Source organism: Amblyomma maculatum, chromosome 10 (genome assembly GCF_055883805.1).
Source record: "Amblyomma maculatum isolate TAMU_Amacu chromosome 10, ASM5588380v1, whole genome shotgun sequence".
In the NCBI taxonomy this organism is placed as follows: domain Eukaryota; kingdom Metazoa; phylum Arthropoda; class Arachnida; order Ixodida; family Ixodidae; genus Amblyomma; species Amblyomma maculatum.
In genome coordinates this window covers 60,113,476-60,185,564 of record NC_139353.1, presented here as the reverse complement: position 1 = coordinate 60,185,564, position 72,089 = coordinate 60,113,476, and the positions used below count along the sequence as shown (strand labels likewise).

General features: G+C 47.1%; 3 protein-coding genes across 3 annotated transcripts in view; 1 reads left to right on the top strand and 2 right to left on the bottom strand.

Moving 5' to 3' along the window:
• Positions 1-12,346: 12,346 nt before the first annotated feature.
• On the bottom strand, positions 12,347-22,655 carry LOC146176633 (BTB/POZ domain-containing protein 6-B-like). The gene is made up of 4 exons (XM_084581020.1): positions 22,596-22,655; positions 20,463-20,680; positions 14,166-14,457; positions 12,347-13,033 (listed from the first exon to the last, which is right to left on the bottom strand). Exons 1-4 carry the CDS (start codon positions 22,602-22,604, stop codon positions 12,737-12,739), a joined length of 816 nt encoding a protein of 271 aa, XP_084437146.1. The 5' UTR covers positions 22,605-22,655; the 3' UTR covers positions 12,347-12,736.
• Positions 22,656-38,299: 15,644 nt separating this feature from the next.
• Positions 38,300-51,014, bottom strand: LOC146176632 (BTB/POZ domain-containing protein 6-like). Its single transcript, XM_084581019.1, has 4 exons — positions 51,006-51,014; positions 49,077-49,294; positions 40,853-41,144; positions 38,300-39,720 (listed from the first exon to the last, which is right to left on the bottom strand). The coding sequence occupies exons 1-4, from the start codon at positions 51,012-51,014 to the stop codon at positions 39,424-39,426; spliced, it is 816 nt and encodes a 271-aa protein (XP_084437145.1). The 3' UTR covers positions 38,300-39,423.
• A 15,546-nt stretch (positions 51,015-66,560) lies between these two features.
• The window catches only part of LOC146176631 (uncharacterized), an 11,504-nt gene continuing 5,975 nt past the window's right edge, over positions 66,561-72,089 (top strand). Inside the window, exons 1-3 of the mRNA XM_084581018.1 lie at positions 66,561-66,601; positions 68,669-68,781; positions 69,050-69,217. Coding sequence (XP_084437144.1) covers positions 66,562-66,601; positions 68,669-68,781; positions 69,050-69,217 — 321 coding nt within the window. The 5' untranslated portion in view covers position 66,561. The remainder of the gene's footprint in view (positions 66,602-68,668; positions 68,782-69,049; positions 69,218-72,089) is intronic.

Here is a 72,089-nt window from a genome sequence, read left to right as displayed (position 1 = left end):
ATGAAAGTAGAGGCGGTGGTACTGCGCAGCTAGCAAGCCACGTGGCCAAGGCTGAGTAATGGAATGCCTGTAGCATTGGCACAGACGTACTTATCGGTATTCAAGTGCGCGACGAGCCAATCAGACGCGTTAAAACAATCACAACAAGGAAACAAAAGCAGCCATCGCAAGCACATGCGATCACGTGCAAGAGCACGTGCGAGGGAGGCTGCGAACAGTATGCAAGGGAGGCGCGTTCCGTAACAATACAAAGCGACGTTTCCAAGGATTTCCTCCTTGGTGACCTCTTAATGATATGTTGCTTATATACCTACAAAAGCGTAGAATTTATTAACGTACATTGTCTTTATATAATTGTTTGCTTAAGAGTCGAGCGCAGTTGCTTTACTGGATTTCCCCGTTCGCAACGCGCATTTACTAGACCTGTCTTTATCATATTAACCAATGAGACGCTGTGGCCAACGAGGATCCTGTCAGTCTCGCATTATGTCTCGATTTCTACTCCCTCCCCATTATGATCGACCCCCTGTCGATTTATGTTCCTTTTTTTTCCAATTAGTTACAGGAACATCCATGAGCAATTTGGCGTCACTCCAGATATTTTTTATAGACATTTTTAAATGGCCAATGTATTATGGTCATTTCCTCGTGCTGCAGATAGAGTGGCTGAGTGAATAAGAAGCTGAAAATATAGCCTTTAAGTGTGTGGCATGCCATTGTGGTCTCGGCGCAAAAGAAGACGACAGCCTCAGCACGCCTGCCAGACACGCGCAGCTATAGCAGCAGGACGGAATTCCGGCGGTTCGCTGTTCCGTTCCCTCCTGACTCAGCGGGTTCTGCCAAACAAATTTGTGGAGATGAACCAGAGACACTCGTTGTCGGGTCTCCACAGATATATTTGGCAGGATCCGCTGAGCCAGGTGGAAACGGGACAGCGAACCGCCGGCATTCAATCCTGCTGCCACGAAGAACAAACTGCGCGTGCTTGGCAGGCGTGTTGAGGCTGTCGTCTTCTTTTGCGCCGAGACCACCGTATGTGCTCAAAAAACGGCAATGGGAACGCAAGATGGAAGCCAAGCAGCAACAACTGGATCCGAAAAGCTTTCCGCCGCTGCGAGAGCCGTCTGCCGAGAGACCCCGCGGAGATTCGAGGCAGCGCGACAGCAGCCGCAAGAGGGACAACAGCAAGGGAGGCAGGAGCGCCAGCCGCCACAGACCGTCGCAATCGGGGGAAAGAGTCGCCTGGGCCGAAACAGTCAAGGCAAACATGGCAGAGAAGAGACAACCACCGGCCCAAAACGCCACGAAGAACTTCCAAGAAGAGAACGGGGTGGTAATAAAAGCCCTAAGAGACGAGAACGAGAAGCTAAAGCAGAGAATCGCCGAACAGGACGCAACCATCAAGGAAATCAACGCGAAGCTAACGACATTAATTGCGATGCAGCAAAAGCAGCAGCTGCTGCCGAAGCCCGCACAAGAGAGGAAACAAGAAGAGATAACCGAGGACGAACCAGAGGTCGAGGTGGACCCGAGAGCCACGAAAGCGGCGGGACCGGCTCCCAAGAGGAGAGCCATAGAGGGCGCCAGGGAACGAAAGACAATGGAGAGAATCGAAAAACAGGACGACAGACTCGACCGTCTCGAGGCGATCAGCAAGGTAACCAACGAAAGCCTTACTGCGCTCACGCAAACGGTTCAGCAGATGACAACGAACATACAGAGCACGATCCAGAACATGATGGCGCAAACGCAAGCACAGCTGCAGACGCAGATACAGGCACAAATACAAGGTATGGAAGCACAGATCACCGCCAAACTGCAGCAATCATGGACGGGACAGCACGTGCAGCAACATCCACACCACCAGTGAGAGACCTCTTGGTCTGGCACTGGAACTGCAACGGCTTTAACGGCAAGAGAGCGGTGCTGCAGCAACACTTGCAGCAACTAACGAGGAAACCAGACGTCATAATGATTCAAGAAACACACAGCGAAGAGACGCCGAGACTGCCGGGCTACCGGTCGCACGACAGCCCGCCGAGCAAAAGGGACACGTCCAAGGGCAAGGGCAGAGGGGTCTGCACCTTCGTTAGGAAAGGGATCACCTTCGTGGAACACGAAATGATCGGAAGAAGCGCCATCGAACACTGCACGGTGGAAGTAATCACGGGCAAGAAGAGGAAGGAGAGCACTTTCCTGGTGAACGTCTACAGCAATCCGTCTCACGGACAACAGAAATTCAAGGCACTGCTCCACAAGGCAACTTCAGTCGCGGGGAGCAATACGCTCGTAGTGTGCGGAGACTTTAACGCTCCGAGCCAAGACTGGGGCTACCACAGAACGACGGTCAAGGGGAGAGAGCTGATGCAAGACGCCACCGACGTCGGACTGAACCTAATCACGGATCCGGCCTTTCCCACCAGGATCGGCACTTCTGTTACGAGAGACACAACTCCGGACCTTACCTTCGTCAAAACTGACGGAGGATCAAGAGAAGCGAAATGGAGAAACACGGGCCAAGAGCTGGGCAGCGATCACTACATCGTGGAGGTCGTCGTACCGCTCGAAGGCCAAGGCAACACCGGCATAAGGAAGCATCGCATTACGGACTGGGACGCCTTTCGAAAGGCGCTATCTGCGGTGCAAGAGGACATTACGGACATCGAGCAATGGGCGGCCAACGTCGTTGAGAAGACGGAAGGAGCCACCAAAGAGCTAGAGACGGACGAACGGATAGACAAGATGGACAGTCGGCTGGCCCACCTGATAGAAGCCAAGCAGTCCATAAAGGCGAGGTGGCAGAGGCGACGAACCAACCGAAGTCTAAGGAAGAAGATCGCCGAGCTCTTCTTCCTTAGACAGGCAGATCGAGGTCCACTGCAGGGTGCTATGCACCCAACAGTGGAACGAGGCCTGCAACGAAGCCGACGGACAGATGCACAAGGGCAAGACGTGGAACATGCTGCGGAACCTCCTCGACGAAACCAAGACCAAGGGCCACCAACACAACAACCTGGCCAGGATCCTACACAAGGCAATCTGCGAACACGGGGAAGACGAGGTCAAGCGGCGCTTGGACGCCAAGTACCTGCCGACCACCCCCACGGAAAGACACCCGGATTACCAAGGCAAAGAGAACGAGACGCTAGATCGCGACATCCAGACCTGGGAAGTCAGAGTTGCCCTGCAGAATCTCAATGGAAGGTCTGCCGCGGGTCCCGATCGAGTGACCAACAGAGCGCTCAAGAACCTCAACGAAGCGGCCATCGAAACGCTCACGAACTTCTACAACAAGTGCTGGCAAGAAGGAAGGCTACCCAAGCAATGGAAAGCAGCCAAGACGATCCTCATCCCCAAGCCTGGCAGGCCACCCAACATAGAGAACCTCAGGCCGATCTCGCTCACTTCGTGCGTGGGAAAGGTCCTCGAGCACGTTCTCATGAACAGGTGGCAGCGTTACCTGGAAGAATCGGAGTTTTACCCAAATTCCATCATCGGGTTTCGGAACAAACTCGGGACGCAAGACGCCATGATCTTACTGAAGAACGAGATCATCGACGATACGACGGGCACCAAGGACAACAGAGCCGTACTCGGGCTGGACTTGCAGAGCGCCTTTGATAAAGTGAGGCACTCGGCTATCCTGGCCCAAGTATCCAGGCTAAACATGGGCAGGAGGACATACCAGTACATAAAAGACTTCCTGACGGAACGGACCACCGAAATCTGTGCGGGAGACCTGCAGCTCGAAGAGAAGAAGCTGGGCAGCGTCGGAACTCCGCAGGGGTCGGTAATCTCCCCGCTACTCTTCAACCTCGTGATGATCGGGGTGGCCACCCGGCTAGAAAGAGTAGCGGGAGTCCGGCACACCATCTACGCCGACGACGTTACGCTATGGGTACCGGGAGGAAGCGACGGACACATCGAGACAACGCTGCAAGAAGCGGTCAACGCCATCGAGGAGCAGCTGGACGGGTCTGGACTCGTTTGCTCTCCGGCCAAGTCAGAACTGCTGGTGATTCCCCCGAAAGGATCGGGCAGGAAAAGAAAGAATATGGAAGTCAAGTACGAGCGTCCCAAGATCACGGTCAAGACGGCAGGAGGACAAGTAATACCGGAGGTCGAGAAGATTCGAGTACTCGGGCTGCTCATCCAGCGAAACCGAGCCAACGGTGAAACGGTCAACAAGCTCGCGGGCAAAGCGGCTGCGGCAATGAGACTCATCAAGAGGGTGTCCAACAGAAAAGCGGGGATGAAGGAGGAGAGCCTGACTAGGCTCGTTCAATCCTTCGCAGTTAGCCACATAACGTACGTGGCCGCCTTCCACAACTGGAGGCCGAGTGAACGTAACAAGATAGACGCCACCATACGCAAGGCATATAAGGCGGCACTCGGTCTCCTCGGGAGCACGAGCACCGAAAAATTCATGGCGCTGGGAGTCCACAACACGCTGGACGAAATAGCCGAAGCACAGAGCACGGCGCAACTCGAGCGTCTCTCTGAAACGAGAACCGGAAGACAGATACTGCGGGACCTTGGCCTCGAACCGAGGGAAGGCAAGCAGCAGAAAGACGTACCTATACCAGATAGCATCAACAGAAAGCTCAGGGTCTTCCCGATCCCGAAGAACGTGAACCCCGAGCACAACAGGGAGCGGAGGTTGGCGAGGGCCAGGGCTCTCGTAGACCTCCACGCCAGAGAAGAAGGCGCCGCCTACGTGGACGCGGCGGAGTATCGAGGGAACACCGACGCATACGCGGCGGTGGTTGTCGGGGCATCGACGGGTGCAACGAAGACCGCGGTGAGCGTCCGGACTCGAGAAGCGCACCGGGCGGAGGAGGTGGCCATCGCCTTGGCCGTTTCCGACCCCGGATGCACTACAGTGTTGTGTGACTCTAGAACGGCAGTGAAGAACTACGCCAAGGGTAGGGTATGTAGTGAGGCCGCGCGCATACTGCGCAAGGCCGAAGACATCGAACGCAAAAGTCCTGTGGTGATCAAGTGGTTTCCGGCCCACATGGGCAGTGACGTGTCGGAACGCGGAAACGTGAACCACAACGAGACGGCCAACTCGGCCGCGCGAGGACTAACCAACCGCGCGGCTGCAAGCACGGCCGACTCGGAGTCTTGGTCGCGGCGCAGTGCCAAGGACAAGATGACCACCTTCAACGAAATAGTGAAATGGTACAGACTGAACAGACAGACTATGCCGCCACCTCACCCGGGGCTTACCCGGAAGGAGGCAGTGTTATACAGACAGTTACAGACAGGGTCCCTGCTTACCCCGGTGCTAGCTAAGCACATGTGTCCGAGTGTGCACGCGAGCGACATGTGTAGACTATGCGCGAAGGAGAGAGCCACCGCGGCTCACATCCTTTGGGACTGTAGAGTAAATCCGCGCGAAGCCAGCGAGAAGACGACGATCCCGCCGCAGCTAGAGGCTGCAACGAGGAGCTGTCATCAAGAGACACAACTCAAGGCCGTCCAGCAGGTCTCGGCAGCTCTAGAGAGGCAGCGACCGAGCGAAACCGAGGAGAGGGGGGGCAGCACCCCCAAGAAGGGGGCGGCGGCCCTCTCGAACCCGCGGAAGTAGCGAGGGACGTAACAAGACCTCAAGGAGCACAACGCACGAGACTGACGTAGTGGCCGCGTCGCGGTAAAAGCTCGTCCTCCCTGCGTGGAGGGAGCCTAACCGATTCTGCAGGCATTTTAAATAAAAGTTGTTCTCTCTCTCTCGAGACCACGATGGCATGCCAGGGTGTATTCCTGCAATAATTTAAAAATAGTTTTGGGAAAAGCAAATAGAGCAGAAGATTTTCTTGGTGTGAACCCTAACCACGCCGTGGTTAGGGTTCACACCAACAGAACGGAGATAGGTGCTATAGCTAATATCTCGGGAATAATGAAGACCGCTTGTGGACTTTATTTTCATACACACTGATATCACTAACCCTAAAGCCATCTTGTAATGTTGCCTCCAACAAGACCGTGAGTCGCCCTCAAAAGCATGAAATCATCCCTTTCGTGCCCTGCAACCGAACGTTTTAACCGCTCATCCTCCGATATGAATATTTAGCTGAAGTAGGCGAAACAAGCGGTAGCAAGAATTCGGCTGGCTTCATGGATGAACGCTGCGTGTGCCCTGACTTTTTTTTTGCTTAGAGCATTCTATACTCTGAATATGAGCTAGTTGGTTCATAACGCAAAAACCTACAGCTAACTTAGAAGAACACTTAGGGCCCGGACACACAGTAACGAAGGCTGGGTGCGATCTGATGGGTTCGGCTTCAGTCTCTTCTCTGAAACTTGTTTCTGGTTGTACAGTTTCAGCTCTATAATACCACTTAAGTCCATGGTCGCACCGCCGCCTGCAGAAGGGAGGAAAGGGGAACGTTTGTCGAACTGCGCCCAGCAGTCGCAAGTGTTCTCGAAGTGGCTTCCTCAAAAATCGGAGGTTCTGCGGGTTGCTTTGTGGCTCCTGTCAGTCCCACTTTAATAGCCAGTCTTCATTTCCTGTACACTCTTTGCGAGCAGTTGCGGATCAGACAGAGTACCAGGTTTACAGTCGATCCTAACTGTCATACGTTCTTTTTTTACACGCCCTTAAAATCGTGGATTCAGAGTTTCGTTAAACCGCCGTCAGAGCTCCGTGGCTTTGGAGTTCACTAGGCTCTTTGCTCCGTTTTAACCCTTTGAGGGTTTTTGCCGCACATGTACGGCGGCGGTTTTCCGTCCCGCAAGGTATTTGCCGTATCGGTACGGTTTCAATCCTTCGTTTGAAATTTCACGCCCTAATGACGACGAATGCTTACTGGGAAGTGCTGCCACCTCCTAGGACTTACAAGAAGCGCTTGAAATTTATTGCGCTGCCGTCTTGCGAAGATAAACAGAAGTGATTCCTAGCTACAGTGGCTAGCCACTGTATACTAGCTGCAGCATGCCGCCCGGTCTGCGGCAACGCCGCCGCCCTATCGCGGTTCGGGTAGGACTACAAAGGAACAGAGGCACTAAACACCAGACGTTCCACATTGAGTCCAAAATTAGGAAAGCCCTCATGATCTCACCGATACCCAAGAACATGCACCCACAACACGATCAGGAAAGACGCCAGCACAGAGCCAAACACTTGGTAACAAAACTAAGCAGAAGCGAGACGGTTGCCTGCACAGACGCCGCTTTTGACGATGACGGGAACTCTGTCTCTGTGGTAGTCGACGGGTCCGGAATAGAGCAAGGCAAGATATATACAAGCGGAGTAGACGCCACGGCAGCGGAGGAAGCGGCGATCGCCCTAGCGTGCGTTAGTACGAACGGGAAGGTGACCATCAGTGACAGCAAATCAGCAATAAGGAATTTCTGCAAAGGCAAAATATCACACTACGCGTTGATCATATTATCGAAAAGCAACATAGACAGAGGGATAACCTTAACCTGGGCCCCCGCTCACACCAACATACCAGGAAACGAAGCGGCTAACGCCCTTGGCCGAGCGCTCATTATCCGGGGAGGGGGGGGGGGGGGGGGGGGGACGCCGGCCTCAACCTAACTTTAAGGTCGAGACGCTCGCGACCTACAATAAAGTCATTGAGCACTACAAGTTAGGACGGCGGAAATATCCACCCCCGGATAGGTCCCTCACATCCACAGAGGCAGTCACCTGGCGCTGCCTGCAAGCCAAGAAGAACTACATGTCTCCCAGATGTAGATACTTCACGCAAACTGGAAATCCGGAGGACCAATTCTGCAGATTCTGTAGCGATATAGGAACTTCAAAACATATCCTCTGGGAGTGCAGCCACTCCCCGGGCTACTATTTATTCAAGGACGCAGAAGCATGGGATACCGCGCTTCATAGTGAAGACCCGGCGACACAGGCCAACATTGTCCGTCTGGCAACCGAAGCGGCGAACCGCTTTGTCTACTAGCCCCTGCCTCTTGGGGTGACATCGGGCTCCCTGGACGCCGGAGCTCCGGTGTCGCCTCTTCCGGACAATAAAAGTTTTCACCACCACAACCATCGGTTTTGCCACGTGACCGCAATGGAGGCGCGAAATTTGATTTCTATCTTTATGGGCGCTGCCCTGCAGGGAATAAACAGAACTGATGCTTAGCTGCAGCTTGTGGCCCGGTCTGCGGCAACGCCCTTGCATGGTTTCGCCCCCCCCCCCCCCCCCGTGATCGCAATGGAGGCGCGCAAAACTTGATTTTTATCTTTATGACTACTCCCGGTGTGGGGGCCACAGAAACCGATTTCCGTCGTTATTGGAGCTGCTGTTAGCTTGCTTATCATCGACGCTTACGAGGTATTCCTGATTTCCTTGTGGTTTTCTGAAGTTCCCGAGTTTGCAGTGTGGAGCAACGTTGACATCAAAATATGGTTCCTAATATTTTTCTTCAACTTTTCCTTGACTTTACTGATATTGAAATTTCAAAATCCGTAATAAAGTAATTTGACCATCTGGGAAAGTTTTTCAAAACAATTCGACCCTGAAAGGGTTAACCGGAGTTCGTTCCCATAACACGGAGTTAAAAAGCGGATGGCTGCCGTTAGTGCTCCCATTTTGAGTAAATCATGTCTTTTGTGCATGGTGAAGCGTCATGATCGGGAACATTACACCTAACATTGTTTCACGATAAGCTCATTTTCTTTATTGTCAGCCTGTATGATTTTGCATTTCTGTTCCTTAATGACAGACAGTGCCACCCAAACACACTATCACATGGACGCCCTGTACCATGCACTATGGTCGCTCAGTGAGATTCCCAAGTCGTCTATTAAACTGAAAGTTGTATAGCTTCTCACGCAAGAGAATCGCCGTCAGCGGGCTCCCCATCTACTATTCCTCCATTATCGGCGCCTCCCTTCTGCGGTGTGCGACAACGAAGTCTCAAAATCATCTGCGGAAGACATCAATGTCAATGAAAAAGAAATGTTTGCACTGTCTGCTCTTCCGGCGGCGTTCAGCTATTTTGTTTGTATGCAAAACCTTCCACTGTGACTGTGATAACTCAACACTTCGGTGTCTCATACAATCGGATAAAATTCACTATCTTGTTTTGACCGCTGTCGTAAAAGAAGGGATGCGTGGCGGAAGACGATTTATATCCTGCGATCAATTGATCTTCACCATTCGCAAATAAAGTACACTGCTTCGGCCTGCTGTTGCTTGCAGCCGTAATCGCCTGACAGCAGCAACAGCACCTTCCTTGTCTTTTCTGCCCCGTTTCTTAATGATCAGTATTGGTAGCTGAGGTACGACCAAACTCCTAAATGTAATCAGGGCCCGGATATGTTACCCCAGTTTATGCCTTTCATTTTGTGACTTAATTTTTTGTTTTTGCATCCCTGTGTGCTGGGTTTGTCTGTCGCATTCCACAACATGTAAAGCGCCGCCGCTGTTTTGCCAACTGAGAACACGTTGAGTGTAAACTGTATCGCGGCCGTTTTACTTTCCCTAATTCATACCTGGCACTTGGTTCTCTTAAGTCCGTTCAACGAAGGCATTGCGAGATTGTATTTATTTACACTGGGCACTGGCGTCGGTCCAGTCAAGCCAGCGTGTTCTGCGCAGATGACAATGAAAACTTGAAAACGAGAAGGGAACATCCACATTTAAAGCGGATTCGAGATACCATGAATACGAGATGTGGACGCGGCCACTGAAGAGTCTGCATTGCAGCCTCTAAAAAGAATGGGGCGCCCTTGTCAGCTTTCCTGACCAGTACTTGATAACGCGGAGCTGGATGGCTGCGAGATTCCGCGTACTCGAGGGAGCGCCATGATGAAGTTCGCAGGAGGGCGGTAGGTTGCTAGCGTCGGTCATCTCTTTTAGGCAGAACTGCCCCACCCCTGTCAATAGAGAGATTTCGCTTACCGTGATCCGCGATCCGCCACCGTGACTCTCTACCGCGCGTGGGCGGGGCGCTCAAGCTGATTGGTTCCGATGCGGCAGGTCTATTTGCCGACATCCAGTATGTGGCGCCATCTATTAACATCAAAGTGATCTGGGCATGCGCAGTGGAACGCGCGCTGGCGGATCACGGTAGCGGATCGCGGATCACGGTGTGCTAAATCTCTCTAATTCCGGCAACGGAGTGCCACCGCTGGAGGCCAGCGTGGCAGGCTTCCAGAATGTATAAATGCTCTTGCCTTGGTTGCCTGCACATGGCTTAGCTTTACTCTTCTCTATCAGCCGGCACCAAGGCACCGTCTGAATGGCGTCAATCATGATGTCTGCGCGCTTCAACCTAGGGGAGCACTGTAAATTAAATGCTGGGGTATCTCTTTTATTTTTGTTAAGTTGATTGCCTCTGCAGTGGCTGTGTGACTTCGGAGTAATGTATGACTTCGCTACGACGTTCGATCATGGCCGAAACGGAAGAATCCAAAACCGCACCTGAAATTATGGTTTCTTTTGTTTAATTGCTGAACGCTTTTAAGTTTTGAAGAAGCATTGTTGGCTTACGGAAGGTGTGGACTTCGATACGCAGTGCGGTCAAATACTCACCGTTGTCTTTGAAGAAGTTCCCCTCGTGTTCTGCTTGTCGCGTTGCTTTTTAAATGGTGGCCGTGACGGCCCGTTCATTAGTGGTAAAGGAGCTGCTTATTTTTGTCCTTCCTTCTTTCCTGGAGTTCCACCCTCTCGCTACTGAGACGCAATCAGTTGGCAGCAATCGAAAGAGCTGGGAGTTTTGGTACACACATTAGCAGCAGCTGCTTTAAATGTTTTGCCATGCGTGGTCGCTGTCTCGTACTGAACAGAACCGACCATTATTTAATCTCGTTCACTACAGCGGGGTTATAACGAAAAAGAAAACCCCGGCACTCTGCATAACTTTGCACAAGTTACGTTCGTTATTTTACAAGGACACCTTTTAGTGGTTTTTTTAATGTTGGCTCTGCCGAATACCCCACTCCAAATGATCACCGTTTATGTCTGGTATGATTTACTACAACGAATCGTTTTCATCAAACTTCTCGTTTGGCGAAACAAAACCAGGAAAAGGAAATGTTATTTAAAAATTATATTCCTTCCCGAGGCTTCCCGTTACTACCCAGGTAGTGGAAATTAGTTCATAGAGTCACAGTATGGCGTTATTCGTATCCCTCATGCAGCCTCATGGTATAAAACCCCACATAATACGAACAAATATTAGGTGTCGCATTAATTGCGCACGCAAACGTTGGTCCGCCAAAATTTTGCGCGATGGCTCTAGAATAGCCCGCGTATTAAATGCTTCCAATCTTACCAGTCTCCTTAAAGCAAAAGCTGTTTTGCCATTCACCCTCATCCTACGCTCCACACACTCCACGGACTTGACGGTTCGATTGAATCCAATGACTGCCTAGACAATGCGCTAGAGGGCAATAATTACACCCTGCACACTTTCCTTATGCCAAATCCGCTGTTATTTTTTGCCTTTTGAATAGCTTAGCATTTGACGTGTACGACAGAGGGGAAAGGCGATCCAACTGCGGAACAGCATTTCACCCGAAAGAACCACGAAGGAGCAAATATATGGCAGTTTATTGAGCATTTGTAATTGCAGGAAATTAAATTAAGTGCCAGACTTTGAAACCGATACACATTGAGCATTTTGAAGTACAACAACAAAAGGAAACTTGAACTAAGCTAGGTGGAATGAAAATACAGTGATAAAAATAATCAGTGAAATCTGCTCGGTTCCTGAAACCGGCAGTCGCACAAAATGCTCTCTTGATTAATGAAACATACAGACTAGAGTTTATCGATGTGCACTTCTAGCGCCGTAGAACGCAGCATAGTAATTTTCTGGTGATAATGACATTGATAATGTCCACTGACATAAAATCTCGGAAGAAAGGGACCACTGTCAAGGCTTTGTTGCAGTTTTTTTATTATTGTTTTTTGGCACTCGGGCTTCGACCGCAGCTCCTTTCTCAGAATTTCACTCGAAAACACCCAATCAGGGCTACGCTCTTTTCTTAAGCCCATGTTTAGATACTGTTATCAGGATGGCAAATATAAAGAGATAAAGAAGACTACAAATACAAAAGGATAAAGAAGAATCAGAACAATAGGTGCATGCTCGGCCGCACACCATCAACGTCTGTCATCTTGCATGGCTTGCGCAACTGAGTGACATTTTCATGATGATTCGGCCTTTTCGTGCGTCTTACCAGAAACTGATGGTGGGTTATTTGTTTGGTTGAATCCTGAAGTTGTAATTCTAGTGAACATCCTGGCGTACTCTGAGGATTACGTTATTCACCAGCACTCCGGTGATGAGGGTGAATACAATAAACATCTGAACTGCATAAATAAGCAGGGTAAAACAAAAACAAAAAACCACATTCTGTGCACTCCAGACAAGAAAATTTGTGATTATTTTTCAGACCGTGCGAGTTGCTATGCACAGATGTCCTCAAACAAAACACACGCGATTAAAAATTATGTTTGTCACCAAAACATAGAAAGGCTGAAACTTCGCCCTTCCTAAACGATAGTATGCTTGATAACCTTTAATACCGCGACTAGCTTTAAAACCGCAACATTTGAGATCAAGGTTACACACTGGTAACCAAAGTACACAATTACACAAGGTACACAATTTCAACCAAAGGAAGCATCAAAGTGAAGGCATCAGACTTGAGGCCTTCTGAAAGGAGTAAAGCTAAAGGTCAACGTGCCAAAAATGTCTTAGCATAACCTACGGTCTGAACCAAGAAAGAAAACAGTTTTTCCTCCTGACACTTCTAACGCGGTGCTTTCTCCCGACAAGCCCATGCTGGCAGTTCGACCGACTTGTTACCTATCATAACGCTCATGATGTCAAAGGCATCGTCCTTTGTTAGGACGCAGTCCACTCCCACGGATCTGATGAACGACACAAACTCTTCCAGACTCAATGCCAGAAACCTCATCTTGGGCAAAAATGGAGCAATGACAGTCTTGACGTCAGTGGGCTTGTCCGCAGTGGCACTTCTATGGCAGTAATCCTGGGCCCAACGGTGCACAGCAAGGATGACACACATTTCTGGCACGTTCGTCACCTGCGATTGAAGCGTAGTATTCGCAAAAGACACTCCGGCATCGTGCAGGATGTGAACATGCTAGATATAACGATCAGGGGAAGGTAAATTCTATAGTTTGCCTAACCTTCATCAACGAGCGGAGAAGTTTAGTGAAGGGAAGGCTTATAAACGAATTTACAATATGCAGGAGATTACCTGCAATCAGGCTGTCGTTGGAAAAGACAAATTCCATTTTATTTTATCGAAAGACGAATCCAGCGTTGAAATGATTAACTATCAGAAGTGCAAGATGCCGGGCTAGTTGGTACTGCATAATGAAATAAAACAGCGCAACCAGTTTCCCTCCGTGTTACGTCCCATACCTTGCGCTGTTTTATTTCATTATGATTAACTATAATCTTACAAATATAGTTACAGGATGCGGAATATAAGTAAAGGGTAGAATAGGCAAACAGGATTACTAGCAAGTTCTTTCCGGAGACGAAAGCGTGAAAACATACAACGAAATGGACAGGATAGGGCTTCCAGTCTGTATAGGCCAATGAATAACAGTAAGGTGTTCTATCTCACGAAGTACAATAGGAATAGAATCAAGCATCCTCTAAGGAGCGGAGGTAGCTTTAGAGAAGCCATCGGTAATGTAGGTATGAGCAAAAATTACATGGTTGCAATTAAAGAAAGACGACACAAGTAGCGACATGAATAAAATATTTAAAATAGGTCAGAAAAAGTAGACGCAACTGTGATGGGGCCGGAATTGAAGCCAGTGAAAGAGGCCGTACTGCTGAGCCAATGGAAATACCGCCGGCGGCTAAAAAGGAGAGTAGAGAAAAGCTTGCAGGCCTTGCTGACGGAAACAGCATCTTATGAGCAGCAAGCAACTGTAGCTGTGTTGAAGTACAGTTGGGGCACTCTGCTACTCGCTGCTTCGCTTATGCAGCGCCTCACGGGCTCGACCATACCGGACGCTTGGAGGAACGCTATAATGATCATAATCTACAAGAAAAGGGAGCGTCAAGGATTTCACTAACTAACAAATGCTTCATTCTTATGGTTAACATCCCGGTGTTTCTCTTTCTCTCCCTCACTATATGACATTTTTTGCAGCCTTGGTGCCGCACTAACTGATGCTAAGAGACACCGTCCATACCTTGTCCAGGATGTAGTGCACTGTCTGCTCCAAACAGTCGGTGAAGGCGTCCGACGCAAGCACTTCCTCAGGGCTTTCTTTTATCAAAAGGTCGACCGCTTCGTCGATTTGTCCAGCGCCGGTCAACATTAGGCCGTCGATGAAGCGGCACACATGGTCAACTTTCATGTTGGCCTTGATGTAAAGCGTGCAGGCCAGTTCTAATTCTGGAACCAGGTATTTTCTGGCTGCGGCTCGCGCATAGCCTGCTTCCTCAACGCTGTTGATGACGGGCTTTCCTTTGTACAGATACCTGCAAAAAATTTGGATGAGCTTTCACAAAACATGGAATGACACCTGAATTTCAACTTTTAAAGGGGCGATGACAGGGTCGTCCGATGTATTGCCGTTTTGTACTTCTGTGAATAATATAAAGGACTGTGATCCTACTCGCAAAGTTTTAGTGCCTAGCGCACGGCACATATTACAAAAAAAAATACGCGATAGAAATCGGAATTGGGAAGAACCTCCAACCGAGCGCTACCGCCAGTTTGAAATACTCGTGTGACGTCACAGAGGATATGCGGCAGACCTTTGTCTGCTATGCAGGATGCAATATCAAAGGACACGTCTCTTTTTTTCTTGGGACGATTGATACAGTGGCCGTCCCTCATGCAGACGTTCTTGATGAAGATGTTATCGCACGAAAACGACACAGAGTAAGACATGTTTTCTTCATCATAAGGCACGGTCACAGTCAGTGGGCTGCACGGTTATAGGTTCCTTAGCTTATTGACGCACTGACTCTAACCGGCAATGACGTCAGCATGGCCAACGTCGCCTGTCACCGTAGTGTCAAGTTTTAGGCGCCGCGACGCCGACGGAACTAATCACTGGACGGTCGTCCGATCTGCTTTGGTCAGATATCGGAGGCCGAGCGAGAACTTGACACCCGGGGAGTGAACGGCCTGAACAGCTGCGCTAGTCTGTAGCTTAACCGAGTTAGATAAAGGAAAACAAGAAGCTACACTTTATATGTTCCACCTTGTCATCAGCAATGACATTGGCCAGAAATGTTAGTCGGTGCCGAACGGCCGGTTCGTTCAGCAACGAGTAGAACTAGCTCGAGCACACGGGGTTCGGGTCTAAGTTTCGGCGATTACGGAGCGCGCATTCACAAGCTTTAGCGGTTGCACGTGGTCATTGAGTGTAGTTCCGGCAGTAGCGACCCCAAATCGACGACTACCACAAAGCGAGTGCACATTGAGCGGGAAGCGTCGATATATGTGACCCTGTCTAGCGAGTGCAGCCGGCAGCTGTTGGCGCCGCTTGTGTGTATACCAGGCGCAGGCAGGGGACGTATCATCCACGGCGTTTCTCACAGCGCAGTTGTAGTTTGTGAACAAATAAAGGTGCAACCGATGCGAAAAGAAGATGATAGTTTTGGTATTGCTACTCAGCTTGCATTTTATGCCGTGATAACGAGCGGCTGGCATACATGCAGTCATTGCAAAAGATATGTAAACAAGCACGCTGGGGGCGCAGTCGTAATCCGCGAATCGGCGCATTCCTGCGGAAGTTCAGGGTTCGTACACTAAATACTAAATGATGTATGCTTACGTTGAAGCACTCACGGGTCATTTGCTGGAGAAGCACTACAAAAAAATTAAAGAGCACTGCAGAATCTGCATTGGAGTAATGCGAAAGCACGGATGCTGCGGATGGTGGCTTCTGGTTGCTTAATTCACTTCTTGTTTATCCATTTTAGTCTTTCAAATTGCGCACCAACCCCTTTCTATGCCCTTTTTTTCGGATCTGCTTCCGGTTGCGTGACGTCACATCCTCTACGTCACATTAATTCACTTCTTGTTTATTCATTTCAGTCTTTGGTACTTTCAAATTGCGCGCCAATTCCTTCCTACGCCCTTTTTCGGCTCTACTTCCGGTTGCGTGACGTCACAATAATTAACTTCTTGTTTACCCATTTTAGTTTTCGGTACCTTCAAGCTCAAGGACTTCGGTACTTTCAAGGAGCTTTGAGCTCGTTTGTTTAGAATGCTATATACCCTGGTCAGTGACCATTTAAAGGTTGTGAACCAAAGCAGCATTAGCTCTACTTGGTAAGATACTAATTAGTGTTACTATAAATCAGTAATTAATATGAGTAAAGTCAAACCCCCATAGCCTCAGTTAGAACAATATATTAGATATAAAAATAGTGTGCCGCGGCACCGTCATCTTTCCTATGTACGCGATAATGCAAACCACGTATAACAATGTTGTCATAGCACATTATTGGTTATAACAATTAAATATTGTCACTGAGAACCAACCTTGAAAGAGACAAAAATTACAAATCTTTTTCTTCCTCCATTTTGATGTCATAGCTCATTAGGACATCCCGACTGGCGTAGTTATGTCGACGTCACATCACTAACGTTTACAGTCATCGCTATGCCTATCAATCACTCTCTATTGCTCAATCACTATCAGTAACTTTATTACTAGTCACTATCGCTATCTACCACAATCACTCTCTCATATCTCGCACTATCACTATCGGTGACTATGCCATCTATCTATATCCCAATATACCATTATCATTATTTATTTATATAACTATTTCCCTATCTATTATATCACCGTTGTACTTAACAACATTCTATCTATTATCTATCACTATTTTAACTTCCTGTGTGTCACTGTCTGTCACGATTATTTATTATCATCCTCCTCCAGCCGAACACACCCAGCGAACTCACCCGGCGATAGATAGTGTACACCCAGCGAACGGACACGATCGTCACCATGGGCCTGTCTTGGAAAGGCTGTCGCCTTAAAGGGCAACTCCGGAGGTTTTTTGACATTCGAATATTCTAATAAAAAATTTACTGTAGATTCTCCTCTCCGTCCTGACGCATATTTCAAAATTTGGGCGCCGTACGATAAACCGTTCGCGCGCAACATGACTTTAAAATATGCTGTTTTCATGGCTTAAATTGAGACTATTTCTGCCGGCAACACTGAGTTTCTGACGTCACAAACAGTATACCGGCGTTACTGTCCCCTTCCCGCATGATTATGAAATTTTGAGGCTTATATTGAACTACCTCAGACATTTTATGCAATGCTTCACGATTTCCATGCTTTATTTTCACCATCCAACGCACGTACGAGTGTTTCTCTAATACTGAGTGCGACGTCACCATTTCGTCACCTGGGACGTAATTTCTGGCCGTGAAAGCAGTTTCGGTTTCGATATGCTGTTCTTTCTTTTTAAAAATACTTGTAATTGGAATTTCGAATAACGGTTTTTTGTATTCGAGTCAGGACGTGCCGAAGATTTTAATTCAACCAAAAACACAGAATGATGGAAAAACCACCGGAGTTGACCTTTAAAAGCTACAGCCACACCTCCGAAATTACGCTCACAATGCGAGTGCGTGAGCACGAGGAGCTGGCGAGAGCCGACTGACGGGTGGACTCGGTGCTGTGATAGTGAAAACTTCTCGCGGCATATCCGGGCACTGACAGGCAGGCGATTTGTGCGACAACCTGTAAACTTAAGCAGCACATTCCAGGTGGGAATAGAACCCACCGGGATTGTCCTACCTCGAATAAGACACGCCACATTCCAACCTGTCCACGAACACGCGTCACAAGAATGCGCTGCTGTGCACGCATGTTCGTACGAATGGTTAAAAAGGGACTTTATATCGACCAAACATGCCAATTCGGACAGCATACATAATGGTCCTCCTGACAAGCGTTGGTCTTACAGGTGGTAGCTGACATGGCCGGGCACTGGTCAGCTGTAGCATGACTGACGACTCAGCAAAGTTACGTAGTATGAGGTGCTGAGTTCATACCGACATTACGCGCAGTCATGGCTGGCTTCTAACTCAGAATGATGCCACGTAGCACGAATGAGCCCTTTAAAAACTAAAGTAAAAATAACGCAGTGATTCTGTATTCTGAAACTAAGCAGTTTTAAAGGGCTAGCATGGTGATTTTTGAACATTCTGAATTAATAAATAGCATATTTTTCGGAGTCTCTTCATCCAGTGCAACAAAACGTTTTTTAAAACTGCGAAGTGGCAGTATTTCGAAAATGCGAAAACAGGGAAATCCAAAGCATGTGACGACCAACCTATGATGTCACGACTTTCCAACGATCATATGAAGTATACGGAGACGGCCTGTAGAGTGCGCGTATAATAAATAGGAGGCTATGACAGCTGAGGCCCCTCTTTCTCTTCTGTCCCTGTGTCTTGCAGCAAACGGAGAGCAAATATAGACGGCTGTGCATTCAGCGACGTCACCTCTACTACGTATGTTGCTTATAGAAATTGGTCCGACTGACGCCATGAAATCGGAAGTCTGAAAATTTATTGAACATTGAACCATTGGGGCTGAAACGTGGAGGCTAACCAAGAGAGTTCTACTTAAGTTGAGGAAAACCCAGAGGGCTATGGAACGAAAAATTGTAGGGGTAACATTAAGAGAGAGAAAGCGTGCAGAGTGGGTCAGAGAAAAAACTCAAGTTACCGACATTCTAGAGGAAATTAAGAAGAAGGAATGGACATGGGCAGGACATGTAGTGCGAAGAGAGGATAACCGATGGTCGCTTAGGGTAACAAACTGGATTCCAAGGGAAGGAAAGCGTAGCAGGGGGCGGCAGAAGGTTAGGGGGGCGGATGAGATTAAGAAGTTCGCAGGGGTCAAGTGGATGCAGCTAGCACAGAACCGGGTTAAGTGGAGAAATATGGGAGAGGCCTTCGCCCTGCAGGGGGTATAATCAGCCTGATGATGATGATGATGAACCATTGACCAGCCAGGCATTACGGTACAAATGACCATAGCAAGGGAGAACGTACCGCCAGAGTTTCAGTTAAATACGAGAATGTTGAAAATATGCCGCAATTGCCCCTGAGTGTCTGTGCCGAAGTTCGTTTCTTTATTCTAAAGTGTTCAAGGGCCGGCGCTGACACTGAGCGCCGTGGCGGTGCGGTCCTGATTATTAAAGGCCATCTGGGATTTTTGTGCTCTGACAAAGCACATTACACTAACGCCCTATTTATCGCCGTTGTTGAAACGCCGCGCCCTTGGGCTCAGCAGTCGGGAGATACATATTCATTCCAGCGCCCTAGGCATTGAGCCGCCGTGGCGTGGCATTAGGTGCTGGGAGTAGGGATCTGAAGAGAATAGAAAAAAAAATTCAAAATTCGTTCTACAACCGATTTCTTGAACCCCGTATGGCCGTCTGAAGTGACTTGGTGTCGCCAATACTGACATAAATTGTGATTGCTTGGTACCCAAGGCTACCACTGCAAGAAGGACAACTTGTTTACATTTAGGCCATCGTTTACATTTGGTTTGTGGGGTTTAACGTCCCAAAGCGACTCAGGCTATGAGAGACGCCGTAGTGGAGGACTCCGAAAATTTGGACCACCTGGGGTTTTTTAACGTGCACAGACATCGCACAGCACACGGGCGCCTTGCTTTTCGCCTCCATCGAAAAGCCGCCGCCGAGGCCGGGATACGATCCCGCATCCTTGGGAACGGTAGCCGAGCGCCGTAACCACTGCGCCGCCCCGCCGGGGCATCTTACAATATCCCCACATAATTTTTACCTGGCTTCGCTTTTATATGCAACAACTTTTCCTCACAATTTTGGGCTTTATACAGGGCTTTAGGCCACTCACGCTTTTTTTTTTGCATTATCATCAGTCATGACACATTATGGATCTTGAACATGCTCACTGTTCTCAGGCCTTACCCACATGTGTTGTTTTGAACTTTTTACAATTGTACAAACTTCTCCTAAGCAAATCATTTTAGCCTGCACAGACCGCAAAAACCGTCTTCGGCCCTTAACGATCATATTAGATGGCCTTGGCCATGAAAACCATCATAATCAAACATTGTCCCACAAGTTTTCTCATGTGACTGAATCAAAATAGCTTTGTGCTCGTTACCTTAATGGGCCCCACGAGGACACTAAAAACGCGAGTTACAGACTAGGTGGTAAGAATTTTGTACGAAAAAGCGCTTCAAAATGCATGTACCATAGTAATCCCCCCCCCCCCCCCCCCCTCTCTATTTAAACCTCTCTTTAAACAAATGTTCTTCGGGCATTCTTGCGACTGCTCCTGACCCCTTCCTCAGCTTCCGAGACCCCTCCCTCGTTCAAATTGCTCGGCATTAAGATCCCCACTTGCCGATAGGAACCCGACAGTGACGGAAGCTTGCTGAGTATACTATCATCGCATTTCAGAAAGGAAAGGAAGCGAGTTGAACCAACTGTGCCTGACTTACTTCAGTAAACAGTAGAATCCATCAGGGTGTAGGTCTGTGATCACCACAGCGCCATTTTCGGCAAGCGGGCCGTAAAACATAGCGCCGAACACTTCGTTCTTCATGGCCAGCAGTTGCCTGTGGCCCTTGAACGTCTTTGAGACGGGATAATTTTCCGGCTTCACGTTGAATTCGACGTCCGCGTACTGGCCTGTTTCCAGGAATTTCTTGAAGTTGAACTGTCTCGCACCACAGGCGTTGGGCATATGAAAGAGGAAAGAAAATACGTGTTATTGTCAGATGTTAACATGAGCAAGCTCTAGAGAAACGTTTGCCTAAATTATCCGCGACACGGAGTGATTCTAAAGCAGAGTGCTTGATTTTGAAAATATGTACGAAACGCAGCTTACTTTTTCCAGACGTTTCATGCTCACTCAACATGTACCCGCTTTCTGAATTGTTTCTGTAAGAAGTACACATGACGCCAAATGCCGTGGGCATACTTTTTACGCTAGATCGATAAGGCGGTAATCCATTACCTGATCGACGTGCTGTTATTTGTGAGCGGAGCAGGGATTCTGACCGGTTGATCCCCACGGCAGCAAGATTATGCGGCCAACTCGTGCCGATTGGCTTCGAGATCGAGCAGAGTCGCCACCTAGCGCCACCTATGAAATAGTTTGGACAGGCCCAAATGGGCTGGGAGCTTCACGCTTCTTCCTACGCGCGCGTTTCCGTGACAGCCCACTTAACTGCTCTGTTCTCCGCGAAAGGTAAGGTGGACTTCCAGCCAGGCAATTTAATATACGCTAGGCTTCCATTCGCAAATACTTTCGCTTTATGGCGGCGCTGCCGGAGGTCCGTTCCAGTCGCCTCCAAAACTTCTCACGATTCCGCGGTTTCACGCGCCAGTTCTCCGCACACGCTACCAGCGCATCTTCCGTCTTGTCTATGGCCTCGCTTAACATGACAGGTCGACAACGTGTTGGACAACACAGCCGCTCCTGCGCTATCCTATGCCCCGCTGTCTTAACGCAGGTGGGGGCTGTACAGCCTTTGTCAAAAGTAAACGACCCAAGAGGTTCGCTTCTAAGCACTGTAACGCGGCTGCTGGCAGCACTACTGGAGTATGAATGTAAGCTAGAGGAGAACGAGGGCGAGATTTGTCATCTACAAGATTTCGAACGCTAGAGTTGCTTTACGAGCCTCGTTACTGGGCTTAGAACAAAAATCATTGGGCCGTATACTTTTGACAAAGGCTGTATACGCAAGTCGAGGGCGGCGCGCAATACTTCCTCTGGCACAGTTATTCAGCATCTCCACCTTAGTGCAGATGACCCCGAGAACAACTCTTGAGTTCTCTGAAACGACAGTTGTTCAGAAAGTCAGCTGCACTAAGTACGTCTCTATGACCGACAAACGCCAACCGAATTTGAGGTGAAAACTAGGCATTATAGGCAGGCAAAAATTACAATTTTTCGGACAGTTGGATATGCACTCTTTCAATAGTTACCACCACCTTTTCTCGGTTGATGGGAGGCGCTCAGATTGTCAAAAAAAAAAAGCCATGTCATCTACGCTCTCACAGCGCGCCGCTCAGTGCCTCGAATTCAGTACTCAGGCTCGAACTCGGCCTTGGTTGCCAATGAGAAGAAATTAGAGGCGTCTTCTACTGTGCAGTGTCCGTTCCCGTTGAAGAACTCCAGCTGGACAAGCAGAACAGTACAATCTATACAACGACAAGAAAGGGAAGAGGAGACACGGCTTCCCTTCGACGTTCCTGTTAAGCTTGTTACTCAGCCCCAAAGGGTCGACATTATTCGGAACCCTAAACTACAGCGTCCGTGATAGACGGCGTCACCTTTGGGCGTTAAACGCCATAAACGACTAAAACCAAATTACCGTACATTATCAAACTAATTTACAAATAAATTAACGAGCCATAATAAGGCATCCATGCATCCTTAGTGCCTAATCAGTGGTTATACATTAGTACCAAAGTGTGTTGCTGGGCGGGTTGGTGTCTGATCATGGTAGAAGAAAATAGAGAATAGTCTACTTCCTTGTCCCGTCTCTTGCGCTATCTTCTACCATAATTTAGTACATTTTAGGGCCTACACCAGACGCAAAAAAATTTTGAAAAATGAGACTCACAGCGAACATTTTTGGGCGGGTGGAGAAATGTCGCTTGTTGCAGAGGTGATGATAGTCAGCAAACCTGTAACAACCAAAGGCCCTTCTTAGAGCACACAAGCTACGTACGCTCCAGTAAGGGAGGGCAACTGAAGCTCCAGTAAAAAAAAAAAGTGAAATATTAGCACGACTTATTTGATGCTCCGCGCCTGTCATGCCGAGCAACATGTGCACAGCCGCCATTGTTCCCAGGATAAAGCAAATAATGAAAAGCGGAAACGAACCTATGTTTACAACGCAGTCATTGACGTTAAAGTCAGCCATAATCATGTATTCGTCCTGTTAGGTGCTGCATTCATGAAAGTGCCAGCTCCGAAAATTCGTTCGGGCAAAGTGTGCAGAAAAGAATGGTGAATGTGTTTCCGTAACGAACAGGGTCTTCTGTCATTCAGTTGTGTAGTACATACAAGCTGAGGCAACGTAATAAAGCGGGGGAAATATTTTTCTTCTATATTGGACACTTTTTTCGGGCCAACGGATAAGATTTGACAGCGCATGAACGTCAGGCGCTATTCGGCGTGATTCCCATACATTTGAGCGCATTGCCGCCCTGACCTTTTGGGAGACGTCGTAGTGATATTTTGCGCCCTAACCTCAGCTATTCACACTTTTTTGTGTGGCTTGCATTTAAAGATTATGTAGGCAAAGAAGTAAAAAAAAAAAGATAAAACATGGGTTTGAATAGCCAAAAAAGGTATAAGCAACAATGTTAGTAATACCAACTCAAAATATCTCAGAGAAGTACTGAAAAATATCCAAAGGCCGTCTTTCGCACTGCTTGAATAAAAGCGCTACGCAGGATTCGCTTTAACCATCGCGCACATGGGCAACGGATACACTTCGGCACACGCCCAACCAGGCTCGAAATGTTGGCGCATGAAGTTCGCTCCTCAATTGTGGCCCAGTGGCATTGACGTTCGACTCATGAGTACATGGAATCATTGTCGAATCGCAGCCTGGACGGTCGCATTTAGATGCACACGGAACTCATAACCGCCCCCATTTGATGTCGGTTCGCGTCAAATAACGTCCATCCAGCGTTGCCTACGCGAGGCGCAGCAAAGAATCCGGGAATTTTCGGGCGCAAACAGGGATACGCAAGCGACCCGCTGGGGCTGAGAAATGCACCCTCGAGCGAGGCACCTCTGTTCGACAAGCCAAGCAGACCGCCGCGCACAACTCTGGTTACTGGGCGCTGCGAGTGGACTTCGCGCCTTAGTGCGCGCACGCTCACAGGCCGCTGAGAGGGCAAGCAGTCTTCGCGTAAGGGAGAAGCGAATGTTATCCACACATGGAGGAAAGAAAGAACTTAGGAGAGGCCCTGACGTCATTTTTTTGAAGCCGACGCGGCCGCGCCGAGACCGGACGCTGCAACGTCTCTCCTCCGCATTTTTTTCTCCGCTACGCTCACGTACCTAGGGCCCTTAGCAACGCTGTTGCTAGTGGCCCGAGTTTTCATAACAACAGCGTCGCCGTTGCTAATGGCCCGACTTGGCTAACACTAAATTTTGACGTCACCTCCGCCACACTTTCACCAATGCATTGGGAATGGCAAGGGCCTCTCCTAAGCTGTTTCCTTCCTCCATGTATCCACATATAAAAACACTCGTTTTACGGTTAGGTGGTGGACGACGGCTGTTGTTTCGGCGCGTGTCTTTCTCTCCCTCTTCTATTTCTTTTTCTCTATTTTCTCTTCTGTCCACCCTACAGCCACAACTGCCGTGTTGGCCGGCGCGACAACAAGTAACGGTAGAGAAAAGGATGAGTAGGCGCCACTTTCCAAATAATGACACAAGTGCATTTTGAAGCGGTGCTCTCCGATTCACCCTTCCGAAAACTGAGAAACACCATACGCACACGACGGCGCAGTGAAAGCGATGACGCAATCACGTAACACAAGTGACTTCATTCAGCGCTACAGATACGAGCGAGCACGTGAAAAGAAGGCGAACTCTCCTCGCAGAAGTTACGAGACTTCCAGCTCAGCCGTCCTGGATGTCTGTGCGCAAACAAAATAGGTCCTGATAAAGCGCACACGTAACGCGCCGGCTTCGGCACAAAAATGGGACCGACGAAAAGGGACCCAAATGTCTAACGCGCGCGGAAAGTGGACGCAACGGTTGTTGCTGACGAAACGTCATCCAAAGTTACCGCGCCTTCTAACATGAGCATTGGACATGAGCAATGTCGCGAGCAAGTCGTGAGGCCAGCGTGACCGTAAAGCTCGCACACTTACCTATTCAGCAGGGAGAAGATTAATACCTTTTAGGGTGAGTCGATCTCACGCCGACTGCAACGGTGCCGTCGACAGAGGAAGCAACAGGTGTAATACCGAAACTACTGAACGCCTCGAGAGAGCAACACGTGCTTCGAGTTCACCTCAGCTACTGGATTCTTTCAGCTTGAAGACTGCAGACAACAAGCAGCGCTGCAACTATAGAGCAAGACTCATGAAAGCAGAAAAGCCTAGGAAGCGCCACCGTTGAGCTCGACTGTGCCTTCGGTCAACTTCTATGTCGGTTTCGGTTTCGTAAGCGTCAGAACTACTTAGCTCATGGGATGCGTGGACAGAGCCTGTTATCAGACGCTGTGGACGGCACGTGTCCGCACAAACTAAGTCATGATTACGTGGGAAATTGTTATAACAGTTGATTAAGGATGCGTCTGAATAGTAGGAATAAATAATTAATTTAGTGATACGTTTAAATCACCGGCTGAATAATTTACCTAATTAGAGTTGCAGACGAGAGATGTGATGACAGTACGTCCGCGCGCATAAACCAAGTAATTTACCAAATGCGGTAGCCAATATAAATATAGTAGGAACAACCTCCAAATATGCATGGGCCACATCCAAAATTTCCCACCCCTCTTGATCTCCCGAATACCCAAAATTTGCTCGCGCTAGAACGGACCAAAATACGTGAATTGCGGCATCTTGCTTTTTCATGTATATGTATATAGTATATATACTTGATACTTGGCTCCCTCTCAATTGTTGTAATAGATGTTGGTTGCGCTTCTGTATATATGTATGAATGCCGCTATGAGAAAATGTCTGCTGGCCTTTGTAACCCACCGCTGTAAAATTACTTGTGGAGATCGAGAGTATCTCCAAATAAATAAATAAACGAATAAATAAATATATGCTTAGCCTATTCCGAGATGACCAATTCAGGGGTGACCATCACATTTGGATGGGGACCTCTGAATTGTGGCCCCCTGGAAACCCAAATTTCGACCTGGTCAAATTGCATCAGAAGCGGTGTCTACTGTAATTCGATTATGCCTGATTCAGTGGCGACCTCCAACTTGGGATGGCGAACTTCGAGAATTTGTCCCTGGACCCCCAAAATTTGACCTCTCCAGAATTTATTCAAATTTGAAGTCTGACCTAATTCATGTATGGTCAATTCCAGCGGTTACATCAAAATTTGGATCGGCCGGCCTAAAACTCTGGCCTCCGGGATCCCGAAAATTGACCTCGTCATAGTTTCACCAAAATCGATGTCGTTCGTGGTCAAGTATGGCCAATTCAGAGCTGACGTGTAAACTTGCTTGGGCCACTTCCGAAATTTGGCCTCGCTTTACCCCTGAATTTTGAATTAGTCCAAATTTGACCAAGCGTGATGCTTAACCTGATGAGAGTATCACCAACTCAGTTGTTACTTGCAAATTTTGGTTGGCCACCGCCATAATTAGGCCTCCTGGTATGCCGAAATATCACTTCTTCCGAATTCGACCAACACGTTTGGCTAACCTAATCTGAATATGGCCAACTAAATGGGTGCTTGCCAATTTGGGTGGACCACTTCAAACATTCGGACTATTCCTCCCGAAAATTTGACTTCGTCCGGATTTTACCGATAGAACTGCAATCAGCAACGAAACGCAAAACTTATAACGTAACTAGGCGCAGAATGCGCAGTGGTTTTGCATTTGTGCACTTAAGGAGACGTAAGTGCACACTGTTATTTTTATCGGCTGTAGCTGGTTAAGGCAGAGGCGCTTACTTTGAGAAGCAGAGCTTTGGAAGATTTCCAGTTCTCACTTGGCAATGAAGGCGGGCAAACAGCTGAGCCGTGAAACTTCGCGGTGGATATCTAATCGAATAAGTTATTAGTATTCATTCCTTTTATTTAACAAGTGCTCCCATATGCAGTTCAGTGGATATTGAGCTTGTCTCCAGCGCACTACTAGTTCGACCCTGGCCGCAAGGAGCAAATTTCGACGGAGGAGACTTATGAAAATGCTTTTTTATGAGGTTTTAAAAAGTTTGGCTTTGTCCTGCAATTGAAGGGGCAATTAATGGCCCATTTTGCAAAGAAACAGCAGTGCCTGCAAATGGTCTTAGTGACTGTTATCTGTGGCGTCGTACAGTACGGTATGGTACGTCATGACATATATATGGTATTGTATGATATTTCACGGTAACATTAACGGACTACAAAGTGCGCCGTAGTTGCTCGCTTGGGTGAATTTCGTCAAAATTGGGTTCTTTAAAGTTAACTTACCTCGTACAGCACTGTACGTGCCTATTGCGTTTCGATCCCTTCGAAACGCGGCCGCCACAACCGAGTATTGAGCCACCGCTTGTCCACTGCGGTGGGCTGACGACCATTTTCTAAATACCTGTTGCCTCGCTAAACTCCTTTCTTTTTGCATTTTACATAATTGCTGTTCGTGAAAACTATGTTTTCTTTTTGGTGGCGCATTTTTGAGAATTTAACTAAAGAACGCTTTCATTGTGCGACAAATAGACCAGAGACTTGGATTTCATAGCAAATACTAGGTCCCGTTTAGAGTTCTTATATTTGAAAGCTCGTCAGATTAGGGCAAAATATATTCCTAGTTCCTCTGTTGGGATATGTAAAAACAATTTGCACTAAAATTTTTGACACCTAAATGAACTCACTGCAGTTATGCATAAGTCTTGTTCAAAGGCATATAATAATAATTGGTTGGGAAAAAGGCGAGCTCCCACAACAGTGGAAGACGGCAAGCATTATTTTAATACCGAAACCAGGGAAGCCTCCTCAACTAGCAAATTTGCGACCAATTTCCTTAACCTCATGCGTGGGGAAATTGATGGAGCACGTCGTCCAGACCAGACTGATGAGTTTGATTGAGCAGGGTGATCTGTGGCCACATGAGATGGTCGGGTTCCGTCCTCACTTGTGTACGCAGGACGTCATGCTCCAAATCAAACATGACATAATAGACTCAAAGTCTAAAGATGCGAAAGCAATTTTGGGGCTCGACCTCACGAAGGCTTTCGACAACGTAAAACATGAGGCGGTCCTGGAAGGGCTGAACAAGATTAATGTAGGTACCAGGACATATCGGTACATCAGGGACTTTCTGACGGGTAGAACGGCCTGCATGAAGTTCCAGACGCTGGAATCCCCCGCAATAGAGCTAGGGAGTAAGGGTACGCCCCAGGGATCAGTGCTGTCCCCCCTACTCTTCAACGTGGCTCTGAGGGAACTCCCCGAGCAATTGGCAAAGCTCGAAGGATTAAAATTTAGTATATATGCGGACGATATCACCCTTTGGGTCAACCAGGGAAGTGATTCGTGCGTCGAAAACCTGCTCCAAGCCGCCACCGACATTATAGTCGATTACGCGGCAGAGAGAGGCCTAGCGTGCTCGCCGCAGAAATCAGAATTGTTTATATACAATCCGAAGCACTTAAGGTGCAAGGCACCGTCGGAGATCAAAATTAAAGTGGCGGGTAGCGAGGTACCTATAGTCGAGCAAATCAGAATCTTGGGCTTGATTCTCCAGTCACACGGACATAATGGCGAGACCATCAAGAGGCTGGAGAATCACGCGATGCAGACCCTGAGCCTAATTAGGCGGGTGGCCAACAGAGGCCGAGGGTTAAAGGAAATAAATTTGATGAAACTGATACAGGCCTACATCTTCAGCTGAGTGAGCTACGTAACGCCGTATCTAGATTTGAAAGCGGTGGAAAAAGAAAAAATTGAGTCACTAATGAGAAAATGCGTAAAAAGAGCGCTGGGACTGCCCATATGCACATCCACAGAGAGAGTGATGGCTCTAGGGGTACACAACACATGGGCAGAACTTGCGGAAGCGGTGCGAACCTCTCAAATTGAGACTTAGCACCACGAAGACAGGAAGAGTCATTTTGACGAAAGTTGTAATAAATCCGGATAGGGGTCCCACGGTCAAGATGGAGGTAGCCAGAGAAGTCAGACAAAATTTGGTGATTCCCCCGCTGCCAAAAAACATGCACCCGGAATATAACAAAGACAGGAGGAAAAAACGAGCCGAAGCATTGGAAATTAGATTCGGCGAAATTTCGGAACATGAAGTGGCCTATGTAGACGCGGCGGGAGGTGGTGGCAGTTTCACGGTAGCAACGGTCGTCAGCGGCCGGAGCAATCCCGTGATAGCTGCCACTTTGCGCGGGCGGAGCATAGAAATAGCCGAGGAAACTGCGATCGCGTTAGCTTGCGTCGGAACGGAAGCGAAGTTTGTCATCAGTGACAGCAAAACTGCCATACAAAATTTTAGCAAGGGCAGGATCTCGCCCTTAGCAGCCAGAATCCTAGGCCAGAAAAAGTTGGATAGGAAAATTCAAATAATTTGGACTCCTGCGCACGAAGCCGTCCCCGGCAACGGGGCGGCCCACAAGCTGGCTCGAGATCTCTACCGCCGAGCCGCTACAGGGCCACTTGATGACCGAGGAAGCGGAGAGCGCTTGCTAAAATATGGGGAGATCACGCAGCACTACAGATTGGATCGTAGACTGGTACCCCCACCAGACCCGAAATTAAACAGCAGACAAGCAGTGGCGTGGAGGCGACTGCAAACTTGTACATATCCGCACCCGGTTATGGCGAACCACATGTTCCCTGAGGCTAGGAGTGACAAGTGCAATCTTTGTGGGGCGAGAGGGACCCTCGACCACATAATATTGGAATGCCCGTATTCTCCCAGGAGGACGAACAATATAGGCTGTAGAGACACCTGGGAGACCCTGCTGCGCAGCTCGGACCCTGAGCTGCAGCTCCTACTCGTCCAACTGGCTGAAGAGGCTGCTGGGACCCAAGACCTCCCGGCCTGCCTCTGAGGCGGCGGCACCCGCCCCTTGATCTGCGTGTCGGGGGGTGGGTAGATCACCTTATCTGTTGGACATTAAAGTTTAGTCCATCCATCCATCACACGAAGGGAAAGGCACAGTATCTGTCACACGTTTTTCTGTGGACACCTGAACCGCGCCGTAAGGAAGGCAGGAAAAAAACTGATTTATTTATAGGAAGGGAAAGGCGCGGTAACTGTCTCACTTGTTTTCTGTGGACACCGCAACCGCGCCGTAAGGGAAGGGAGGAAGGTGGAATGAAAGTAGAAAGAGAGAAAGAGGAGCCGTAGTGGAGGGCTACGGACTAATTTCGACCACCTGGGGATCTTTAACGTGCGCTGACATCGCACAGCACACGGACGCCTCTTCGTTTCGCCTCCATCGAAATCCAGCCGCCGAGGTCGGGTTCGAACCCGGGTACTCCGGCACAGTAGTCGGGCGTCTTACCACTGCACCACCCCGGTGGGGCAGGAAGATGGGAGTGGCATGAACGTGGATAGAGAGAAAGAGGAGTCATAGCGGAGGGCTACGGAGTAATTTCGACCACCTGGGAATCTTTAACGTGCGTTGACATCGCACAGCACACGGACGTCACTTCGTTTCGCCTCCACCGAAACGCAATAGCCGTGGTCGGGATCGAACACGGGTACTCCGGTAGTCGGGCGTCTTACTACTGCACCACCCCTGCGGGGCTTGTTCAAAGGCAAAGCTTCGTTCTCCTGCATGCGGAAGGATAAGCATGAAGAAGGTTGCTAATAAAGAAACCTTATCGCACTTATTCTACCATGTTTAGGTGTAACGTTACGAAATTGTCAGCGCACAGTAGGGTCAGAGAAATAACTCGAGTTCATTACATTCTAGTATAAATCTTGAAACAGAAACGGGCATGGACTTATAATGTGAAGAAAGGATAAACGATGGTCGCTAAAGGTAACCAATAAGATTCCAAGGGAAGGAAAGTGTAGCACGGGGCGGCAGAAAGTTAGGTGGACGGATGCGGTTACAACGTTCGCAGGGGTCAAGTGGATACAGCTCTCAATGGACCGAGTTAATTTGATGAATAGGGGAGGGGCATTTGCTCTGGACTGGGTATAGTCAGGCTGATTAATTTCGTCAGGCCACTTGTAAGCCCGAAGATGGAAGCAGCGATGAGTTAGTGCGTATGGTATTGAACACTCTACCGCTAAAATCATGCTGGTGAAACCATTTGTCTGCCATTTCTCTTTCTATCCTATTGTGCCACACAGAAGTTTATTTATACTGCAAAGGAAGGAAGCAGTGTGTGTGTGGGGGGGGGGGGGGGGAGGGGGCTGGTAGACCTCCGCTACAATCTGAACTCAATCCACAAGATAAGCCTTGAAGATCAGGCGCTGGGCCGCGCAGGACAGCCTCCCACTGCTCCTTTGTATAAACATTTAGGGATTTTTAGTGGGGAGTGACCAGCACAGCCCGACGTCATGGGGTCTCGTTTGTCTCTGGCAGGCAAGAAATTACAAGCTGAGGAGGGATAGCTAGGTGAATGAATGCGAGGAAGGCAGAAGGGGAAAAAGTGCGAGTCTGGAGCTGACGTCAGATAATATCGTGATAACGACTGGTTTTGTCGATGGGCAGGAGGGTATACAAGGCCATCGAGGTGACGGTGGTGACAGATATCATGAAAGTAGAGGCGGTGGTACTGCGCAGCTAGCAAGCCACGTGGCCAAGGCTGAGTAATGGAATGCCTGTAGCATTGGCACAGACGTACGTATCGGTATTCAAGTGCGCGACGAGCCAATCAGACGCGTTAAAACAATCACAACAAGGAAACAAAAGCAGCCATCGCAAGCACATGCGATCACGTGCAAGAGCACGTGCGAGGGAGGCTGCGAACAGTATGCAAGGGAGGCGCGTTCCGTAACAATACAAAGCGACGTTTCCAAGGATTTCCTCCTTGGTGACCTCTTAATGATATGTTGCTTATATACCTACAAAAGCGTAGAATTTATTAACGTACATTGTCTTTATATAATTGTTTGCTTAAGAGTCGAGCGCAGTTGCTTTACTGGATTTCCCCGTTCGCAACGCGCATTTACTAGACCTGTCTTTATCATATTAACCAATGAGACGCTGTGGCCAACGAGGATCCTGTCAGTCTCGCATTATGTCTCGATTTCTACTCCCTCCCCATTATGATCGACCCCCTGTCGATTTATGTTCCTTTTTTTTCCAATTAGTTACAGGAACATCCATGAGCAATTTGGCGTCACTCCAGATATTTTTTATAGACATTTTTAAATGGCCAATGTATTATGGTCAATTCCTCGTGCTGCAGATAGAGTGGCTGAGTGAATAAGAAGCTGAAAATATAGCCTTTAAGTGTGTGGCATGCCACTGTGGTCTCGGCGCAAAAGAAGACGACAGCCTCAGCACGCCTGCCAGACACGCGCAGCTATAGCAGCAGGACGGAATTCCGGCGGTTCGCTGTTCCGTTCCCTCCTGACTCAGCGGGTTCTGCCAAACAAATTTGTGGAGATGAACCAGAGACACTCGTTGTCGGGTCTCCACAGATATATTTGGCAGGATCCGCTGAGCCAGGTGGAAACGGGACAGCGAACCGCCGGCATTCAATCCTGCTGCCACGAACAACAAACTGCGCGTGCTTGGCAGGCGTGTTGAGGCTGTCGTCTTCTTTTGCGCCGAGACCACGATGGCATGCCAGGGTGTATTCCTGCAATAATTTAAAAATAGTTTTGGGAAAAGCAAATAGAGCAGAAGATTTTCTTGGTGTGAACCCTAACCACGCCGTGGTTAGGGTTCACACCAACAGAACGGAGATAGGTGCTATAGCTAATATCTCGGGAATAATGAAGACCGCTTGTGGACTTTATTTTCATACACACTGATATCACTAACCCTAAAGCCATCTTGTAATGTTGCCTCCAACAAGACCGTGAGTCGCCCTCAAAAGCATGAAATCATCCCTTTCGTGCCCTGCAACCGAACGTTTTAACCGCTCATCCTCCGATATGAATATTTAGCTGAAGTAGGCGAAACAAGCGGTAGCAAGAATTCGGCTGGCTTCATGGATGAACGCTGCGTGTGCCCTGACTTTTTTTTTGCTTAGAGCATTCTATACTCTGAATATGAGCTAGTTGGTTCATAACGCAAAAACCTACAGCTAACTTAGAAGAACACTTAGGGCCCGGACACACAGTAACGAAGGCTGGGTGCGATCTGATGGGTTCGGCTTCAGTCTCTTCTCTGAAACTTGTTTCTGGTTGTACAGTTTCAGCTCTATAATACCACTTAAGTCCATGGTCGCACCGCCGCCTGCAGAAGGGAGGAAAGGGGAACGTTTGTCGAACTGCGCCCAGCAGTCGCAAGTGTTCTCGAAGTGGCTTCCTCAAAAATCGGAGGTTCTGCGGGTTGCTTTGTGGCTCCTGTCAGTCCCACTTTAGTAGCCAGTCTTCATTTCCTGTACACTCTTTGCGAGCAGTTGCGGATCAGACAGAGTACCAGGTTTACAGTCGATCCTAACTGTCATACGTTCTTTTTTTACACGCCCTTAAAATCGTGGATTCAGAGTTTCGTTAAACCGCCGTCAGAGCTCCGTGGCTTTGGAGTTCACTAGGCTCTTTGCTCCGTTTTAACCCTTTGAGGGTTTTTGCCGCACATGTACGGCGGCGGTTTTCCGTCCCGCAAGGTATTTGCCGTATCGGTACGGTTTCAATCCTTCGTTTGAAATTTCGCGCCCTAATGACGACGAATGCTTACTGGGAAGTGCTGCCACCTCCTAGGACTTACAAGAAGCGCTTGAAATTTATTGCGCTGCCGTCTTGCGAAGATAAACAGAAGTGATTCCTAGCTACAGTGGCTAGCCACTGTATACTAGCTGCAGCATGCCGCCCGGTCTGCGGCAACGCCGCCGCCCTATCGCGGTTCGGGTAGGACTACAAAGGAACAGAGGCACTAAACACCAGACGTTCCACATTGAGTCCAAAATTAGGAAAGCCCTCATGATCTCACCGATACCCAAGAACATGCACCCACAACACGATCAGGAAAGACGCCAGCACAGAGCCAAACACTTGGTAACAAAACTAAGCAGAAGCGAGACGGTTGCCTGCACAGACGCCGCTTTTGACGATGACGGGAACTCTGTCTCTGTGGTAGTCGACGGGTCCGGAATAGAGCAAGGCAAGATATATACAAGCGGAGTAGACGCCACGGCAGCGGAGGAAGCGGCGATCGCCCTAGCGTGCGTTAGTACGAACGGGAAGGTGACCATCAGTGACAGCAAATCAGCAATAAGGAATTTCTGCAAAGGCAAAATATCACACTATGCGTTGATTATATTATCGAAAAGCAACATAGACAGAGGGATAACCCTAACCTGGGCCCCCGCTCACACCAACATACCAGGAAACGAAGCGGCTAACGCCCTTGGCCGAGCGCTCATTATCCGGGGAGGGGGGGGGGGGGGGGGGGGGACGCCGGCCTCAACCTAACTTTAAGGTCGAGACGCTCGCGACCTACAATAAAGTCATTGAGCACTACAAGTTAGGACGGCGGAAATATCCACCCCCGGATAGGTCCCTCACATCCACAGAGGCAGTCACCTGGCGCTGCCTGCAAGCCAAGAAGAACTACATGTCTCCCAGATGTAGATACTTCACGCAAACTGGAAATCCGGAGGACCAATTCTGCAGATTCTGTAGCGATATAGGAACTTCAAAACATATCCTCTGGGAGTGCAGCCACTCCCCGGGCTACTATTTATTCAAGGACGCAGAAGCATGGGATACCGCGCTTCATAGTGAAGACCCGGCGACACAGGCCAACATTGTCCGTCTGGCAACCGAAGCGGCGAACCGCTTTGTCTACTAGCCCCTGCCTCTTGGGGTGACATCGGGCTCCCTGGACGCCGGAGCTCCGGTGTCGCCTCTTCCGGACAATAAAAGTTTTCACCACCACAACCATCGGTTTTGCCACGTGACCGCAATGGAGGCGCGAAATTTGATTTCTATCTTTATGGGCGCTGCCCTGCAGGGAATAAACAGAACTGATGCTTAGCTGCAGCTTGTGGCCCGGTCTGCGGCAACGCCCTTGCATGGTTTCGCCCCCCCCCCCCCCCCCCGTGATCGCAATGGAGGCGCGCAAAACTTGATTTTTATCTTTATGACTACTCCCGGTGTGGGGGCCACAGAAACCGATTTCCGTCGTTATTGGAGCTGCTGTTAGCTTGCTTATCATCGACGCTTACGAGGTATTCCTGATTTCCTTGTGGTTTTCTGAAGTTCCCGAGTTTGCAGTGTGGAGCAACGTTGACATCAAAATATGGTTCCTAATATTTTTCTGCAACTTTTCCTTGACTTTACTGATATTGAAATTTCAAAATCCGTAATAAAGTAATTTGACCATCTGGGAAAGTTTTTCAAAACAATTCGACCCTGAAAGGGTTAACCGGAGTTCGTTCCCATAACACGGAGTTAAAAAGCGGATGGCTGCCGTTAGTGCTCCCATTTTGAGTAAATCATGTCTTTTGTGCATGGTGAAGCGTCATGATCGGGAACATTACACCTAACATTGTTTCACGATAAGCTCATTTTCTTTATTGTCAGCCTGTATGATTTTGCATTTCTGTTCCTCAATGACAGACAGTGCCACCCAAACACACTATCACATGGACGCCCTGTACCATGCACTATGGTCGCTCAGTGAGATTCCCAAGTCGTCTATTAAACTGAAAGTTGTATAGCTTCTCACGCAAGAGAATCGCCGTCAGCGGGCTCCCCATCTACTATTCCTCCATTATCGGCGCCTCCCTTCTGCGGTGTGCGACAACGAAGTCTCAAAATCATCTGCGGAAGACATCAATGTCAATGAAAAAGAAATGTTTGCACTGTCTGCTCTTCCGGCGGCGTTCAGCTATTTTGTTTGTATGCAAAACCTTCCACTGTGACTGTGATAACTCAACACTTCGGTGTCTCATACAATCGGATAAAATTCACTATCTTGTTTTGACCGCTGTCGTAAAAGAAGGGATGCGTGGCGGAAGACGATTTATATCCTGCGATCAATTGATCTTCACCATTCGCAAATAAAGTACACTGCTTCGGCCTGCTGTTGCTTGCAGCCGTAATCGCCTGACAGCAGCAACAGCACCTTCCTTGTCTTTTCTGCCCCGTTTCTTAATGATCAGTATTGGTAGCTGAGGTACGACCAAACTCCTAAATGTAATCAGGGCCCGGATATGTTACCCCAGTTTATGCCTTTCATTTTGTGACTTAATTTTTTGTTTTTGCATCCCTGTGTGCTGGGTTTGTCTGTCGCATTCCACAACATGTAAAGCGCCGCCGCTGTTTTGCCAACTGAGAACACGTTGAGTGTAAACTGTATCGCGGCCGTTTTACTTTCCCTAATTCATACCTGGCACTTGGTTCTCTTAAGTCCGTGCAACGAAGGCATTGCGAGATTGTATTTATTTACACTGGGCACTGGCGTCGGTCCAGTCAAGCCAGCGTGTTCTGCGCAGATGACAATGAAAACTGGAAAACGAGAAGGGAACATCCACATTTAAAGCGGATTCGAGATACCATGAATACGAGATGTGGACGCGGCCACTGAAGAGTCTGCATTGCAGCCTCTAAAAAGAATGGGGCGCCCTTGTCAGCTTTCCTGACCAGTACTTGATAACGCGGAGCTGGATGGCTGCGAGATTCCGCGTACTCGAGGGAGCGCCATGATGAAGTTCGCAGGAGGGCGGTAGGTTGCTAGCGTCGGTCATCTCTTTTAGGCAGAACTGCCCCACCCCTGTCAATAGAGAGATTTCGCTTACCGTGATCCGCGATCCGCCACCGTGACTCTCTACCGCGCGTGGGCGGGGCGCTCAAGCTGATTGGTTCCGATGCGGCAGGTCTATTTGCCGACATCCAGTATGTGGCGCCATCTATTAACATCAAAGTGATCTGGGCATGCGCAGTGGAACGCGCGCTGGCGGATCACGGTAGCGGATCGCGGATCACGGTGTGCTAAATCTCTCTAATTCCGGCAACGGAGTGCCACCGCTGGAGGCCAGCGTGGCAGGCTTCCAGAATGTATAAATGCTCTTGCCTTGGTTGCCTGCACATGGCTTAGCTTTACTCTTCTCTATCAGCCGGCACCAAGGCACCGTCTGAATGGCGTCAATCATGATGTCTGCGCGCTTCAACCTAGGGGAGCACTGTAAATTAAATGCTGGGGTATCTCTTTTATTTTTGTTAAGTTGATTGCCTCTGCAGTGGCTGTGTGACTTCGGAGTAATGTATGACTTCGCTACGACGTTCGATCATGGCCGAAACGGAAGAATCCAAAACCGCACCTGAAATTATGGTTTCTTTTGTTTAATTGCTGAACGCTTTTAAGTTTTGAAGAAGCATTGTTGGCTTACGGAAGGTGTGGACTTCGATACGCAGTGCGGTCAAATACTCACCGTTGTCTTTGAAGAAGTTCCCCTCGTGTTCTGCTTGTCGCGTTGCTTTTTAAATGGTGGCCGTGACGGCCCGTTCATTAGTGGTAAAGGAGCTGCTTATTTTTGTCCTTCCTTCTTTCCTGGAGTTCCACCCTCTCGCTACTGAGACGCAATCAGTTGGCAGCAATCGAAAGAGCTGGGAGTTTTGGTACACACATTAGCAGCAGCTGCTTTAAATGTTTTGCCATGCGTGGTCGCTGTCTCGTACTGAACAGAACCGACCATTATTTAATCTCGTTCACTACAGCGGGGTTATAACGAAAAAGAAAACCCCGGCACTCTGCATAACTTTGCACAAGTTACGTTCGTTATTTTACAAGGACACCTTTTAGTGGTTTTTTTAATGTTGGCTCTGCCGAATACCCCACTCCAAATGATCACCGTTTATGTCTGGTATGATTTACTACAACGAATCGTTTTCATCAAACTTCTCGTTTGGCGAAACAAAACCAGGAAAAGGAAATGTTATTTAAAAATTATATTCCTTCCCGAGGCTTCCCGTTACTACCCAGGTAGTGGAAATTAGTTCATAGAGTCACAGTATGGCGTTATTCGTATCCCTCATGCAGCCTCATGGTATAAAACCCCACATAATACGAACAAATATTAGGTGTCGCATTAATTGCGCACGCAAACGTTGGTCCGCCAAAATTTTGCGCGATGGCTCTAGAATAGCCCGCGTATTAAATGCTTCCAATCTTACCAGTCTCCTTAAAGCAAAAGCTGTTTTGCCATTCACCCTCATCCTACGCTCCACACACTCCACGGACTTGACGGTTCGATTGAATCCAATGACTGCCTAGACAATGCGCTAGAGGGCAATAATTACACCCTGCACACTTTCCTTATGCCAAATCCGCTGTTATTTTTTGCCTTTTGAATAGCTTAGCATTTGACGTGTACGACAGAGGGGAAAGGCGATCCAACTGCGGAACAGCATTTCACCCGAAAGAACCACGAAGGAGCAAATATATGGCAGTTTATTGAGCATTTGTAATTGCAGGAAATTAAATTAAGTGCCAGACTTTGAAACCGATACACATTGAGCATTTTGAAGTACAACAACAAAAGAAAACTTGAACTAAGCTAGGTGGAATGAAAATACAGTGATAAAAATAATCAGTGAAATCTGCTCGGTTCCTGAAACCGGCAGTCGCACAAAATGCTCTCTTGATTAATGAAACATACAGACTAGAGTTTATCGATGTGCACTTCTAGCGCCGTAGAACGCAGCATAGTAATTTTCTGGTGATAATGACATTGATAATGTCCACTGACATAAAATCTCGGAAGAAAGGGACCACTGTCAAGGCTTTGTTGCAGTTTTTTTATTATTGTTTTTTGGCACTCGGGCTTCGACCGCAGCTCCTTTCTCAGAATTTCACTCGAAAACACCCAATCAGGGCTACGCTCTTTTCTTAAGCCCATGTTTAGATACTGTTATCAGGATGGCAAATATAAAGAGATAAAGAAGACTACAAATACAAAAGGATAAAGAAGAATCAGAACAATAGGTGCATGCTCGGCCGCACACCATCAACGTCTGTCATCTTGCATGGCTTGCGCAACTGAGTGACATTTTCATGATGATTCGGCCTTTTCGTGCGTCTTACCAGAAACTGATGGTGGGTTATTTGTTTGGTTGAATCCTGAAGTTGTAATTCTAGTGAACATCCTGGCGTACTCTGAGGATTACGTTATTCACCAGCACTCCGGTGATGAGGGTGAATACAATAAACATCTGAACTGCATAAATAAGCAGGGTAAAACAAAAACAAAAAAGCACATTCTGTGCACTCCAGACAAGAAAATTTGTGATTATTTTTCAGAGCGTGTGAGTTGCTATGCACAGATGTCCTCAAACAAAACACACGCGATTAAAAATTATGTTTGTCACCAAAACATAGAAAGGCTGAAAATTCGCCCTTCCTAAACGATAGTATGCTTGATAACCTTTAATACCGCGACTAGCTTTAAAACCGCAACATTTGAGATCAAGGTTACACACTGGTAACCAAAGTACACAATTACACAAGGTACACAATTTCAACCAAAGGAAGCATCAAAGTGAAGGCATCAGACTTGAGGCCTTCTGAAAGGAGTAAAGCTAAAGGTCAACGTGCCAAAAATGTCTTAGCATAACCTTCGGTCTGAACCAAGAAAGAAAACAGTTTTTCCTCCTGACACTTCTAACGCGGTGCTTTCTCCCGACAAGCCCATGCTGGCAGTTCGACCGACTTGTTACCTATCATAACGCTCATGATGTCAAAGGCATCGTCCTTTGTTAGGACGCAGTCCACTCCCACGGATCTGATGAACGACACAAACTCTTCCAGACTCAATGCCAGAAACCTCATCTTGGGCAAAAATGGAGCAATGACAGTCTTGACGTCAGTGGGCTTGTCCGCAGTGGCACTTCTATGGCAGTAATCCTGGGCCCAACGGTGCACAGCAAGGATGACACACATTTCTGGCACGTTCGTCACCTGCGATTGAAGCGTAGTATTCGCAAAAGACACTCCGGCATCGTGCAGGATGTGAACATGCTAGATATAACGATCAGGGGAAGGTAAATTCTATAGTTTGCCTAACCTTCATCAACGAGCGGAGAAGTTTAGTGAAGGGAAGGCTTATAAACGAATTTACAATATGCAGGAGATTACCTGCAATCAGGCTGTCGTTGGAAAAGACAAATTCCATTTTATTTTATCGAAAGACGAATCCAGCGTTGAAATGATTAACTATCAGAAGTGCAAGATGCCGGGCTAGTTGGTACTGCATAATGAAATAAAACAGCGCAACCAGTTTCCCTCCGTGTTACGTCCCATACCTTGCGCTGTTTTATTTCATTATGATTAACTATAATCTTACAAATATAGTTACAGGATGCGGAATATAAGTAAAGGGTAGAATAGGCAAACAGGATTACTAGCAAGTTCTTTCCGGAGACGAAAGCGTGAAAACATACAACGAAATGGACAGGATAGGGCTTCCAGTCTGTATAGGCCAATGAATAACAGTAAGGTGTTCTATCTCACGAAGTACAATAGGAATAGAATCAAGCATCCTCTAAGGAGCGGAGGTAGCTTTAGAGAAGCCATCGGTAATGTAGGTATGAGCAAAAATTACATGGTTGCAATTAAAGAAAGACGACACAAGTAGCGACATGAATAAAATATTTAAAATAGGTCAGAAAAAGTAGACGCAACTGTGATGGGGCCGGAATTGAAGCCAGTGAAAGAGGCCGTACTGCTGAGCCAATGGAAATACCGCCGGCGGCTAAAAAGGAGAGTAGAGAAAAGCTTGCAGGCCTTGCTGACGGAAACAGCATCTTATGAGCAGCAAGCAACTGTAGCTGTGTTGAAGTACAGTTGGGGCACTCTGCTACTCGCTGCTTCGCTTATGCAGCGCCTCACGGGCTCGACCATACCGGACGCTTGGAGGAACGCTATAATGATCATAATCTACAAGAAAAGGGAGCGTCAAGGATTTCACTAACTAACAAATGCTTCATTCTTATGGTTAACATCCCGGTGTTTCTCTTTCTCTCCCTCACTATATGACATTTTTTGCAGCCTTGGTGCCGCACTAACTGATGCTAAGAGACACCGTCCATACCTTGTCCAGGATGTAGTGCACTGTCTGCTCCAAACAGTCGGTGAAGGCGTCCGACGCAAGCACTTCCTCAGGGCTTTCTTTTATCAAAAGGTCGACCGCTTCGTCGATTTGTCCAGCGCCGGTCAACATTAGGCCGTCGATGAAGCGGCACACATGGTCAACTTTCATGTTGGCCTTGATGTAAAGCGTGCAGGCCAGTTCTAATTCTGGAACCAGGTATTTTCTGGCTGCGGCTCGCGCATAGCCTGCTTCCTCAACGCTGTTGATGACGGGCTTTCCTTTGTACAGATACCTGCAAAAAATTTGGATGAGCTTTCACAAAACATGGAATGACACCTGAATTTCAACTTTTAAAGGGGCGATGACAGGGTCGTCCGCTGTATTGCCGTTTTGTACTTCTGTGAATAATATAAAGGACTGTGATCCTACTCGCAAAGTTTTAGTGCCTAGCGCACGGCACATATTACAAAAAAAAAAAACGCCATAATAATAATTGGTTCACAAGAAGGGAAAGGCGCAGTATCTGTCACACTTGCTATGTGGACACCTGAACCGCGCTGTAAGAGAAGGGATAAAGGTGGGAGTGAAAGTGGAAAGAGAGAAAGGGGAGGCGTAGTGGAGGGCTACGGAGTAAGTTCGACCACCTGGGGATCTAAAACGCGATAGAAATCGGAATTGGGGAGCTCCTCCCACCGAGAGCGACCGCCATTTTGAAATACTCGTGTGACGTCACAGAGGATACGCGGCAGAGCGTCGCATAGGATGCAATATCAAAGGACACGTCTCTTTTTTTTTTCTTGGGACGATTGACACAGTGGCCGTCCCTCATGCAGACGTGCTTGATGAAGATGTTATCGCACGAAAACGACACAGAGTAAGGCATGTTTTCTTCAGCATAAGGCACGGTCACAGTCAGTGGGCTGCACGGTTATAGGTTCCTTAGCTTATTGACGCACTGACTCTAACCGGCAATGACGTCAGCATGGCCAACGTCGCCTGTCACCGTAGTGTCAAGTTTTAGGCGCCGCGACGCCGACGGAACTAATCACTTGACGGTCGTCCGATCTGCTTTGGTCGGATATCGGAGGCCGAGCGAGAACTTGACACCCGGGGAGTGAACGGCCTGAACAGCTGCGCTAGTCTGTAGCTTAACCGAGTTAGATAAAGGAAAACAAGAAGCTACACTTTATATGTTCCACCTTGTCATCAGCAATGACATTGGCCAGAAATGTTAGTCGGTGCTGAACGGCCGGTTCGTTCAGCAACGAGTAGAACTAGCTCGAGCACACGGGGTTCGGGTCTAAGTTTCGGCGATTACGGAGCGCGCATTCACAAGCTTTAGCGGTTGCACGTGGTCATTGAGTGTAGTTCCGGCAGTAGCGACCCCAAATCGACGACTACCACAAAGCGAGTGCACATTGAGCGGGAAGCGTCGATATATGTGACCCTGTCTAGCGAGTGCAGCCGGCAGCTGTTGGCGCCGCTTGTGTGTATACCAGGCGCAGGCAGGGGACGTATCATCCACGGCGTTTCTCACAGCGCAGTTGTAGTTTGTGAACAAATAAAGGTGCAACCGATGCGAAAAGAAGATGATAGTTTTGGTATTGCTACTCAGCTTGCATTTTATGCCGTGATAACGAGCGGCTGGCATACATGCAGTCATTGCAAAAGATATGTAAACAAGCACGCTGGGGGCGCAGTCGTAATCCGCGAATCGGCGCATTCCTGCGGAAGTTCAGGGTTCGTACACTAAATACTAAATGATGTATGCTTACGTTGAAGCACTCACGGGTCATTTGCTGGAGAAGCACTTGAAAAAAGCAAGGTGAGGCTTCGGAGTCTGTCGCAGTCGCGCGCGCTGCTGGGGGGAAGCGAGACGGAGACGGCGGCGACTGGGAGGTTCTTGTTCGGTGTGAGCTAAATTTTGATATCGTGCGAAAGAAGAGTTGCACATGTTTTCCTCTCCTGGAAAAACGAAACTCTCAATAGATGCAACTTTTTTTAACCCAGCGGATACAACAATAGACACTGCAAAATATATCTGCAAGGCATGCCCTCACAGCAAATTGGCTTTCCTTAAAGGTGCGCGGCACCCTCCAAATCAAAAGGACCCCGCGACCACAGCACACCCCGACGTCATGCGTAATAAGGCTGATGATAGTGCCCTTGACTCCGCTACTGTGAGGCCTATTATCTGCCTCTCAAAATTACAGCATGACTCCGCACCAAACGTTCAATATGTGGCAGTGGTACTGTAGAAAAAATCACCAGCTATTTCAGTGCTCCCTTGCCTTGTTCCCTTTTTATATGATTGCCTGCAAGAGATGCATGGCTATCGCGACTACCGATTCAGCAGCATCCAACACCACCCTCCTCATTCAACAGAATTCTGGGCGGTCCAATTCATGCTGGACGGAGTAGACATTCACAGAAAGCGTCTTCAAATCCCTCTATTCTCAAGAAGCGGGAGGCCGCATTGCTCAGCTCAGAATGATCCGGCTACTCAAGTACAGGCAACTCAGCGAGCTTTAGAAACCTGTCACTCTTGCCCCCCCCTCCCCCCCCCCCCCGTTCTTGTAACCATCGAGTGAAAGTAAACTATCCCCCCCCCCCCCCTCCCCGTGCTGAATCTTGCCATACGTGTAATGTTGCGCTGTTCGTTGCTGAAATCGTTGCACTAGACAATTCTGACAAAGCGTATGACTACGAAAGTGACAGTCACACATTTCAGCTACCCATCTCAATAAATGAATCGTAGGTTGGTTGGTTTGTGGGTTTTAACGTCCCAAAGCGATTCAGGCTATGATAGACGCTGTAGTGGAGGGCTTCGGAAATTTCGACCACCTGCGGTTGTTCAACGTACACTGACATTTTTTGGGCAGCTGTCCTTGCCGAACTTCACATTAAATTGAAGCCATGGCTACAGTTAAGGGATTGCTTCCCCAAGCAGCCTAGCGAAATATTTCATGAAACAAATACTCTTCATGTGAACCGACCTGTGACCACTTGGCTATACATACAAATACAAAGCTGCAACCTACGTGCGTTTGGGGAACTGAGCAGTTATTGCCATTAATGCGATAATAAACTTTTGAAGCTCTGCATATTGTTAAAAGCTTGAAGATAAACAAAATAAAATGGCTGAACGTATATTTAATCCAGAAAGAGCACGATGTGGGAACTTTAAAATCGACGCAAATGAGGAAGGAGGAAGATGAGGAGGAGGAAAGCAGGGAGGTTAACCGGTAAAAGGAACCGGTTTGCTAGGCAAATGAGAAAAGCCTCATACGAGAGAACAGCAGTGCTGTATTAGATGAAGATGCCTTTTACCACCGTGTATTAGTAAACCATATTCGCGTTAACTCAAGCATCCTGGAGGTAGTTAGGCGACTCGAGGTTCACTAGCGTCGCTAGAGAACGACGGCGGGTTGCAGATAAAAGATAGAAATATCTTTAACACAAATGAGCTAATACAATTTTTTTTAAATAAAGACATCTTTACAAGTTTTAGTCAAAGTTTGCTAAAATATTTTCGCAAAAACATTGTTTGACAACGCATAATTTGTTATTCGAACTGTGCTTGAAAATTGCATTCATAGCTTTCATGTCATGCATTACATAAAATTTTGGACGTAATATTTTTTTTCCAAAAAGAAAGCCTAGTGGAAGCCTGTTCCCTGCGCGGTTACAAAAAGATGGATTTGTTTTCCATCAAACGCCGTAACTACAAGAACGTGGTTAGCCGATTGCGTCGTGGTGGACTGAGGCCTTACAAGCCTGTGTCCTTGCCGCCTAGCAGAGCCGGCATGCGTACCCCACGGAATTTTGTTCGTGCAAAAGTTACTGCATCCGACAGCACACCGAGGGCACTGCTTGACGAGAATCAAACACCGCAGAGACGGGGGGCGGATGGCAGAGTGGGAAGAGCGGGCACAACAGTGTGCGAGATCCGTACTGCGTGTTCGCCTTGCGTCTCTGCTTTGCTAATATCTCTCTGTGTCTGTTAAAGGCTTAGCAGCTTCGAGCTACGCACTCGGTGCTCAGAAGTAAAGCACCTCGTGAGCACCTACTTTCTTTTGCCCGCTTCAGTTTTAAAGAAAGGGAATCTGGAAATGTGGTTGACGCTGAGGGGCCGGGGCATTTGTAGGGAACTCAGGCGGTACTACAAGCCGTGTCTCAGGGCCTGTATTGCCGGTTTGAGCGAGTGCTGTCAACCCAAAGCCTCACAGTGGTTTCAATATTTGAAGTTTCAACTTTTTCACTTTTTATATATGTTTAAATATATTTTAACTGTATTTAAGTATATTGAATATATTTTAAATATTTCAACTTAAGCAGCACATTCCAGGTGGGAATAAAACCTGCCGGGATTGTCGTACCCCGGGTAAGACGCGCCACTTTCCAACCTGTCCACGAGCACGGACAGCATACATAAATGTCCTCCTCACAAGCGTGGGTCTTACAGGTGGTAGACAACTCAGAAAAGTTACGTAGTATGAGGGGCTGAGTTCATACCGACATTACGTGCAGTCATGGCTGGCTTCTAACTCAGAATGATGCAACGTAGCACGAATGAGCCCTTTAAAAACTAAAGTAAAAATAACGTAGTAATTCTGTATTCTTAAACTAAGCAGCTTTAAATGGCTAGCATGGTGATTTTAGAACATTCTGAATTTATAAATCGCATATTCTTCGGAGTCTCTTCTTCCAGTGCAACAACATGTTTTTAAAACTACGAAGTGGCAGTATTTTGAAAGAGCGAAAACCGGGAAACCCAAAGTATGTCACGGCCAACCTATGATGTCACGACTTGCCAATGATCATATGTAGTAACGGATACGGCCTGTCGTGTGCGCGTATAATAAATAAGCGGTTATGACAGCTGAGGCCCCTCTTTGCAGTAATCTGTCCTTTGTCTTGCAGCAAACGGAGAGCGAACATAGACGGCTGTGCATTCAGTGACGTTACCTCTACGTACGTTGCTCATAGAAATCGGTCCGACTGACGCCATGAAATCGGAAGTCTGAAAATTCATTCGCGGTAGAACAAACCATTGAACAGCCAGGCATTTCGGTACAAATGACCATAGCAAGGGAGAATGTACCGCCAAAGTTTCAGTTAAATACGAGAATGTTGAAACGATGTCGCAATTGCCCCTGAGTGTCTGTGCCAAAGTTTGTTTCTTTATTCAAAGGTGTTCAAGGGCCGGCGCTGACACTGGGCGCCGTCGCGGTGCGGTCCTGATTATTAAAGGCCACATGGAATTTTTATTGTGCTCTGATCCCCCGCCGGGGTGGCGCAGTGGTTACGGCGCTTGACTACAGTTCCCAAGGACGCGGGATCGAATCCCCGCATCGGCGGTCGCTTTTCGATGGAGGCGAAAAGCAAGGGGCCCGTGTGCTGTGCGATGTCAGTGCACGTTAAAGAACCCCATGTGGTCGAAATTTCCGGAGTCCTCCACTACGGCGTCTCTCATGGCCTGAAGTTGCTTTGGGACGTTAAAAATCACAAACAAACCAAACCAACCAACTATTGTGCTATGACAAAGAACATTACACTAATGCCCTATTACTCGCCGCTGTTGAAATGCCGCGCCCTTGGGCTCAGCAGTCGAGAGATAGATAGTTTATTCCAGCGCCCTAGGCACTGAGCCGCCGCAGCGTGGCATTAGGTGCTGGGAGTAAGGATCTGAAGAGAATAGAAAAAAATTCCGAATTCGTTCTACAACCGATTTCTTGAACCTCGTACGGCCGTCTGAAGAGACTTGGTGTCGTCAATACTGGCATAAATTTTGATTGCTTGGTACCCAAGGTTACCACAGCAAGAAGGACAACTTGTTTACATTTAGGCCATCGCTTAGAACAGCTTGGTTTGTGGGGTTTAACGTCCCAAAGCAACTCAGGCTATGGAAACGCCGTAGTGGAGGACTCCGGAAATTTCGACCACTTGGGGTTCTTTAACGTGCACTGACATCGCACAGCACACGGGCGCCTTGCTTTTCGTCTCCATCGAAAAGCGGCCGCCGAGGCCGGGATTCGATCCCGCGTCCTTGGGAACAGTAGTCGAGCGCCGCAACCACTGCGCGACCCCGGCGGGGCATCTTACAATATCTCCACATAATTTTTGCCTGGCTTTGCTTTTATACACAACAGCTTTTCCTCACAATTTTGGGCTTTATACAAGGCTTTAATACGGAAAATTGAGCTAGTTCGTACATGATTGCAAATTACGAGCGCTGCGACGGAGAACAACAACAAGGGGCATTCATTTCAGAGTGCGGTGTATCTGTTGGCTCCTTTTTAGAGCTATTGTCTTTTTATCTTAAATCCACATTTGTTGAATGGGAGGGTAGACTATTTATACAAAAATCTGGGGTGTGCATTGGCTCAAAAGTGGCTCCAGTTCTTAGCAACATATTTCTTTCTTACGTGGACAGATCCATTAATGACAAATTAGGTAACTATGTAAAAAAAGTCTTCCGATATGTAGGCGATTACCTGATTTTTGTTGAAGCCCAGGACTTCAATAGTCAAGTGGATATGGTTTTAAAAACATTTGTAGACCGTGGGTATGGATTGAAATTTACGTTTGAATTACCGGAGGGAAACCCGCTTCTATTTTTGGATATAAGATTAGAAAAAAAGTTGGATCATGTTTGTTGGTCTTTTCTACAGCGGTCAGAGAAGCCCTTGCTTAGTTATCATTCAGGGCATTCAAAGATAGTAAAATGTGGCATTACAGTGTCTTGTTTAAGTTCTGCTGTTACAAAATCATGTGTTCACGCTATAGATATCAGTTTCAAACAACAGGTCCAAAGGTTAAGGTTAGCGGGCTTCCCGATGGATGTGATAATTCTAGCTAGCAATAAAATAATAAAGAAGATTAAGGCTTTTGGTAGAGAGGATACACAGGTCCATATCAATATCGATGGAAAGAAGTATGCAGTGATCCCGTATATCCATCGGTTATCCCATAGGCTTAAGCAGAGTGGCAGCAGATATGGAGTTAAAGTGTTATTTTCGGTTCCTAATAAGCTGGGCAAAATTTGTGCGGTTGTTGACAGAAGGGCTAGAGATCAGAAACAAAAAAGTATAGAAGAAGAAAAAGTGTGTGCCAAGTGGACCATGATTCGCGTTTTGTCGCATGTGAAGAAGGGGTTGTGTATCAAGTACCTTTTAAATGTGGGAAAAATTATATAGGGCAAACCGGCATATGTATTAATACGCGCCTGCGCCAACATAACACTTCTTTGAATAATGCTCCTTCATCCAATTTGGCCCTTCATTATAGAGACTCATTTGAATAAACCTAGTGGGTCAAATGTGCCTAGTAGGAAAAAATGCCTACCGCTTTTTAACAAAACCAAGATTAAGTTTAGACACAAAGATCAAAAGACTAGAGAACTGTCAGGGTCATATCACATCCATAAGAACAGTGACGCGTGCGTGAGCTCGCCATCTGTAAGCATCCAAGATTGTGAGATTTTATATCTGGATACCTAGGAAATATCTGTGAAGCGCATGTGCCTATGGTTGTCGTCTGCGAGTATTTAATCTGTGTTCTTCGAATAAACCTTCAGTTGATAGTAGCGCCTGTCCTTTTCATTAATCTCTCGTTGTTGTTCTCCGTCGCAGCCCTTGTAATTTGCAATACAGGGCTTTAGGCCACTCACGTTTTTTTTTTTTTTTTGCATTATCATCAGTCATGACACATTATGGATCTTGAACATGCTCACTGTTCTTAAGCCTTACCCACATGTGTTGGTTTGAACTTTTGTACAATTGTACAAATTTCACCAAAGCAAACCATTTTAGCCTGAGCAGACCGCAAAAACCGCCTTCGGCCCTTAACGATCATATTAGATGGCCTTGGCCATGAAATTTATCATAATCAAACATTGTCCCACAAGTTTTCTCATGTGACTGAAAGTCAAAATAGCTTTGTGCTCGTTACCTTAATGGGCCCCACGAAGGGCGCTCAAAAACGCGAGTTACAGCCTAGGTCCCCCCCCCCCCCTTTTAAACAAAGTTCTTCGGGCATTCTTGCGACTGCCCCTGACCCCTTCCTCAGCTTCCCCCCCCCCCCCCCTCCTCGGTCAAACTGCTCGGCATTAATATCCGAACTTGCCGATAGGAACCCGAGAGTGACAAAAGCTTGCTGAGTATAGTGTCATCGCACTTCTGAAAGAAAAGGAAGCAAATTGAACCAACTGCGCCTGACTTACTTCAGCAAACAGAAGAATCCATCAGGATGTAGGTCTGTGATCACCACAGCGCCCTTTTTGGCAAGTGGGCCGTAAAACATAGCTCTGAACACTTCGTTCTTCATGGCCAGCAGTTGCCTGTGGCCCTTGAACGTCTTTGAGACGGGATAATTTTCCGGCTTCACGTTGAATTTGACGTCCGCGTACTGGCCTGTTTCCAGGAATTTCTTGAAGTTGAACTGTCTCGCCCCACAGCCGTTGGGCATATGAAAGAGGAAAGAAAATAAGTGTTATTGTGAGACGTTAACATGAGCAAGCCCTAAAGAAACATTTGCCTAAATCATCCGCGACACGGAGTGATTCTAAAGCAGAGTGATTGATTTTGAAAACATATACGAAACGCATTTTACTTTTTCCAGACGTTTCATGCTCACTCAACATCTACCCGCTTTCTGAATTTTTTCTGTAAGAAGTACATATGACGCCAAATGTCGTGGGCATACTTTTTACGCTGGATCGATTAGGCGGTAATCCATTACCTCATCGACGCGATGTTATTTGTGAGCGGAGCAGGGATTCTGATCGGTTGATTCCCACGGCAGCAAGATTATGCGGCCAACTCGTGCCGATTGGCTTCGAGATCGAGCAGAGTCGCCACCTAGCGCCACCTATGAAATAGTTTGGACAGGCCCAAATGGGCTGGGAGCTTCACGCTTCTTCCTACGCGCGCGTTTCCGTGACAGCCCACATAACTGCTCTGTTCTCCGCGAAAGGTAAGGTGGACTTCCAGCCAGGAAATTTATTATACGCTAGGCTTCCATTCGCAAATACTTTCGCTTTATGGCGGCGCTGCCGGAGGTCCGTTCCAGTCGCCTCCAAAACTTCTCACGATTCCGCGGTTTCACGCGCCAGTCTTTCGCACACGCTACCAGCGCATCTTCCGTCTTGTCTATGGCCTCGCTTAACATGACAGGTCGACAACGTGTTGGACATTACAGCCGCTCCTGCGCTATCCTATGCCCCGCTGTCTTAACGCAGGTGGGGGCTGTATACATGCAAGTCGAGGGCGGCGCGCAATACTTCCTCTGGCACAGTTATTCAGCATCTCCACCTTAGTGCAGATGACCCCGAGAACAACTCTTGAGTTATCTGAAACGACAGCTGTTCAGAAAGTCAGCTGCACTAAGTACGTCTCTATGACCGACAAACGCCAACCGAATTTGAGGTGAAAACTAGGCATTATAGGCAGGCAAAAATTTAAATTTTTCGGACAGTTGGATATGCACTCTTTCAATAGTTACCACCACCTTTTCTCGGTTGATGGGAGGCGCTCAGATTGTCAAAAAAAAAAAAAAAAAAAGCCATGTCATCTACGCTCTCACAGCGCGCCGCTCAGTGCCTCGAATTCAGTACTCAGGCTCGAACTCGGCCTTGGTTGCCAATGAGAAGAAATTAGAGGCGTCTTCTACTGTGCAGTGTCCGTTCCCGTTGAAGAACTCCAGCTGGACAAGCAGAACAGTACAATCTATACAACGACAAGAAAGGGAAGAGGAGACTCGGCTTCCCTTTGACGTTCCTGTTGAGCTTGTTACTCAACCCCAAGGGGTCGACATTATTCGGAACCCTAAACTACAGCGTCCGCGATAGACGGCGTCACCTTTGGGCGTTAAACGCCATAAACGACTAAAACCAAATTAGCGTACATTACCAAACTAATTTACAAATAAATTAACGAGCCATAATAAGGCATCCATGCATCCTTAGTGCCTAATCAGTGGTTATACATTAGTACCAAAGTGTGTTGCTGGGCGGGTTGGTGTCTGATCATGGTAGAAGAAAATAGAGAATAGTCTACTTCCTTGTCCCGTCTCTTGCGCTATCTTCTACCATAATTTAGTACATTTTAGGGCCTACACCAGACGCAAAAAAATTTTGAAAAATGAGACTCACAGCGAACATTTTTGGGCGGGTGGAGAAATGTCGCTTGTTGCAGAGGTGATGATAGTCAGCAAACCTGTAACAACCAAAGGCCCTTCTTAGAGCACACAAGCTACGTACGCTCCAGTAAGGGAGGGCAACTGAAGCTCAAGTAAAAAAAAAAGGTGAATATTAGCACGACTTATTGGATGCTCCGCGCCCGTCATGCCGAGCAACATGTGTGCACAGCCGCCGTTGTTCCGAGGATAAAGCAAATCACGAAAAGCGGAAAAGAACCTCTATTTTTTATAACCAGTCATTGACGTTAAAGTCAGCCATAATCATGTAATCGTCCTGTTAGGTGCTGCCTAAGTGCCAGCTCCGAAAATTCGTTGGGGCAAATTATGCAGAAAAGAATGGTGAATGTGCTTCCGTCACGAGCAGGGTCTTCTGTCATTCAGTTGTGTAGTACATACAAGCTGAGGCAGCGTAATAAAGCGGGGGAAATATATTTTTTTTTTCTATATTGGGCACTTTTTTTCGGGCCAACGGATAGGATTTGACAGCGCATGAACGTTAGGCGCTATTCGGCGTGATTCCCATACATTAGAGCGCATTGCCGTCCTGACCTTTTGGGAGACGTCGTAGTGATATTTTGCGCCCTAAACTCAGCTATTCACACTTTTTTGTGTGGCTTGCATTTAAAGATTATGTAGGCAGAGAAGTAAAAAGAAAAAAAAAAGATAAAACATGGGTTTGAATAGCCAGAAAAGGTATAAGCAACAATGGTAGTAATACCAACTCAAAATATCTCAGAGAAGTACTGAAAAAATATCCAAAGGCCGTCTTTCGCACTGCTTGAATAAAAGCGCTACGCAGGATTCGCTTTAACCATCGCGCACATGGGCAACGGATACACTTCGGCACACGCCCAACCAGGCTCGAAATGTTGGCGCATTAAGTTCGCTCCTCAATTGTGGCCCAGTGGCATTGACGTTCGACTCATGAGTACATGGACTCATTGTCGAATCGCAGCCTGGACGGTCGCATTTAGATGCACACGGAACTCATAAACGCCCCCATTTGATGTCGGTTCGCGTCAAATAACGTCCATCCAGCGTTGCCTACGCGAGGCGCACCAAAGAATCCGGGAATTTCCGGGCGCAAACCGGGATGCGCGAGCGGCCAGCTCTGGGGCTGAGAAATGCACCTTCGAGCGAGGCACCTCCGTTCGACAAGCCAAGCACACCACCCCACACCGCCGCGCACAACTCTGGTTACTCGGCGCTGCGAATGGACTTCGTGCCTTGGTACGCGCACGTTCACAGCCGCTAAGAGGGCAAGCAGTCTTCGCGCTGCGAGTGGACTTCGTGCCTTGGTACGCGCACGCTCACAGCCGCTAAGAGGGCAATCAGTTTTCGCGTGAGGGAAAAGCGAATGTTATCCACACATGGAGTAAGGAAAGAACTTAGGAGAGGCCCTGGCGTAATTTTTTTGAAGCCGGCGCCGCCGCGCGCCGACCGGACGCTGCAACGTCTCTCCTCCTCCTTTACCCTCCGCATTTTTTTCTCCGCTACGCTCACGTACCTAGGGCCCTTAGCAACGCTGTTGCTAGTGGCCCGAGTTTTCATAGCAACAGCGTCGCCGTTGCTAATGGCACGACTTGGCTAACACTAAATTTTGACGTCACCTCCGCCACACTTTCTCCAATGCATTTGGAATGGCAAGGGCCTCTCCTAAGCTGTTTCCTTCCTCCATGTATCCACCTATAAAAGCACTCGTTTTACGGTTAGGTGGTGGACGACGGTTGTTGTTGCGGCGCGTGTCTTTCTCTCCCTCTTCTATTTCTTTTTCTCTTCTTTCTCTTCTGTCCACCCTACAGCCACAACTGCCGTGTTGGCCGGCGCGACAACAAGTAACGGTAGAGAAAAGCATGAGTAGGCGCCACTTTCCAAATAATGATACAAGTGCATTTTGAAGCGGTGCTCTCCGATGCACCCTTCCGAAAACTGAGAAACACCGTACGCGCATGACGACGCAGTGAAAGCGATGACGCAATCACGTAACACAAGTGACTTCATTCAGCGCTACAGATACGAGCGAGCACGTGAAAAGAAGGCGAATTCTCCTCGCAGAAGTTACGAGACTTCAAGCTCAGCCGTCCTGGATGTCTGTGCGCAAACGAAATAGGTCCTCATAAAGCGCACACGTAACGCACGGCTTTGGCACAAACATGTGACAGACGAAAAGGGACCCAAATATCTAACGCGCGCGGAAAGTAGACGCAACGGTCGTTGCTGACGAAACGTCATCCAAAGTTGCCGCGCCTTCTAACGTGCGCATTGGATACGAGCAATGTCGCGAGCATGTCGTGAGTCCAGCGTGACCGTAAAGCTCGCACACTTACCTATTCAGCAGGGAGAAGATTAATACCTTTCAGGGTGAGTCGATCTCACGCCGACTGCACGGTACCGTTGACAGAGGAAGCAACAGGTGTAATACCGAAACTACTGAACGCCTCGAGAGAGCAACACGTGCTTCGAGGTCACTTCACCTCAGCTACTGGGTTCTTTCAGCTTGAAGACTGCAGACAACAAGCAGCGCTGCAACTATAGAGCAAGATTCATGAAAGCAGAAGAGCTTAGGGGGCGCCACCGTTGAGTCACCTTCACCTTCACCCTCGGTCAACTTCTATGTCGGTTTCGGTTTCGTAAGCGCCAGAACTACTTAGCTCATGGGATGCGTGGACAGAGCCTTTTATCGGACGCTGTGGACGGCACGTGTCCGCACAAACTAAGTCATGATTACGTGGGAAATTGTTATAACAATTGATTAAGGATGCGTCTGAATAGTAGGAATAAATAGTTAATTTAGTGATACGTTTAAATCACCGGCTGAATAATTTACCTAATTAGAGTTGCAGACGCGAGATGTGATGACAGCACGTCCGCGCGCATAAGCCAAGTAATTTACCAAATGCGGTAGCCAATATAAATATAGTATGAACAACCTTCAAATATGCATGGGACACATCCAAAATTTCCCACCCCTCTTGATCCATGATGGAAAATAGCGCGAAAGTACACGAAGGACGGAAGGAAGTAAGACACGGACAAGCGCTACGCCCTCTTGATCTCCCGAATACCCAACGTTTGCTCGCGCTAGAACTGACCAAAATACGTGAATTGCGGCATCATGCTTTTTCATGTATATGTATATATATATATATATACTTGATACTTGGCTCCCTCTCAATTGTTATAATAGATCTTGGTTGCGCTTCTGTATATATGTATGAATGCCGCTACGAGAAAATGTCTGCTGGCCTTTCTAACCCGGCCACCGTTGTAAAATTACTGATGGAGATCGAAGTATCTCCGAATAAATAAATAAACGAATAAATAAATATATGTTTAGCCTATTTCGAGATGGCCAATTCAGTGGTGTCCACCACATTGGGATGGGGACCTCCAAAATGTGGCCCCCTGGAAACCCAAATTTCGACCTGGTCAAATTGCATCAAAAGCGATTCTACCGTAATTCGATTATATCTCATTCCGTGGTGACCCCACTCTTGTGATGGCGAACTTCGAGAATTCGTCCCTGGACCCCCAAAATTTGACCTTTCCAGAGTTTATTCAAATTTGAAGTCTGACCTAATTGATGTATGGTCAATTCCAGCGGTTACATCAAAATTGGGATGGGTCGGCCTAAAACTCTGGCCTCCAGGATCCCGAAAATTCACCTCGTCATAGTTTCACCAAAATCGATGTCGTTCGTGGTCAAGTATGGCCAATTCAGAGCTGACGTGTAAACTTGCTTGGGCCACTTCCGAAATTTGGCCTCGCTTTACAACAGAATTTTGAATTAGTCCAAATTTGACCAAGCGTGATGCTTAACCTGATAAGAGTATCACCAACTCTGTTGTTACTTGCAAATTTTGGTTGGCCACCGCCAAAATTAGGCCTCCTGGTATGCCGAAATATCACTTCTTCCGAATTCGACCAACACGTTTGGCTAAACTAATCTGAGTATGGCCAACTAAATGGGTGCTTGCCAATTTGGGTGGACCACTTCAAACATTTGGACTATTCCTCCCGAAAATTTGACTTCGTCCGGATTTTATCGATAGAACTGCAATGAGCAACGAAACGCAAAACTTATAACGTAACTAGGCGCAGAATGCGCAGGGTTTTTCATTTGTGCACTTAAGGAGACGTAAGTGCACACTTTTAAATTTTATCGGCTGTAGCTGGTTAATGCAGAGGCGCGTGTGTTACTTTGAGAAGCTGCCGCGACAGAGCTTTGGAAGATTTCCAGTTCTCACTTGGCAAGGAAGGCGGGCAAACAGCTTAGCCGTGAAACTTCGCGGTGGATATCTAACCGAATAAGGTATTAGTATTCATTCCTTTTATTTAACAGGTGCTCGCATATGCAGTTCAGTGGATATTGAGCTTGTCTCCAGCGCACTACTAGTTTGACCCTGGCCGCAAGGAGCTAATTTCGATGGAGGAGATTTATGAAAATGCTTGTTTATGAGATTTTAAAAAAGTTTGGCTTTGTCCTGCAATTGAAGGGGCAATTAATGGCCCATTTTGCAAAGAAACAGCAGTTCCTGCAAATGGTCTTAGTGACTGTTATCTGTGGCGTCGTACAGTACGGTATGGTAAGTCATGACATATGGTATTGTATGATGTTTCACGGCAACATTTACGGACTACAAAGTGCGCCGTAGTTTCTCCTTGGGTGAATTTCGTCAAAATTGGGTTCTTTCAAGTTCACTTACCTCGTACAGCACTGTACGTGCCTATTGCGTTTCGATCCCTTCGAAACGCGGCCGCCACAACCGAGTATTGAGCCACCGCTTGTCCACTGCGGTGGGCTGACGACCATTTTCCAAATATCTCTTGCCTCGCTAAACTCCTTTCTTTTTGCATTTTACATAATTGCTGTTCGTGAAAATTATGTTTTCTTTTTGGTGGCGCATTTTTGAGAATTTAACTAAAGAACGCTTTCATTGTGCGACAAATAGGCCAGTGTCTTGGATTTCATAGCAAATAGAGGTCCCGTTTAGAGTTCTTATATTTGAAAGCTCGTCAGATTAGGGCAAAATATATTCCTAGTTCCTCTGTTGGGATATGTAAAAACAATTTGCACAGAAATTTTTGACACCTAAATGAACTCACTGCAGTTATGCATAAGTCTTTTTCAAAGGCATATAATAATAATTGGTTCACAGGAAGGGAAAGGCACAGTATCTGTCACACGTTTTTCTGTGGACACCTGAACCGCGCCGTAAGGAAGGCAGGAAAATTGATTTATTAATAGGAAGGGAAAGGCACGGTAACTGTCTCACTTGCTTTCTGTGGACACCGCAACCGCGCCGTAAGGGAAGGGAGGAAGGTGGGAGTGAAAGTGGAAAGAGAGAGAGAGGAGCCGTAGTGGAGGGCTACGGAGTAATTTCGACCACCTGGGGATCTTTAACGTGCGCTGACATCGCACAGCACACGGGCACCTCTTCGTTTCGCCTCCATCGAAACCCAGCCACCGAGGTCGGGTTCGAACCCGGGTACTCCGGCATAGTAGTCGGGCGTCTTACCACTGCACCACCCCGGCGGGGCAGGAAGGCAGAAAGATGGGAGTGGAATGAACGTGGATAGAGAGAAAGAGGAGCCGTAGTGGAGGGCTACGGAGTAATTTCGACCACCTGGGGATCTTTAACGTGCGCTGACATCGCACAGCACACGGACGCCTCTTCGTTTCGCCTCGACCGAAACGCAGCCGCCGTGGTCGGGATCGAACACGGGTACTCCGGCACAGTAGTCGGGCGTCTTACTACTGCACCACCCTGGCGGGGCTTGTTCAAAGGCAAAGCTTCGTTCTCCTGCATGCGGAAGGATAAGCATGAAGAAGGTTGCCAATAAAGAAACCTTATCGCACTTATTCTACCATGTTTAGGTGTAACGTTACGAAATTGTCAGCGCGCAGTAGGGTCAGAGAAATAACTCGAGTTCATTACATTCTAGTATAAATCTTGAAACAGAAATGGGCATGGACTTGTAATGTGAAGAAAGGATAAATGATGGTCGCTAAAGGTAACCAATTGGATTCCAAGGGAAGAAAAGCGTAGAAGGGACGGCAGAAAGTTAGGTGGACGGAGGAGGTTAAAAAGTTCGCAGGGGTCAAGTGGATACAGCTCTCAATGGACCGAGTTAATTTGATGAATAGGGGAGGGGCATTTGCTCTGCACTGGGTATAGTCAGGCTGATTTATTTCTTCAGGCCACTTGTAAGCCCGAAGATGGAAGCAGCGATGAGTTAGTGCGTACGGTATTAAACACTCTACTGCTAAAATCATGCTTCTGCAAAGGTTTGTCTGTCATTTCTTTTTCTATCCTATTGTGCCACATAGAACTTTATTTATCCTTCAAAGGAAGGAAGCAGTGTGTGCGTGCGGGGGGGGGAGGGGGGAGTCCTATGCTGGTAGGCCTCCGCTACAATCTGAACCCAATCCGCAAGATCAGCCTAGAAGATCAGGCGCTGGGCTGCGCAGGACAGCCTCCCACTGCTCCTTTGTATAAACATTTAGGGATTTTAGTGAGGAGTGACTAGCACAGCCCGACGTGTCATGGGGTCTCGTTTGTCTCTGGCAGGCAAGAAATTACAACCTGAGGAGGGATAGCTGGGTGAATGAATGGGAGGAAGGCAGGAGGGGAAAAAGTGTGAGTCTGAAGCTGACGTCAGAGAATATCGTGATAACGACTGGTTTTGTCGATGGGCAGGAGGATACAAGGCCATCGAGGTGACAGTGGTGACAGATATCATGAAAGTAGAGGCGGTGGTACTGCGCAGCTAGCAAGCCACGTGGCCAAGGCTGAGTAATGAAATGCCTGTAGCAATGGCACAGACGTACTTATCGGTATTCAAGTGCGCGACGAGCCAATCAGACGCGTGAAAACAATCACAACAAGAAAACAAAAGCAGCCATCGCAAGCACATGCGACCGCGTGCAAGAGCACGTGCGAGGGAGGCTACGAACATGTTATCCAAATCAGAAGACACACTGCGCGTTCCGAAACAATACAAAGCGACGTTTCCAAGGACTCCCTCCTCGGTGACCTCTCAATCATATGTTGCTTACTTACAAAAGCGTAGAATTTCTTAACGTACGTTGTCTTTATATAATTGTTTGCTTAAGAGCCGAACGCAGTTGCTTTACCGGCATTCCCCGTTCGCAACACGCATTTACTAGGCCTGTCTTTATCATCTTAACTAATGAGACGCTGTGACCAACGAAGATCGTGCTCGTCTCGCTTTATGTCTCGATTTCTATTCCCTCCCCATTATGATCGACCCCCTGTCGATTTCTGTTCTTTTGTTTTTCAATTACAGGAACATCCCTGAGCAATTTGGCGTCACTCCAGATATTGTTTTATAGACATTTTTAAATGGCCGATGTATTATGGTCCTTTCCTCGTGCTGTAGATAGAGTGGCTGAGGGAACAAGAAACTGAAAATATAGCCTTTAAGTGTGTGGCATGCCATTGTGGTCTCGGCGCAAAAGAAGACAGCCTCAGCACGCCTGCCAGACACGTGCAGCTATAGCAGCAGGACTGAATTCCGGCTGTTCGCTGTCCCGTTCCCTCCTGACTCAGCGCGTCCTGCCAAACAAATTTGTGGAGATGAACCACAGACACTCGTTGTCGGGTCTCCACAGATATATTTGGCAGGATCCGCTGAGCCAGGTGGAAACGGGACAGCGAACGGCCGGCATTCAATCCTGCTGCCACGACGAACAAACTGCGCGTGCTTGGCAGGCGTGTTGAGGCTGTCGTCTTCTTTTGCGCCGAGACCATGATGGCATGCCAAGGTGTATTCCTGCAATGATTTAAAAATAGTTTTGGGGAAAGCAAATAGAGCAGAAGATTTTCTTGGTGGGAACCCTAACCACGCCGTGGTTAGGGTTCACACCAACAGAACAGAGATAGGTGCTATAGCTAATATCTCGGGAATAATGAAGACCGCTTGGGGACTTTATTTTCATACGCACTGATATCACTAACCATAAAGCCATCTTGTAATGTTGCCTCCAACAAGACCGTGAGTCGCCCTCAAAAGCATGAAATCATCCGCTTTCGTGCCTTGCAACCGAACGTTCTAACCGCTCATCCTCCGTTATGAATATTTAGCTGAAGTAGGCGAAACAAGCGGTAGCAAGAATTGGGCTGGCTTCATGGATGAACGCTGCGTGTGCCCTGACTTTTTTTTTTGCTTGTAGCATTCTATACTCTGAACATGAGCTAGTTGGTTCATAGCGCAAATACCTACAGCTAACTTAGAAGAACACTGTGGGCCCGGACACACAGTAACGAAGGCTGGGTGCGATCTGATGGGTTCGGCTTCAGTCTCTTCTCTGAAACTTGTTTCTGGTTGTACAGTTTCAGCTCTATAATACCACTTAAGTTCACGGTCGCACCGCCGCCTGCAGAAGGGAGGAAAGGGGAACGTGTGTCGAACTGCGCTCAGCAGTCGCAAGTGTTCTCGAAGTGGCTTCCTCAAAAATCGGAGGTTCTGCGGGTTGCTTTGTGGCTCCTGTCAGTCCCACTTTAGTAGCCAGTCTTCATTTCCTGTCCACTCCTTGTGAGCAGTTGCGGATCAGACACAGTACCAGGTGTACAGTCGATCCTAACTGTCATACGTTCTTTTTTTACACGTCCTTAAAATCGTGGATTCAGAGTTTCGTTAAACTGCCGTCAGAGCTCCGTGGCTTTGGAGTTCACTAGGCTCTTTGCTCCGTTGTGACCCTTTGAGGAGTTTTGGCGTACATGTACGGCGGCGATTTTCTGTCCCGCAAGGTTTTTGCCGTATCGGTACGGTTTCAATCCTCCGTTTGAAATTTCGCGCCCTAATGACGACGCATGCTTACTGGGAAGTGCTGCCACCTCCTAGGACTTACAAGAAGCGCTTGAAATTTATTGCGCTGCCTTCTTGCGAAGATAAACAGAAGTGATTCCTAGCTTCTAGCCACTGTATACTAGCTGCAGCTTGCCGCCCAGTCTGCGCAACGCCGCCGCCCTGTCGCGGTTTCGGTTTTGCCACGTGACCGCAAAGGAGGCGCGAAACTTGATTTCTATCTTTATGGGCGCTTCCCTGCAGGGAATAAACAGTACTGATGCTTAGCTGCAGCTTGTGGCCCGGTCTGCGGCAACGCCCTTGCATGGTTTCGCACCCCCCCCCCCCCCCCCCCCGCCGTGATCGCAATGGAGGCGCGCAAAACTTGATTTTTATCTTTATGACTACTCCCGGTGTAGGGGCCACAGAAACCGATTTCCATCTTTACTGGAGCTGCTGCTAGCTTGCGTATTATCGACGCTCACGAGGTATTCCTGATATTCTTGTGGTTTTCTGAGGTTCCCGAGTTTGCAGTGTAGAGCAACGTTGACATCAAAATACGGTTCCTAATATTTTTCTGCAACTTTTCCTTGACTTTACTCATATCGAACTTTCAAAATCCGTAATAAAGTAATTTGACCATCTGGGAAAGCTTTTTTCAAAATAATTCGACCCCCAAAGGGTTAACCGGAGTTCGTTCCCATAACACGGAGTTAAAAAGCGGATGGCTGCCGTTAGTGCTCCCATTTTGAGTAAATCATGTTTTTTGTGTAGGGTGAAGCGTCATGATCGGTAACACTACACCTAACATTGTTTCACGACAAGCTTATTTTCTTTATTGTCAGCCTGCATGATCTTGCATTTCTGTTCCTCAATGACAGACAGTGCCACCCAAACACACTATCACATGGACGCCCTGTATCATGCACTATGGTCGCTCAGTGAGATTCCCAAGTCGTCTATTAAACTGAAAGTTGTATAGCTTCTCACGCAAGAGAATCGCCGTCAGCGGGCTCCCCATCTACTATTCCTCCATTATCGGCGCCTCCCTTCTGCGGTGAGTGACAACGAAGTCTTAAAATCTTCTGCGGGAGACATCAATGCCAATGAAAAAGAAATGTTTGCACTGTCTGCTCTTCCGGCGGCGTTCTGCTATTTTGTCTGTAAGCAAAACCTTCCACTGTGACTGTAATAAACTCAACACTTCAGTGTCTCATACAATCGGATAAAATTCACTACCTTGTTTTGACCGCTGTCGTAAAAGAAGGGATGCGTTGCGGAAGATGATTTATATCCTGGGATCAATTGATCTTCACCATTCGCAAATAAAGTACACTGCCCCTGCCTGCTGTTGCTTGCAGCCGTAATCACCTGACAGCAGCAACAGCACCTTCCTTGTCTTTTCTACCCTGTTTCTTTCTTAACGATCAGTATTGATAGCTGAGGTACGACCAAATTCCTAAATGTAATCAGGGCCGTGATATGTTACCCCAATTTATGCCTTTCTTTTTGTGACTTAATTTTTTGTTTATGCATCCCTGTGTGCTGGGTTTGTCTGTTGCATTCCACAACATGTAAAGCGCCGCCGCTGTTTTGCCAACTGAGAACACGTTGAGTGTAAACTGTATCGCGGCCGTTTTATTTCCCCTAATTTATAACTGGCACTTGGTTCTCTTAAGTCCGTTCAACGAAGGCATTGCGAGATTGTATTTATTTACACTGGGCACTGGCGTCGGTCCAGTCAAGTCTACGTGTTCTGCGCAGATGACAATGAAAACTGGAAAACAAGAAGGGCACATCCACATTTAAAGCGGATTCTAGATACCATGAATAAAAATTGCATTAGGATAATTATATATTGTGCCTGATACTTCCAATGCGAAGGTCAGCAAAAAGCAACATTAATTCGAAGGCTTACTGTTTACATGAAGCGCTGTTTTTTTATGTGGTATCATTGGCAATGATAAGCACTTTTTGTATACAAATGCATGCCCCTCGCTGATGACAGGTGAAGTGAGTGTGAAAAAATTCGGAGGAGAATGATAAAACTGTGGATAAAAGCGAAAACAATTTTAAATGAGATCGCACATGAACGAGTGAATATTTTCCGCTCGCGTGGATTTTCCAGGTTTGTCAGAAGAAGAAGGAGAAGAAACGAAGACCTTCAGTTCTGTGGCTAGGACGGAGCTGCACGGACGGAACGTGCAGATGAACAAACTGTCCTTAACATCATTCAGCATAAAAGGTGTTCTAGAGCAGATGCCTATACACAGCTAGACCATAAGAGGAATTCGTATGCAGCTTGTGCAAAAACAATACCTTCAGATGTGGAAACAGGCATAACAAAGTCGGTTGTCTCAGCTGTAGAGAAATCTCTTGAGGGTTTCTTCGAGCGTATGTTAAGCACGTTTACAGAAGCTGTGTCACAGGTCATAGCTACAAAGATTAGTTCGACCAAAATTGCAGCTTTGCAAGTTGGCAACCCTGGTACAGCTGAATGCCATGCTCCTATGGTTGCTAGGGCTTCTGTTGAAGGAGATTCTACCCAGACGACGCCTGCTCCTTTTTTGTCAATGAAAGTACAGGGACAGGGTCCAATGGATACCCACGTGTCCACCGTTTACCCATTGGATGTAGAGATGACATGTTCGTCCCAGAAGCGTCGCGCTTCTTCCTCTCCCTCAAAATCCGCCCATTCTAACACTAAAAGTAAAAAAGGTTCCCCTAATCCTCAGAATAACATTGATGTCTTAAAGGAGGCTGTTACAGCCTCCCGGATTCTACAATAATCATGGAGGGGTTAAAAGTACTACAGTGGAATTGTCGTTCAATTGCATCTTCGTTTCACGATTTACAGAATCTTATCTCAAATTTCAACCCAGACATAGTTTTATTACAAGAAACTTGGCTTTTGCCAAATCGGCAATTTTCTCTAAAGTATTTTAGAACTTTTAGATCAGATCGCACTAGCGGCCGGGGTGGCGGCTTGCTAACATTAATTTCGTCAAAAACAATTCATCGGGCGAAGGTGTCACACAAAATTCTACGACAAGACTGCGAACTGCTTGCAGTTGATATCGCAATTACACAGTCTGCTCCTCTCACTATTGCAAATGTCTACTTCCCAACAGGCGTCCGTACAACAGATGATTTAAGTGATCTTTTGAGTTCAACCAACGGACTGATTATTGCTGGCGATTTTAATTCACACCATGTTATTTGGGGTTACCGTTCAGATATATGTGGGCAGCGACTTTGGAACTGGATGTCTGTAAATGATGTGCATTGCTGTAATAGTCCAGGCATAACCTTCATGCGAGCAGCTGCTAGGTCAGTAATTGATTTAACGTTAGCAGCAAATGGAGTAAAGGTCTCATCATGGGCTACGGTGGATTGTGGTACATCTAGCGACCACTTTCCAGTGACGTTTAATATAGAATCTACTCCCCTTAGAGTAGCTACTTGTGAACAAAAAATTGTCAACCATAAACTCTTTAAAAAGTTTGTGAACTCCTCTTTTTCCTCAATAGCATCATCTCAGCATTCTGAACGTGCTCAACAAGCACTCTCTTCACTGCTAGATGCCACTGAGCGTTCAGTGTTCACTGTGAAATCGTCTGTCCCTAACAAAATGTCATGCCGATGGTGGAACGAAGATTGTGAGAAAGCATTCCGTCGTAGAAAAGCTGCGTGGAAGAGCCTTTCCCATAACCAGTGTCCCCAAAATTGGATAAATTATAAATTTTATGCGGCTTCATTTAAAAAAACTATTCGTATAGCAAAGGATGAGTATAATGCTAATATGAACATTTATCTCTCTAATCCAATCAATCGGAAGGCATTGTATAGGCTCATGGAACGCAACCAAAGTTCTTCTCCACCACATGTAACCGAGTCAGAGGTGTTATCACCCAATGAAGCAAAAGCGAACATTGAACAAATTGCGAACGGTCTTGCTATTCGCTTTCAAGCGCAAACGGTGGCTCCCTTACTTCGACCTACACCACGTGCTGATTTCGTTGCAGTTGAGCCACCGGAATTGCATTGTATAGCGGCTACTCTGAAACCTGCAGCTCCTGGGTGTGACGGTATTACAGTGGCTATGCTGAAAGCTTTAGTGCAAGACCACAGCTCGGAGGTGTTGAATATTGTCAATTTTTCTCTGGAAAATGCTTGGTTACCTCAAGACTGGAAAGTTGCGAAAATTTTACTAAGCCTCAAAGATCCGAAAAAAGGCTTTGATTTGGATAATATTCGGCCAATTTCTCTAACTTCAAATCTAGTAAAACTTATTGAACGCATAGTTCACCGGCGCCTCACAAACCATGTGATGACCCTGAATGCATTTAATGATGCACAAATTGGTTTTCGTCAAGGGTGCTCCATTTGGACGGCTCATATAGATTTGGAAAGTAGAATTAGGTTAGCAATGAAGAAGAAAGAAGTGTCGGCATTGGTCACTTTGGATATCGCCAAAGCATATGACAGTGTAGAACACTCTATTCTGTTGAATAAGATAAACGAAATTAGGTCACCTTCTTACATGTTTGCATGGTTAAACGAATTCTTAAGCAATAGAAAATTTTTCTGCACGAGAGGTTCTATAACTTCTGAAACTTATTACCAAACTAGAGGCGTGCCTCAGGGATCGGTGCTGTCTCCATTGCTATTTAATATATTAATGAGAGATATTCCTGTTCATCCAAATATAAAATTGTACGTGTATGCGGACGATATTGCCTTTTTCTCTTCTGCACGAGATGTTCATTCCTTATATCAGCTATTGCAAGCCTACTTGAATGCCCTTGAAGTTTGGCTCGGTAAAGTAAAATTAACTCTCAACGTGAAGAAATCCTCAGTACTCGTTTTCCCACCGGCACACCCTCTTTATATCTCCCTTGCGTATTGCGGTTCACAAATCTCACAGGTTGAATCCTTAAAATACTTGGGTGTATTATACCACTCCCAATTAGACTGGCGGCCTCATATCAAAAGTAATTGCCTGAAAGGTGAGCGAGCCCTTGGTCGCCTGATTCGAATTAGCCATAAGAAATTCGGTATGCGTAGAGATACTCTTTTGTTTCTCTATAAAACTTATTTGAGACCAATTCTGGAGTTCGGCTGTGTTCTTTTCTCGGGCAGTCCTAAATACAAACTACGACCTTTGTTGCTACTGGAGAGGCGCGCTTTACGACTATGTTTGGGGTTGCCAAGAACAGTTTCAAATGCAGTCCTCTATTTAGAGGCCCGTGTACGTGACTTGAACTCTCGATTTGAGCTGCTAACTGTGCGAACCTTTTTAAGAGCACTGGAATCTCTGTCTGGAGTGGCTTCTCCCATTTTTATTACACACCAATCTCAGTTTCTAGATTATCATTGGCCGCAATATAAGCAACCACAATTTGTATTTACTCAGTCCTTGCTGTCCAAAATTGCAGTTCCGCTTAGGTCAGTAAGACGTGTTGGCAATGTTCAAGCTACTTCCACATTGTGCTTTGACCAGTCGTTGCCATCTAATGCAAAACACTTGACTACCACGGTAATAAAGGGACACCTTGAAGATTATCTATTACAATATCCACGACACGTAGCTATTTTCACAGATGCCTCACAACGAAATGAAAAAGCAGCAATAGGGATTTACTCCAAAGCACTTGATTGGAGTTTTTCTGTACGGATCCCTGATTACACACCAATATTTACTGCTGAATTGCTTGCAATTGGTTTGGCCCTTCAAAAAGTTCCCGGTAATGTTACTCATGTAATCATACTCTCTGACTGCCTGTCAGTCTTAGCAGCATTAGAAAGTCCAAAAATGCGTCTTTTGAAACAAACCCTGATGTTTTTCCTTCCGATACACTTACAGGAAGTACGTTTTCAGTGGGTTCCGGGACACTGCGGCATCGCTTCTAATACAATGGCGGATTATTTAGCAAATTCAGCTCTCAGTGGGCCTGTTGCCGACGTTGTACCCAATATTATCTTGCTTAATATATCCCGTTTTGAACGATTTCAAACGTTAAACTCCTTGAGCCATGAGCCACTCCTTGCGACTACGGATTTTAACCATTTAAATTTCCATTGGAATGTCCGATGTTGTACCTCGAGGCAATGTGAGGTTTCCATGACGCTCATGCGTTGTAGAATTCCTTCCCTCAATCTTTATTTATGTCGCTCTGGATTCACGCCGTCGAATCTTTGTGCGTCATGTAATGACGTGGAAACAATCGAACATTACATCCTCTCCTGTCACAGGTATGCTACTCAGAGAAGAAATTATCTAGAAATACCTCTTACTCGCCTAGGATTGCCATTTACAGTTCCTGTCCTCCTCTCCTTTGGTGCAACCGTCAAAGGGTATGCCCTAAAACCGGTGTGTGAATTACTTCATAATTATAATATTGCTACTGGAAGATTTGTGTGTTAGCGCTGAGCTGTCTGAATTGTATTTTTTCTTCTTATTATTATTTTTAGTAATTTACAATTTTATTCCTTTTTTTTCATTGCTTTCTATTACATTGCCTCAAAATTTCAAGTTATTTCAGCAACACTAGCTCCTAAGTATTAGGTTATCTGTATCATATAGTCAAATCGACATTATCAAAAATATTATGTCACCTACAACGAATTCTGGCCAATCCCCCACTGTGGGTATGTGCCATTACAACGAGGGAGAAGAAGAAGAAGAAGACGGAGCTATGGAGAACGTCACTGAGTTTGCCGATTTTGATGATCCAGGTAAGGCCTTCTGTCGATTTCTTTCAGCTAACCTGTGTGGCTTGCGATGATGCTAGCAGAGACTAAGGCGCGATGCCGCTTCATCAACGCGAAGTGAACATCGCGAGGAAGAGATTCGGTGTTCAACAGGGACAAGTAGTTTAGCTTCTCTTTCGCTCTGATAAGTGGCGTATGCTGCAAATCTGTCCATGTTTAATACAGTCTAGTGGAACAGGCACGAATTATAGCATTTTCTACAAGGTGTACTAACGACGTTCGAAACTGCGATTTCAAATACGCTGCCAGTAGAAGAGGGAGCATGATGTGAAGTCGTAGTGACTGGACCTAAAAAGAAACGTTTACAGGCGAGTGTTACAGTTATTGTCCTTACGAAACACGCATTTTAACGCACTTTAGTGGAGATGTTGTAATCTTTCGCATTTCTACACCGTTTTTATTACAGAGCCTGACGTCAGTGGTGAGACACAAAGGTAGCGATTCACTCAGTGGCAGTGGATACGTTAATTGTATTCGGGGTGAAAAGTTTGAATTAGGCATGTCCCACAGACAATTGGCATGGGTGCTCATGTACCGCTGGAAATATGAAAAATTATTCCGGGGTTGTCTCACGCATGACTATATCGCCGCTTGGTACATAAGCAAGCGACAAGCCCTTTATGTCCTCGCCATACTTAGGGTTCAGAGAATGTATTGGCTGTTGGCATGCAAAAGATTTGCATAATGTTTTATTATAAACTTCTGAGCATATAGTTACAATACAGTTTGCCTGATAAGACGTTTATGATTACTAGTCAGTGTTCGTGAAGTTACTTCAACCAAACCCACAATAGAAAAAGTAAGCGTAGCACGAAAACGCAGCATGAATCACGCACAGCAACACAATGGCTTTGTCCTAATTACACATATTGAAGAATAACTTTCTTTCTCCGAGCTTATATGGCCTCGCTTGCCTTTTACCTTCTGTCCCTTCTGTCAGTGCAGATACCTTGCAGTGAATCATGGCGCTTGATGGTTTCCCGCAAGGATGCGTGAAAAACGAAGCGCCTCCATATTGATCCAGTCCTCTGGTGCGGTTAGAGTGGCGGTCGTTTATGTTGTCCATTTCATTGAACCGGTATGTTACATCACCATTTGAAGTTGCGCACGTGCACCTTGCCCTTTTGGGACGTGCAGTGGACATTTATGACAACTACAACATGGAAATTTTAATATTGCACTTTCTGCTTTACGAACCTTCATGACAGTACGAAAAAACATGGTTAAAATGCCATGCAGAAACATTCAGCTGTACCTATCAGTATGAATTCCGCGAATTAGATTCCCGGCACAGGCGCATGTACGGAGCAATAATCATATTCAAGTAGAGTATGAGTCAGCTTCAACTAGACTCATGCTCTATTAGGGAGCCGTGGAGGTCATGCAGACCTCTGCCCAGATGTCTTCATGCCACATTACTTGTTTTTTCAGCCGTGCTCTGCAGACCCTGCGGATACCCTAAGCTCTTAGTATCGGCAGGGTGAGGAGTAGTCTCGTCATTTACATTTGAGGGCTGTGTCACGGACGTCACTGCAGGGCTGAAAATGCGGAACAATGTGGCTCGAATTCTTTTTACCAAGAGCACACAAGCAAGGCTGGAACGCTGTGGCCTATCGACTATAGTGAGCCACATGACCGCTGATGATATCACTTGTGATGGTCACCTGATAAGGTCATTTTGAGAAAACGACGCGATCATGGGATAAGACTCTTTTAAAAGCTGGGCTATGGAATAGACAGTGTGTTGAAATTCGTTTGCACCTTCAAACAACCGGAAGTTCCCGAGGTTTATCTGGGGTCGTCCTGTTTGGTGAAGTATCTCGCAGGTAGAAATCGCTCAGTGACGTGAACATCAGAGGTATGTTTATTTTAAAGCTATGGAAATCGAACACAGTGCTTCAGTTTAGGTCGCTCATGCACAATTCCTTAGGTTCGGGCGGAAAACAAATATAAAATAAAAAAAAGCAATTGTCAGCAAACGTAATACAGAGCACAGCGTGTTATAGTAGAGGGTCGTCGACTTCTTTACAGAGTTTTCCACGCTGCACCCGCCGGTGTTCGGAATCAGGAGGAGGCCTAGGTTCACCATTGGCTCCAACGACTACCTCTCCAGACCCAACGGCCTCTTGAATCTCATGGAAGTGGTGAGCACTGCATCCTCAGCTTTGACGGAACAGGCCTAACCTCTCGGCTGAAGGCGGCTCGCCAAGTGCACAAGCTAATGAAAGGGTGTGGTTGCTATTCATGTACTGATAGAAGTGGTGCGTGTGGAAATAGCCTTGGGGGCCCACAATCATTTTTTTTATTTCAGAAAGGTAAGGGAATGCAATTGGCACTTGCTGCCATGACAGATTACGGCGTATATATCGATCTTTTTACGCGGTGTTTTTTCAGTACCATTTTGTCTCGCAGGTTGGCGGTTTTGCCCTGTACATTATGATGACCACTGGCAAGAGGGACTCGAAGGCGGTACGCACCCTTGCCGGCACAGCCTGTACGTTCGGCTTCAACGGCATCTACATGATGCTGTCGTGCATGTTTAGCGCCACGGCAGCCTACTACCTGCCACGCCTGTTCTACGTGAGTAGTTCTCAGTCACGATGTATTGCACAGTGGGAGGCAAATATTCAGTTTTATTTTCAGCCTGATCTGCTCACTTTGCGACGTTAAACTCAACTAACTAACTAACTAACTAACTAACTAACTAACTAACTAACTAACTAACTAACTAACTAACTAACTAACGTTATTTTCAATTTCTCGAAAAAACGTGTCGCATTTGACACAGACTTCAATATTACCCTCCCTGGTGAATGCATGTTAACGCAGGTCATCGCATATGAACGTCGTGACCCTGCATATAGTTTAATGTCTCATGTTACATTTTAGCTCATTCCATATTGTCGGAGGAAACTATTCCGGCCAACCTCGCTGGCTTTCCTTTCAATAAATCCATCTATCGTGATGACGTGGTTCGCCTTACTTCAGCTCATTTAAGGCTTCGACGAGTGGTAAACTAGAACACGCAAAAAGGCATCGTGCGAAGTAGTACCAACGACCCCGTAAACAACACAGAGGGTTCTGCCTCATGAAAGGTGGCCGTTCATTTTCGATCCCTGGCTTTAGGTGGTTCCACGCGTCCTTTCACAAAATGTTTAAAAAAACTGAATCACAAATTGTGAGATTCTACGGCGCGAAGTGACACAGGAGTATCATCGACGTGGTTTCAGTGGCTTCCGGTTTAATTTTGACGGCGTGGGAGTGTGAATGCGCGCCGGCACTGCACACCACACAGATGTGTTTGAATTTCTCCTGTTTCGAAATTCGGCCGCCGAGGCCTGAAACCGACACCGGGAGCTTGAGATGAGGAGTCAAACGACACAGCCACTGAGCCACCATTTTGGAGGATCCAAGGTGTGCGGTATAGAGCCATTCGTGGCACTACACGTCCCAGCTGCAGCGAAAATCGACGCGAAGTTATGTGCAGGCAAGAATTCACCGCGAACACGCTTATTATAAGAGGAAAACTGAGTAGTGCCGAATGTGTAAAAAAATGGTAAAATATGCTATAGCTGGTTTCACATGCTTTAAACTGATAGAGCGCTCAGATTGGACCATTCGGTGTTGTTATCGAGCGAAATATACGCTGCAACCACCCACTTTCCGACGGCACTTTCCGTTCGCAATGCTACAAATGTCCAGGCGAGTGAGCAGATTCGATCGTTGGTAAACAAAAAGCGTGCACGCACCTTTTATTTCCCATATTACCGCAGCCGACCAGATTTTAAACCTTGCTTTTGGCGCAGGATGGCCTTAGTTGCCTATGTGTCATAAAACACAACACACAACAACAACGATCCTGTTTCTCCTGCGAATACAGCCATGCTTCTCGGATGTTTCTTCTTTTTTTTTTTTTTTTTTCAGTCTCCCAATAGCTTGGAAAATCAAAACAAAAAGAGACTTCGCATGAGCATATACCGCTCCAGTGCCTTTGCACTAAGCACCACCTACTCGACGCTGATGAGCTTTCAATTGTAAATCACTAAGCGTATATCATGATGGCTAGCACTCAGCAGGAAGGCGACATTTTATAGATTCTACTCAACAGTTTATTAGTGTCCATATTTTGTAAGCTCCACTGTGGTGGTGGTTAAGGCGCTCGAATGCTGGACCCAAGGGCGCGGCTGCTGCTGATGGAGATGAAAAGCAAGCCGTCCGTGTGTTGTACAATGTCAGTGCACATTGAAGAGGCCTAAGATGGTCGAAATGTTCGGAGGTATTCATTGCGGCATCTCTAATAGCCTGAGCAGCTTTGGGACGTTAAACACCATAAACAGAACCAAACCAAACCATAACGACGCAGTTAAGGGACCTGCGTACTGTATAATGTGAATGCAAGTCAAAGAACCCGATGTATTCAATATTTGCACAGTCCTAAAATACAGCATCGCTTATAGCGTGACACAATCTGGGACGTTAAGTTCCTTAAACAAAAACGAAACCAATAAACCTGTCATTAATCCTCCCATTTGTAATGGTCAATGAAGGGAATAAAAGCTTTGTAAAAAAGCACAAAATTAATTATTTCAGGTCTGTCTTCCTTGTAATCTTGTAAACTTGGCCTGTTCGATAAAATAAGACAATTTTTTCCCCAAACCACAGAAAACTAACAATTCTCATCAGATGTTCTAAGAAGACATCCTTTCCCAAACGGAACATCGCTGCGAGGTTCCCTTGTTGAGATAGCTTATTCGGCCTACAATTTATGCACAAATTATCGCCTTTATTGTTAGAAGAGATTTGAATGCGTGTAGGGAACAGTAGTGTGTGATCAGCAATGCTATCGGTGATCCGTTACCGTTATGCACTTTCGTGGCACGCTATTGTACATGTGCGGGGAAACTCCAACCGTGACGTGGTAGATGGAAGAGTACATAGCTATAGTAAATCGTGGGTGGCTTACATCCTCTTTTACACTTTGTTATAAAGCCCAGCGTTGTGTATTGCGCTTAGCTTTTTAATGCGAAAAAAGTAGTTGCACGTTCAGACTCTATCAAAATAGCTTAACGTTCGCGTGTGCTGATGTAGTACTTTCAAACTAGAGAACACGCTATCGAAGTGAAGCGGATTGGAATCGGTCTGGTTCGAACCAGGGTAATCGGGTTCAGCAGCCGAGCGGCTTAACAACTGAGCCACCATGGCGGGTGATCCTTGAACCGAGGTTTAAATAGTGTTAAACCTCCGCATGTTTTCTGTCGTGTTTAGGTACGGGTGATGCGGTTGATTATCTCACAATGAAATTGGAATTTCTGCCTCTCTGCGTATATTTCACTGTTTCTCCATGTTGGCCTCATCATGAGCTTTTCTTCTTAAGCCTTGCTAGTGTCCATGCTATAGTGTGCAGAGGCTGGCCTACGCAGGCAGCGGCTTGAGACTAGATTGGGAAGTTTTT

Coding starts and splice junctions, on each gene's coding strand:
- LOC146176633 (XM_084581020.1), bottom strand. Junction 14,458..20,462: donor GGATTCTACTGTTTACTGAA/GTAAGTCAGGCA, acceptor AATTTTTTGCAG/GTATCTGTACAAAGGAAAGC. Junction 13,034..14,165: donor TGCACTACATCCTGGACAAG/GTATGGACGGTG, acceptor CTTCAATCGCAG/GTGACGAACGTGCCAGAAAT.
- LOC146176632 (XM_084581019.1), bottom strand. Junction 41,145..49,076: donor GGATTCTTCTGTTTGCTGAA/GTAAGTCAGGCG, acceptor AATTTTTTGCAG/GTATCTGTACAAAGGAAAGC. Junction 39,721..40,852: donor TGCACTACATCCTGGACAAG/GTATGGACGGTG, acceptor CTTCAATCGCAG/GTGACGAACGTGCCAGAAAT.